Consider the following 58,156-nt stretch of genomic DNA (forward strand, 5'->3'; position numbering starts at 1 on the left):
CTTTATCTCTGCTTTGTAAATACTTTTATGATGGCAAGTAATACTTATACAATGAAAAACGTAGCAAAAGGGTGGAAAGTAGGGCTGTGGTCAGAAACAGGGGTTCCCAAACTCAAACGTGCACCAGCATCGGCCTGAGGGCGTCTTTAAATGCACAACCCCCCAGCCCGCCCCCAGAGTCTGTGATTCAATAGGCCAGGGACTGGGCTCGAAGAGTCTGCCTTTCGCCCGTTCCCAGGTGACGCTAATGCAGTGCCTGGACCACAAACACCAAGAACCAGAGGGAAAATGAGTTACTAGGCTCTACCCCCTGAAAAGACCTTCTTCTCAGGGTAGCTAAGAATCACTCGGTAAACTTGCTAAAAATGCAGATTCTGGGATGGTCCCCAAAGACAGTGACTCACTGCGTCTGGGTTGGGGCCCAGGAATCTGCGTCTTAGCGAATATGCCAGGTGATTTTGCTGTGGGTGCCTGGGGACATGCTTTGAGAAGCACGGGCATCTCTTTGTAGTGCCAGCTCATTTAGGTGGTATCCATTTACTGAGTATTAAGTGGGTTCCTACTGTATGCCAGGCACTGTGCCAGGAACTGGACAGATGCATAAGCCATACCCCTGCCCTCCAGGTGTGACCCTGGAGGCAGAGCCAGAAGGAGCAAGCACCCGGTGGAAGGCTTCTGCCGAGGCTGACGAGACGCGGTGCAGGGATACAGGACGTGGGGGCCTGGGCTGTTGTGCCCCGGGTCTTGAGGGAGGCAGCCTGGAGGAGGGCGCTGGGAGCATCTGGGGACTTTCTTCCTCGTGATCTTTCAGACTAACAATTTGTTCTTAACAGCAACCAGCCGCACTTCTGTTGGAGTTTGAATCTTTAACTCAAAACATGTGCTGTTGGGGCACATGAAAAGATGCTCAACATCACTAATTATCAGAGAAATGCAAATGAGCACTACAACGAGGTACCACCTCACACCGATCAGAATGGCCATCATCAAAAAGTCTACAAATAAATGCTGGAGAGGGTGTGGAGAGAAGGGAACCCTCCCGCACTGTTGGTGGGAATTTAACTTGGTGCAGCCACTATGGAGAACAGTAGGGAGGTTCCTCAAAAAACAAACTAGAATTACTATATGATCCAGCAATCCCACTCCTGGGCATATACCCAGACAAAACTATAATTCAAAAAGAGTCATGCACCCCTATGTTCATAGCAGCACTGTTCACGATAGCCAAGACATGGAAACAACTGTCTTGTTAAATGTCTATCCACAGGTAAATAAATAAAGATATGGTACAGATATACAGTGGAATATTACTCAGCCTTAAAAAAGAAAATAATGCCATTTGTGGCAACATGGATGGACCTAGAGATTATCACACTAAGTCAGAAAGACACGTATCATATGATATCACTTATATGTGGAATCTAAAATGACACCAATGAACTTATCTACGAAACAGAAACAGACTCACAGACATTCAGAACAGACTTGTGGTTGCCAAGAGGGAGAAGGATCAGGGAGGGATGATTGGGAGTTTGGCGTTAGCAGATGCAAACTATTATATAGACAATGGATAAACAACAAGGTCCCACTGTATAGCACAGGGAACTGTATTCAGTATCCTGTGAGAAACCATAATGGAAAAGAAGATGAAAAAGAATGTATCAATATATATATGTAAAACTGAGTCACTTTGCTGTACAGCAGAAATTAACACAACATTGTAAACCAGCTATACTTCAATTAAAAAAAAAAAATCACGCTGTTGGGCAGCAGCCAGGCTGTCTGTTCTGGGCGGGGCCTCTGTGAGAACACTCACCGCTGTTCCCTTTGCTTCCCCGGCCTCCTCCATCCGTTCTAGTTCAAACAAAGTCACCTGTCTAGGTGAGCCCTCTGTCATTCCTCCCTGCCGTTGCTGGGTACGCTACGCAAATTCTTTTGTTTTTAAAAATTCTTGAAACTTCCATAACCCAAACAGACAGGAAAACAGAAAATCATCTGACAAATTCCCACCTGCCCATGACACAGATGCTTCCATTTTATAGATTTCCTTCAGCTCTGTTACAAATAAATGAACCAAGCAGACACAGCTGGAGTCTCACTCTGACCCTCCCTTTGCCTCCTGCTCTCCCTCCCCACGACCCACCCCTCAGGGCATGTGATGTATTTTTGCTCGTGAGTATATATGCACAACCAATAGGTCACGTTATTTTGTCTGAAAATTTAGCTCTGGTGTTACCATCCTCTACCCTCATCGTTTTGCAAGTTGCCCTTTACAACTTTTTTACACCCACCTTTATGCTTTGGGACTTATCAGAAGAACTAGTTTGTCTTGCCCATGCACACCATCCATGGCTCTGCATGTCCTCCTTGCTAGTGACATCAGACAGAGCCCTGCTGGGGATATGGCCAGGGCATGTTGATGTCTGAGCTACTTCTCTTGGCTTTACCAGAAATAACCCGTGGCAGTCTGTTGGCCCTCAGTTCAAAGGGGCTTCTTTTCTCCCTTATTCCCCAGCTGCAGGGCAGCTCCCCCAAACCAGGGATGGTGATGGGCTCCCCGCTCCAGATCCCAGGCACAGGCAGACAGAACAGGGTGGATCCCGAGGGGACCTGCAAGGTTCCACAGGCCGAGTCCTCCCCAGAGCCCCAGACTCAATGGCGTGGCTCGTGGCCTCGGGGCCAATCTGCCCCCTCCTGCCCCACCCAGAGGAAACCAAGGTACCCCAGTCACCCCAGCCCTGGGGCACACTCCAGCCTCTGCAGCAACCTCCCTAAAGGTATCTTAAGGATTTTCCAGAGACAATGATAAGGGAGAAGCAATCAGGATAATGGCTTTGAGCCCCCAGAGGTGGAGAAGCCGGACAGGTGCATGAGACAAGTGGACAGGTAGACAGGTACGTGAGGTACGTACCGGCCCTCGGGCAGAGCCAGCTCCCGGGGGAAGGAAGCCGGGAAGCCCCTGGGGCCTCGGCCTGGTTGAGCACCGACCAAGTCTGACCCCGATCTAGGCAGGTTTGGGTTCTGTGTGGAGCTCGGAGAGGGGTGCAGAGCCCCACGTGCTCCCAGTTCAGGCCACACCTGCTCCAGGGGAGCCCCACTCATGGACTGTTTACTGCGTAAGGCCCTGGAGACATGGTCCCTGCCCTTGAGAGGTTCACAGTTAGTAAATGAAAGAGGGAAGTTTCCTGACTCTCCTGTAACGAAGGACCACAACTGAGGGCTTAAAACAGTAGAAATTTATCCTCTCACCGTTCTGGAGGCCGGAAGTCTGAAATCAAGGTGTGGGTAGACCCAGGCTCCCTCCAGATGTTAGAAGCTCTGCGGGGTCAGGGGGTCCCTCCTGCCTCTTCCGGCTCCTGGGGGCTCCGGGCGCCCTTGGCTTGTGGCCGCCTTGCTCCAGTCTCTGCCTCTGTCTTCAAACAGGCTCCTCCCCTATGTCTGTCTCAAGCTTCCCTCTGCTTTCTCTTATAAGGGACACCTGTCATTGGATTCAAGGCCCGCCCTAAATCTAGGATGGTCTCACCTGAAGATCCTTAACTAATTATATCTACAACGACCCTAGTTCCAAATAAGGTCCAGGCACAGGTGTATCTTTGTGGGACCACCATCCAACCGACCACACAGGGCGTGGGGAACCTTCTTGAAGAAGCAGGTCAGAGCAGGAACCAGTCTCTCTCTAGGGGGAGGGAACGTAGCCTTCACGAAAGTGAAGGAAGGAAGGATGCCGGATCGGGGGTCCAAGGAGGAAGTGGACAGAGTCCTGAGCAGAGAGACAAACAGGGCCCCTGCCCAGCGCCATCCCATTGGGAAGTTTAAACTTGATCACAGGGCAGTGAGGTGCTCCTGCGGGTGGGGGGCGGTTAGCCTAGGGCCGGGATGGAGCTGCAGGTGGGGAGCAAAATTCTCTGCTAATTTCAGGAAGAGCTTTTCTGACCGGCAAGAAAAGCCATTAGGAGAAGGAAACTGAGGTGCGGCCCACCTGGCCGGCCACCGACCTGACTCGACCTGAGTGCAGAGCTGCCTCCTGTCTCTTAACGAGTCACTTCCTCACAGCCGACCTTTTTAGGTTCTCGTTTTCACCTCTCTTCTGTGAGTCACTAAGATGCGGGGAACAGGAAGCAGCAGGGAGATGAGGACAACCCACCCTCACCAGGACAGCAGCTGGGGCTGAGCCCCCCTTCCCAGCCTCAGATGGCCCCCCAGAGAGTAAACGTCCATGGGGAGGCGGGGCCTCCCCCGGGGGAATCAATCAGCCCCTCCACCCCAGCCCCGCCCCTACAGTTATTGGCTGGTTTCCATGTAGATCTCCTCTGCCCCACACGGACCCCTGGGCAAGTCCCCTGAGCCTGGGTCACCCCATGCCCCAAACAGTGCCTGGTCACAGGTGTGGTACTTGATTTTATATATATATATATATTTTTTTATTGTTACTATTTTTGGCCGCAGGGCATGCGGGATCTTAGTTCCCTGACTAGGGATCCATCCCAGGCCCCCTGCAGTGGAAGCGCAGAATCTTAACCACTGGACCACCAGGAAAGTCCCCAGGCGTGGTGCTTTAAAAAGGTCACAGGTCTTGGCACTCCTCCTACTGAGAGGCGGGGTCAGTGTCCCCTCCCCTTGAATGTGGAGGGGCTCATGACTGCTTCCCCCAGGAGAGTCCAGGGGAAATGCTGCCATGTAACTCTGGAGAGTTGGTCAGAAAAGGCCATGCAGTCTCGTCCTGGTCTTCTGGGATGCTCATTCTGGGGGAGGCCGGCCACCGTGTAAGCCCACAGCCCTTAAAGAAGATGTGGTCCATATGTACAATGGAATACTCCTCAGCCATAAAAAGCATGAAATAATGCCATTTGCAGCAACGTGGATGGATCTAGAGATGATCATACTAAGTGAAATAAGTCAGACAAAGAAAGACAAATACCATATGATATCACTTATATGTGGAATCTAATATATGACACAAATGAACTTATCTATGAAACAGAAACAGTCGCACACGGACAGAACAGACCACAGACCGGTGGTTGTCAAGGGGGAGGGGGAGGGGGTGGGGGGGTAGGGATGGAGTGGGAGTTTGGGTTTAGCAGATGCAAACTATTATATAGAGAATGGACACACAACAAGGTCCTATTGTAGAGCACAGGGAACTATATTCAATATCCTGTGATAAACCATAATGGGAAAGAATATGAAAAAGAATGTATGTATACGTATGACCGAATCACTTTGCTGTACAGTAGAAATTAACACAACATTGTAAATCTACTATACGTCAATCAAATACATTAAAAAAAAAAAAAGGCCACAGGCTGATAGCACAGTGGCAGGACAAGCTGAGCGCTCTGATTCACAGCCCAGCATCAGCGGCCGGCCACGTTCAGCCTGGGCATCAGGCCCAGTCAATCTGACCGCAGCCAAAGGAGAGACCCCGCTAGTAAGAATTGCCCAGCTGAGCCCTTCCTAAATTCTGGTCCTACAAAATCAAGGGCAAAACATGGTGGTTGCTTTACACCCTTCAGTTTGGGATAACCTGGAACGGCTGCTGAATGCCTAGTGCATCAAGTAATTCAGAGCATCTGTGAGCAAGGAGGTTTGAGTACCCAGAGCTCCACCCCAACCCCTGCCAGGCCCTGATGGAGGTCAATCCAGGGCGTCCAGGCCCTGGGCAGTGTCGGGAGCAGGTGGAGGCAGCTCCAGGCAACGTGACCAGACACCTGCTGGATGCTACTTACAGGGGATAATGAGCTAAAGGCAAAGTCTCTCTGCCCCTGAAGACCTCGAGATCCCATCAGGCACCCTCTGAAATCCCAGCTGAAGGCCTGAACTTCAGCTTTCAATTAAAACCAAGCTCCTTGACACACAAACCCAGCTCCATCCTCTTTGCTCTTCCCCTGGGCAAACATCCCCACGGAGCTTTTGCCTGCTTCCCTCCTCTCCTTTAGTCCTCGGGTGTCACCTCCTCAGGGAAGCCCTCCCTGGCCCCCAACCAGGCCCAGTCCCTTTGTGATTTACTCTCACAGAACCTGGCTTTTCTTCCCAAAGGGGTTTATCTACATGTGTAATTATCCCAAGTTCTCTGACCAGAGCTAAAAGCCCGTAGGCCAGGAAGCCAGAGACCTACTTTGACTCTCTCTGCTCTAGGTTTAGGGAAAAACTGGGGCACCCCGAGCTATCAAGACCTAGCGGCAGGCCGGATGGGATGAGGACTGAGCCCTGCTGGATACCCTCAAAATCCTCGCCGTTCCTTAAGGATTTCGCGGATGAGAGAACTGAGGCCCAGGAAGGTTAGCCAACTTGCCCAAAGCCACACAGCCGTGAGCAGAGGGGCATGGCTGGGGATGGGCCTTGGGCGACCTCCAATCTTGCCCACATCTTGCAGGATTCCTTCCTGCTCTGATTTCGGTTTCTGCCCTCTCCCCGCACCCTCCCCTCCCCACTGTCAGCTCCTCCAAAGCCGGTTGTGCATCTGAAACTCCTCTGGCCTCATTCTGCACTCCCACTGGGGCTAGCATGCTGGAAATCCCGTGCTGAAGCTCTAGGACAACCTCATAAAGGAAGTCACAGCCCAGCTGAGGAGGACGCTTTCTCCCAGCTTTTCCTGAACACACAGAGAGGAGGCTTCTGACCACACAAGACACATCACAATCCTGCCATCTCCTCTCTATCTCCAATCCAGGGCCTCTCCACTCCCCTCACGAGCTACAGGACCAGGGCCACTGGGAAACCCAGGTTCGAATCCCAGCTCTGCCACCTTTCAGCTGGATGGCCTCAGGTGAATCACTGAGACTCTCTGAGCCTCACTTTCCATAAAATGGGGATGCCAACAGCACCTATTTCTATCTTTTTTTCTTTCTTTCTTTCTTTTTTTTTTTGCCACGCTGTGAGGCTTGTGGGATCTTAGTTCCCCGACCAGCGATCGAACCTTGCCCCCTGCATTGGGAGCTCGGAGTCTTAACCGCTGGACTGCCAGGGAAGTCCCAAACAGCACCTATTTCTGACGGTTATTGCTAAAGCTTAAACAAGCTACGGAATGAGAATACGCCAGCCCCTAATGGCTCTGTGAATGCCGATTCCATCTGAATACGACAACCGCCTTTGTTTTTCCAGTAAAGTGAGAAGCTTCATAAGACCAATCAGACAGCCTTGTTTTTTGAAAAACAAAAAACCCATTTATTTCTGTAAACCGTTTTGAGTGCAGATGCTCTTCACGACCCCAACACAGCACAGACTTCCCCCAACGAAATGAACAAGGAAAAGAGAAAAAGAATGCTACCAAACGTGCTCACGAAGAACCAAGCCAATCTCATCTTTCTCTGAAAAAAAGAAAACCCTTTTGCCGGTGTGGTGCTACCAAGGATTAAAACCACCTACTTTCTGGTCCCGAGAGGCCGGGGCTCCTGCTGTACATGCTCTGTCCCCTGCTGTCCTTGCCGTCGGGCAGAGGACCGACTGGACCTCAATTCCCATCCCGCACCCCGGGCCTCTCTCCCTAATGCCCTCACCACTTGGGGAGCCTGGGAAGTGAACCCTGAAGAGCTCCTCCTGTTGAATCTGGACTTAGACCTTTGTCCCCACTCCACACCATCGTGACATTTTGATCAAGAGGGTGGGAAAGAGGCCACTTCAGACCGGTGGCAAAGCCAGGCAACTTTTAAGGCAAAATTTCTCTCTTCTCTTTCGGTCTGAGTCAGCCCTGCACATCTCTGATGGAGCCTGGAGCTTAGGCAACTTGGGATGGGGGGGTGGGGACTCTGGAGCGACTCTCGGGGCGTGTGAGCCTGGCCAGCGGGACATGTGTGTGCTTGTGGAGGCCGCCGTCGAGGGCACAGCTGCCTCCTCAGCGGGAAGCAGGCAGGCGCCGAGGAAAACCAGGATAGCAGCCATGGCCCGGGCGCCACAAGCAACACGAGGTTGGTGGGTGAGGCCGGGCAGGCTACCTGTGCCGTCAGTGAAATACCAGGAGAGGGTCACCAGGGGAGGCACCTCTGATCTGATGATGTGTGTGCCCTCGGCATCAACATGATTTTTCTTTAGAACAAGAAAGGGGGGAAAGAAAGAAAAAAAGAGAAAAGAAAGATGTTCCATGAGCTTCGTGGGCTAGGACGCGGCAGGTGCACAAGGGAAGCGGGGAGGGGAGCTGGGTTTCGGACGGGGTGCTGGGCGCTGCCTCTCATGGCGTCTCCTCTCCCTGGCGGGCTGGTGGCTGAGGCCGTGGGCCCCTCGCCCGGGGAGCAGGCAGATGACTTTGGCAAGGGGCGGGGCGCGGGGGCTACTCCGTCTGGGCGTCGTAGTTGGCTCCGCCCGCCTTCTTGAGCTCGTTCCTGATGAAATCGTCCTCCAGCTCCCTCCGGTCGCTGATCACAAACTCTTTGGCGAAATTCTGCCGGAACAAAATAGAACACAGAGTTCCCGTTAAAAAGGAGGGGACGGGAAAAAAATAAATAAAAATAAAAATATATAAAAAAAGAGGGGACGGGATCTGAGCATGGCTCAGGCAACACACCAGGAAGTCTTGGCACCTAAAACGCTAAGAAGTGATCAAAATGAAAATCTGGTGGCAGAATGGTTTGGCAGGGGAAGAAAAAACAAACCCAAAAATAACGTGACCAGAGATCAGGAAATGGGTAAAGTCGAGAGACTGTGCAGCTCCAGGACCAAGGGGATGGGCCAAGGTCAGGTCTGGGTTCGGATTCTGGCTCTGTTGTTCTCCGGCTGTGTGGCCTTGGGCAAGTTCTTTCAACTCTCTGTGCCTCAGTTTCCTCATCTGTGAAAACCCATCTTCTCAATAGAAGAGGAGATTGGAAAGGTAGGCAGGTCAGCTGGTAAATGTTTAATACCAGGCTCTCTCAAAAGAGGGGTGGTGGCGGGGTGATTTGTAGCTTTTACGCGTTTCCATGGTGTATATATTCACATGATATCTGATTACAAGCTATCAACAGGGGACCAGTACGTGGGGCTGGGAAGAGATACATGACTGGATGTCACCAGCTGGTACAAGGTAGCTTCAAGCTCCCCTGTCATAGTGATGCAGGGCCTCTGGTCCCAGGCCTGAGTGATCAGCCCAGACACTGAAGGCACTAAAGGATGTACTGGGCTCTTCAGCCACACTCAGCTACTGGAAGGCAGGGAGTCTGTCTCCATACATTCAAGAAAAACCATGCCGTGCGATGGGGCTACAATGAGAGCAAATGGAGGCAGTCACTGTGCCCTCTTAGGGTACACATTTCAACCATAAAACCCCACAGGCCTGGCACACGTGAGGCTCTTATAAACGCCCGTGGCATGAATGAGTGACACAGGTGATCTGGCTTAGCAGGTAACCCTGAAGCATGAAGAATCTAGAGTTATTTTAATACACGCATCATAAGACTTCCATAAACAAGGAACATTGCAGGATGGTGACAGGTAAAAATACAGAGAAATTTACCAAAATATGAATAACAAGTCTGAAGGTCAGAAATCATCCCCATTCAAAAAGAGTCCACAAGGAAATAATGTAAACAATTACCACTATTTACAAAGCACCTGTGGGTACCGGACACTGCCACACATTAGCAAACTTAATTCTTAAAACCTTTAGTACGGGATTCCTAGATAGGTACCCAAGAGAAGTGAAAGCATATGTCCACACAAACACTTGCAAACACAAACATTCATGGCAACATTATTCATAACAACCAAAAAGTAGAAGCAACCCAAATGCCCATCGAGACATGAATGGGTAAACAAAACATGGTGTATCCATACAATGGAATATTATTCAGTCATGAAAAGGAATGAGGTAGTGACACAGGTTACAACAGGGATGAACCTCAAAACCATTATGCTCAGTGAGAGAAACCGGACACGAAAGACCACATATTGTATGATTCCATTTATATGAAATGTCCAGAAAAGGCAAATCCAGAGAGACAGAAAGTAGATTCATGGTTTCTAGGAGCTAGAGATCGCAACAGAAAATAATGGAAATGTGCTGAAAGTGGATTGCGGAGAGAGCTGCACAACTCTGTAAATTCACTTTAAAAAAATCACTGAATTGTAGACTTAGGATGAGTTAATTTTGTGGTATGTAAGTTATACCTCAATCAAGCTGTTTTTTTAAAAATCCTATAAAACGATCAATATTATTTCCATTGTGAAGATGAGAAAACAAAGGCCGGAGATTATGACACCTGCCCAAAGTCACACAGCTAGTAGGTACAGCCGACTCTAAAGCTGGACTTCTTAAAAGTGTCACCATCCCCTTTAGGAGTGATGAAAATATTTTGGAGTTAGATAGAGGTGGTGTCTGCACAACATTTGTGGGGTACTAAACGCCACTGAGTTGTGTATTTTTAAATGGTGGCGAATTTTATGTTATGTGAATTTCACCTCAATTTTTTTTTCACCTCAATTTTTTAAAAAACAAGAGAAAGGAAAAAAAGGAGAATGACTAAACCAGGAGCACTCCCAAGATCAAGTTTTACAATATTAAGACGAAACGTTCGCCATGCCAAACCACCAAGAATACTAACAGGAAGGAGGAAATGGGAGGTTAATATTTATCAGGTACCTATTATGTACCAGGTGCAGGCTCACACACTTTCTCACTTAATCCTCCCTCAGTATATTAGCTTTTTTTTTAAAGATAAGATCCACAGGCCGGGCTTGGAGAGATTGTGTAACTAGCCCAGATGACCAAACATCCTTTCAACCCTTTCTACCCCCAGCCTGCCATGCTGTGCTGCTAAGCGTCTGTATAAGTCATCAGCACACCACTGAACACAGCAGAATGGCAGAGCCAGAAAGGGGAACCCAGCAGTAATGTGTTTCTCAAGCTGAGCCCCAGCGGCAGGGGGAGGGGCGAAGAGCAGACCAGAAGGAGGAAGCCCACAGCTCAAGACACCTATAGAAGGAAGTCCAAAGTTCCTCTGCCCTGTGGTAGCTATATATGGCAATCTAGAGAAACAAGAACACTCACGCTTGTGTCTGTTAGCCATTAGACAACCTAGATTAAAAGAAGTTTGATAAGATCTCAGAAATCCACAATGAAAGTGCACATAGAGCACAATTTGCCTTCAACCCACAGGTATATGGGAAGTCGAATCATAGCCAGCAGGAGCAAACCGGGATAGCAGAACCCAGTGAAACATAACAATAAATGTAAATGAAAAAAATTACCTTAAAAAAATAGCTATGTCTCAAAGTGCAAAGAAAAGCAGCCCCAAACCCTATATACCTGAGAATCTGAGACGTTTAAAACCAAAAGATTTGCCAAAAAATAATTCTTTCAAACAAAAGTACAGAGAAAAGCAACGTCACCCATCCCCACTATAGGAACCAGCCCCTGCCCTCCAGAGGGCAGGCAGGAGGGGGCCGGCCACGTGGATGTGGTCCCAGCAGGCCTGGTGGGCCTCCTCCACCACAGGATGCTGGGGGGTCAGAGGCTTCAAAGGGGAGCCGATGCTTCCCCTCAGGGTGTGGACTCTGCAAAAAGTCCCGCAAAGGTCTGAGTCAGTCTGAACCCAACTCAAAATGACTGTACACTCCTCCACCTCTGTTCCTGCCAGGGTTCTCACAGAGCAGGCCTTCGACGTGGCAAGGGAGATGCCACCACCTCTGTGGAGTGGGCTTAAGTGTGAGTTTTCCAAAAGAGGCAGAAACAGAGCGAAAACAGCTCTGTGCACAGCCAGACTTTGATGTGGGAGCAACACCTGGGACCTGCATGGACTTGCCTGCGCTGAAAACCACAAAGAACACAACTGCACAAAGCTGGGCCACCTCCCCGCCACGCTCACACCTCTGCTCTCAGCCACTGTCACTGGCATCCTCCAGGCAACACCTCCTGGGGCAGAGGCAGGCCACACGAGGGCTGCAAGATGAGGGGGGGCAAGTCCTTTCTCCAGAAAGGAGACCGGCAGGGCCCAGAGCAATGCTAATACGTAGGGAATTTTAAATTTTCTAGTAGCCACACTGAAAAAAAGTAACAGGTGACATTCATTGTAATAGTATTTGATCTAACTCTATACCCAAAATATTGCCATCGTAACAGGTAATCAATATATAAACCCATCAGTGAAACGTCTACAGTTTGCGCTCCATATTAAATCTTGGAAAGCCAGTGTGTACTTTGCTCATACGCACGGCACACAGCAGTATGACAAGCCAGACTTCACGTGCTCTGCAGCCACACGTGGCTGGTGGCAGCCCAGGTCTAGATAGAACAGGAAAGAACCTGAGAGAATAATGTGCTCAGTCAAGGAGAATCATTAACCATAAAATATTGGAGCCGATCTGAGTGCGGGAGGGGGAGCCTTTGGGGACGGCACAGGGAGAGTGTGAAATGTTCCGACTTGATCTGGGTAGTAGTTTCATGGGTACGTACAAAAATTCAAAATTTTTAAATTCAAAAATTTATCAAGCTGGGGGCTTCCCTGGTGGCGCAGTGGTTGAGAGTCCGCCTGCCGATGCAGGGGACACGGGTTCGTGCCCCGGTCCGGGAAGATCCCACATGCCGCGGAGCGGCTGGGCCCGTGAGCCATGGCCGCTGAGCCTGCGCGTCCCGAGCCTGTGCTCCGCAACAGGAGAGGCCACAACAGTGAGAGGCCCGCGTACCGCAAAAAAAAAAAAAAAAAAATTATCAAGCTGTACATCTAAGATTCGTGCTTTTTCCCCTATGTACATTATACCTTGGTTAACAAAAACAGGTGGGGGGGCAGGGGACATTGAGCTGAAAGAGCCTTTGAAACCCTGACATTCACCCCCTTATTTGATAGAGAAGAAGTAGGAGACCCAGAGGGGGGAAACAATTCATCCCAGGGCGCACAGCAGCCTCCCCTCGGGGCCCTGGGGGCAGGTCCTCACTCCTCCGCATGCTCCCCGGGAGGCTGCTCCAGCCTGTCTGTCCCACCCACGTAAGCATCCGTCATACCCTCAAGGCTACCAAAGCCACATGCCAGAGACTTCAAAGCAAAATATGCCAGTCTGGGGGCACTGTCACCTGTGGTTCTAGAAAAATCTTCATGTCTGGGAACTCGGTGTCCCTGGCTGAGAGCCTCCAGACAGGGTCTCTCCCTTTTCTGCCAGTGCAGGACTTCTCAAAGGAAGAGGCCTCATCCAGCTAAAAAGGACCCCAAGATGGTTTGGAAACACACCAGTCAAGTTCAGGATACATTCTGTCCCTGTGACTTTTCTCAAGTGCATTTAAGTTCATGCTTCAAAGATATAAGATGGACATTGGTCTGCTTCCAAGGAGGGCAATTCTAGGCAAGGACTGGGGTTAGGAACTGGGGCTCTGTACATAGTCAACAATCTATTTGCAAGGCTGGTTTTAAAAGTGTGTAAGTATTTTCCTATCCTTGGTTTTAAATCACTTCATTTTTAAATGGCTCCCAATTGCCTGGGTTTAAAGCCCAGCTTCAGTCCTAAAACGTGCTAGGAGTAGTTTGTGCCAAATACAAATAGGGACAGCTGTCCATACGCATCTCCGGCAGCCTGACCCTCCCCAGAAACTTACCTGCCCCGAGCTTGTCTCCTCATCTCCAAGCCGGGACAATAAGAGGACCTACATCCCAGGGCTGGCTGTGATGATCGGATGACTGTGAAGTAGAAGTGCTCCAGAATGATTAGGTAATATTTTAAATGACCCTGAGTTACCTCTGTTCTCAAGATTGTTAGAGGAGTCTGAGCTATAAAGAAGTTTTCTGAAACACTCAGAGCACAGGGAGTGGCTAGTTCCTCTTCTCTCACCCACACTGATTTCTCCATCCCCACTGTTTACTTTTTAATGAAGGGAAGTCTGGAGAATTCCTCGGAATAAGCAAGGTAGTGACATTGGCTCTCCCGGCCCTTGCAGAGAGAAGACGGCAAATTCAGCTGCTCGTCCAAAAGCTGTGCGTGGGAGTAGCCACAGGAGGACAGAGAAGAAGCCTGTTGGGGTAGGAGTGTGTCTGGTCTTCTACCTAGAACATTAGGACCATGGTGGGTTGCTACCCTATGCAGAGAATATGGGTGCTGGGAAGGTCTGGGAAGAAAAAATGAGTGGGAGTCTTTGACAGTTAAGTTTGCGATGCCAGCTATGCACATTTCTACAAGGCAGGGCCGGGGAGGAAAGGTGGCCTTCGTTGTATCCAAAGACAATGAGAGCTAATGCAATTCGTTCTTCCAATAAACACGTGTTTACTGAACACCTATTATACGCCAGACACTCCCCTAGGCCACGGGAAGTCAAAATCTGGTACTTACAGGTCCCTCTGAGAGTCTAAGAGCAGAGAAAGAGAACCAGGGGGCTCTAAAATGTCCCAAAGAAGTAATGCAATTCGTTCTTGCAATAAACACGTGTTTACTGAACACCTATTATACGCCAGACGCTCTCCTAGGCCATGGAAGTCAAAATCTGGTACTTACAGGTCCCTCTGAGAGTCTAAGAGCAGAGAAAGAGAACCAGGGGGCTCTAAAATGTCCCGAAGGAAGCCACCAATGGCTCTGGGCCCTGGTTTCCACCTCCGTGAAAGAAGAGGGCTTTCTTCTTTCATAGGTTCTAGAAGGCAGGTTCGGCCAGCCCTTTCCCCACCAGCCATCTGTGGATTTGCACCTGAGCCTCCAGAGCATGTGGGACAACGTTCCACCTTGGACACAAGAATCAAGGAGCAACGGGGGAAACTGGCACAGAGCTGTCAACTTGGGGATTAGAGCGTGGCTTTCGAAAAGGAGGCCTCGTGCTAGTAAAGTCTGGCCAGAAAACGGGGGATGGAACCTCCCCTCCCACATGTGTGCAATGGGACAGGGGGTGGGTGAGACGCATGCTGGCCACAGTATTGTATCTTCTCCCCCAGGGAGGCAGAGATCAATTATAAACCAAAGACCTTGGTCTGCTGAAGAAAAGCAGTTGGTCCCCAGCAGCCTGCATCTTGCTAGGAGAAAAGGCACCCTCCAAGGAACACGGGCCTGATGAAAATGCACAGTATCAAACCTGCCAACCCCTCCTGGGTCCCCTACGCCTTCCCTCCTACAACTATTCTACAGCGCCTCAGAGATCAAGGTTTTCAAAATCCTTCCAGCAAGGTGTAATTCACTCAAAAAGAACAGGTTCTCGTAACTGGCGTGAGTCACCACAGACAAGGGAAAAACAAATAGATCAAAATGGTATGGTCCAGTGTTTGACAGATTCGGGAACACAGGCACCTGCGTCACCACCACGGGGCAGAAACGACACGACCCTATTTCACTAAGGAGAGGACAAAGGACAAGAGAGAGGAATGTGGTGGCATCTCGAGTGGACACAAGGTAATTGCCCAACACAGATGGATGAGGGAAAGCATGATGTCTTATAGCAAGCTGGGGTAGGTTTGGGTCCAAACCGAAAAGGAGCAGACATCCATATGCCTTGAATCCTGACCCCCGCAGGGCCACCCACCTCTTTAGCGCGTGAGTGGCTGCCTGGGTTCTGACACCCCCTGCTTTCCTGACCACGGACATTTCCAGAAGCCCTGACTCCATTCCACCTGATTTCTGACTACGGCTCCATCTAGACCAGGGACGGTAAGAACGCGGGAAACAAACTCCGCTCTCTTCTCCAGTATCCGTGGCAGACATCACTAATCAATCCTGGCACTTTCCCCACTGGGTCCAGACTTAACCTCAAAATCCTTAACCCAGACCTCCAAACAGCCCCTGCCATGGATCACTCGACAAACGATATTAAATCCATGTTTAGGGCTTCAATTGCTGCCTGGTTGAAATTGTGCTTAGCATTTCTTGTTCCTCAGTGACACCCACTTTGGGGACTTTTTCCCAAAGGAATAATTCAACAGAATTTTTTAAAAATTACAACACACATACTCACAGATGTTCATTGTCAGTAAATACCAGACTGCTTCCACTTTCAACAGAAGTTGGGTAAATAAGTAGTATTTACACTGAACACTTCATACATAGCAGACACTTATGATACCCGGTATTTTACTTAATTTTTACAATTCCATGAGTTTAGATATTATCACCCCCAATTTTCAGAGGATGCTGAAACTCAAGGAAGTAAAGTAGCCGGCAAAATGTCGCACACATGGTGAGCGGTGGGGCTGGGACCGAAACCCGTGTTTAACTCCACGCCAAGGTCTTTACCAGGAGAGTGAAAACACACACACACACACACACACACACACACACACACACGTACATGTAATCGCATATTCACTAACAGAATAGTACTCAGCCATTAAAATTATGAAAACTGAAAACATTTATGAAATGTTACATGAAAGGACACACTGTACCACGGCTATGATTAATCCCGTTTGTAATAACATGTACCCCGTGGCCAGGGCTCCAGGGGAATTAGCAGAAATCGCTGAGTGCCTGATCATCATTTCGGTCCTTAATTTTGTCCGAACCATTTTTCAAAACCACATCACCCTGGGAGAAACCACCAAGGGGGAGAAAACAGAGAGCCTGGAGCTTGTTCTGGGAAGGTCTTTCAAAAGGCAGGATGTCGAGGGACAAACTATGACAAGGACGAACGTGGGGTTGGTCCATGCAAGGGAAGAGAACGAGGGAGGGAAAATCTGAAAGACAAACGTAGAGAGTGTAGGCAGCCTTCAGCCCCGACAAGCTCCACGGGGTATGCATGCCACACATGGAGACCTGTCTGGACTCAGCGTTTGGGCTCCTTCAGTAAAGACCTGCACACACTAATCTGGCATCCCCAGAGCATGGAAACTGTCTGCTGTTGACAGTGTTGGGAATCACTGTGTGGACATCAGGAGGCCAGCTGGCGGGGGGCAACCAGGCAGGCACCACGCCAAGGCCAGCTGGCCGAGGTCTGGGACCCGTCTGGGGTTCAGTGATGGGCACCCGGCCACAGCCCCCTGGCAGGGCAGGCTTGTGAAAGCGGCTTCCATTTACGTGCTGGGCTCAGGGCTTGGGCGTCTTCCTCTCCCAAGGGCTTTTAACCTCCTGGTAGCAGGAGCATAGAACCAGGTTCCCCACTGCCCTTCCCACTACTAAAGCGGTCTCTGAGCCCCACCAGCCGGCTTCTGTCTTGACACTCACCTTGGCTTGAGGACTCACCCTCCCAGCCTCAGTTTCCTCATCTGTATATTGGGTGTATAATGGCACCTGCCCCTCCACACATGATCCCTGGCTCCACCATTCACAGGCCGCTTGGGAGCTTTGTATTTGTGTTACATAAAGGACACAAGCGTGGGAAAGCCCCCTTGCCTGAGCCCAGGCCCAGGTGAAACGCATCAGCACAAGAGGCCCTTTCTGGTTCTGAGAAGAATAAAGGGCCTTTCCACAAACCAAGGGCTTGAAGAAGCATAAAACTCCCTGTAAAAACAAACAGCTGAAACCCTTTAAAGATGGATGAAGCCCAAAGCTGGTCACCCGAGGGCCAGGCAGCAACTTATGCTTTGCAAGGGGGAGCAGCAGGCCCGTAAATCTCATGACACAGAAGCGTGTGGGCTCTCCCGGCTGACCCAACCAGCTCTCACCTCTGCTTTTCACTGACACAAAGCAGAGCCTTTGGAAATTCCAATCCACCCCCAAAGCCCTCCCTGAGTGTAAATGGCTTCCACGATTTAATTCAGCCCAAAGAGCAGTTACTGAACATTTACTAGCTTCTGTCCTAGGAATACACCAAGAATAAGACACAGACTACAGCCTAGGTGAACAGATCTGTTTCTTCACTTTTTAGCACCTGTTTAGTACTTTTCTAGGTTTGAGAAACACAAATTAAGCGGCCATGGTCCCTGCCCTTGAGATTAGTTTCTAGGGTCACTTAATTATAATTCATGGAATTTGGGTCATAGTATCATACAAACAGATAAAGGAGCAATTAATTCTGATTGAGGCTGGTAGGAGAATGGGGTAAAGAAGAAGGGTTTTGAAGGATGAATAGGAGTTCATCGGTCACTAAAAGGGGAAACCTTTCACATCCTTTACTTTCCTTTAATCTTTCCAACAGCTCTATGAAATTTTACAGTCTCTTTTTCCTAAGTGAGAACAGAGTCTAGAGATAAAGTTACTTGCCCGAGGTCCTAGGATGAAAAGTTGCTAGAGCTGGAATATCAACTTGGGTCTCACTCCCCTTAAGCCCATGATCTCTACCATTTGACACAGCATTTTTTAAAAAAAGAAACACTGTGCAATGATGTTCAGTTTCCAGTTTAAAAAAAAAAAAAAAGGTTCTACCATCAAGGAGCTTGAGAACCAGATCAGTAAATTTAAAAAATAAATGTAAGAGGTTTGTTTCCTGCAGAACTTCTCAGAGCCTTCTCAGAGTGCTAGAGGACTTTGGGAAACATTCAGTGGGGTGAAGTGACAGAATCAGGGCCCCAGGGGCCAGTCTACAAGCACAGGGGACATTGGGCAACTTCCCCGGGCCCCAGTCTCCTCATCTATAAAGTGAGGATAATGACAGAACTGTCCTTGTTGGGAAGAAGAAATCATTTTAATGTGTGGAAAGTCCTTGAAAGTGCCAGGCATGTGGTAGCGGCACAGTAAAACTCTTGTTATTAATATTACTACCATATTGGTACACAAATACGACCCTCCTGGAGGAGAGTTAGGACATCTGGTCCTGGCTCTGGGGGTGGAGGGGCTCCGGAATGTAAGCCAGCCCTGATCCTGGGGTTTAGAGGCCATGAGGATACACTACACTGATGATTCCATGCAGTCACTGACATGCCCATCCTTCCCACCTCTACTTCTCCTTGGAGGAAACACTCCCCGCCGTTCTTTTCCCAGTGCTGAAAGCTGAGATCTACCTCTGGTTACTTGGCTCCGTGAGCATTCGTATGATGTTAAAAAATACAAAACAGATAAAAGGACCGCGTGAACAAAGTGATTCCGCAAGGCCAGCACAATGCTTCATCGACCGAGTCTGCTCTAAAGCAAGACAGCCTGGCCCAGCGCGGGCAGGTCTCTAACGGGGGGTGACTGCATCGCCCTGGTCATCCCACAGAGGCGCCGGAACAATGGGACGGGTGTTGTGTTGACGACGGCTGTGACGACGCAGCCGCGCACCCTGTCCACTCAGCACATTCCCAGGGCTCGAGTCCGGCTGTCACCATGGCCCAGCCCAGCACCCGTCACTGCCCGTGGCCTTGCTGGTCTTGTCTTGTTTTCCACCAGCCACAGATGCAGCTCAGCATCTCAGCCCGGCTCTGAACACAGACTAAAGAGACCCAGAATCAAACCTCCTGATTTTTCACTCCTCTGGGCTCCAGCCCCAGGCCTGCTGCTTGGTAGCCATGGGTTCGGGGCAAATGCTATCACTGCTCTGGGTTAGGGTTAGGGTTAAGGTTCGGATGAAGGTTAGGGCTCCCCTTGCTGATGCACCTATGTGCAGGCCCCAGGCTGGAACCTGAAGGAGTCTGGATTGTTTGAAGTCAGCAAGGGTGGGTGAGGGTCAGGACCTTCCTGTGTTGCTGATGGATGTGACTTTGATCCAAGCCATCTGCAAGACAGTCAGGCAGGATGGCTCAACAGTAAGATTCATGCCTTGTGTCCCGGGCTCAGCACGCGGACCTATCGGCTCCCAGGGAAACACTCCACAACCTAGAAAGCTGTGCATCGTGGTGCTGTCTAAACAGGACAGCTGGGAGTCATAAGAGCCGCACTTCCAGGCCTCTACCAGAGATAGTTCTAAGCGCTTTCCGTATAGCTGCTCATTTAATCCTCACAACAACCGCAAGAGGCAGACACTATACCAGCCCAGTTTTAGCCATCAGGGGAGTGAAGCCCAGAGGAGAGCAACTTGCCCAAGGCCATACAGTAAATGGCCGGGCTGAAATCTGAACTCACCCCATCTGGCTCAAACGGCTATACCCCAGACCACTGCACTACAAACTCCCTTTGTCCGACAAAGCGAAGTATGGTTCATTTAAATGTAATATGCTGTCGTAAACGAACTACCCCATAAAAAATGAAACAATTTCAGAATAAATCAAAACAGAATACGACACAGCAGGTCAAGTCATCCAACTCATTTTTAAATGGGGAAACTGAGGCCCAGGAAGGGAGAGAGACTTGCCCACAGGCAGGCAGGTGGCGTAAAGACCCACTCCTCTGGATTTCAATGTCTCTACGTTAATTTACATTGTCTACATCTCATACAAAGCCTAAGGATGTGGGTACATTAGTTTTATTATTACAAAAACCAAGGGTTATGAGTAACCTTACACTAAAACTCAATCCATTTATTCTTCACATGGAAACGGTGGTAAAAGGCATCTAGGGATGTGATCCTGTCCCCAAGACACGGAATCCAGAAAGGTCCATCTGGAGACCCTTAGAGAACATCTGTTCTGAGTCTCCATTAAGCAGAGAGGACAACTGACACACCAGATCAGCATGATTTCGGTGACTGTCAGAAAATACCATTATGCCAGTAATATCGACCCCTTTGTAACATGAAGGGCTGTATTTGCAACTGTAGTATAAATGTGAGGTCTTGTAATAGCTTCGGGTAAAAACCTTTTTAAATGCAGAGGTGAAAAATGCGAAAGGTAATGGTCAAAATATCACATTGCACCTGCAGTTCAAGATACAGTCGTCATCGTCGTTGTCGTCTGTTCCCCCCCACCCCCACCACCACCGGAGGGGACGTTTGTGCTTTTCATCTACCAGCATCCCTTTCTTTTAACAATCGGAGCTGCCAATCATGGGACCCCACCTGCCTGGTCCACGGGATGTGCCAACTGGATCATTTTAAGGGAATGATTGACACTGAGGGAGGGGGGCTCTCTCTTCCCCTGGGATCAAGACCGGGAAGAACCACCATGCCTGGACCATTTCTCCCGCTGCACAGAGGCCACCTGAGGACAAATCCAGGGGAAAGAGAAAAGAGAAACGAAAGGAAGATACTGCTTCAGCCCTGGATCCAGCCACCACTAAAGCTGGCAACCCCTGCGCTTCCCAGTTCAGAGAGCCAAGCAATTCCCCTTTTTGCTGCAATGTATTTGAGTTTGCAAACAAATGAATTATAACCAATACTCCCAATTGAGGTTACCAAAGAATCGTATTTCCCCAAATCACCCTCTTAACCCACTGAGCCAAATTGAGAAGAGTTCTAGATATATAAAGAACTCTGCAGACTGCTAATAGGTTCAGGGTTTCCTTTGGGGGGGGTGATAAAAAAAAGTTCTGGAACTTTCCGGACGATGGTGATGATCGCCCAACACTGCAAATGTACTTCACGCCACTGAACCGTACACCAAAGGGCTAACATTTCATGTTACTGTATTTCACCACAATCTTAAAAATGGAAAGAAAACAGGAGCATTGCAAGATTCAGAAGACTGCCGCCACTGGACACATGTCAGCAACCATCTTCTCCCTGTGTGCCCTGTTCCCCTGGCTGGCCAACAAGAGGGCTAAGTGTGGAGGGCCGAGTCCAGCAGGAGACCTTCGGACTTGGACATGCATTCTTTTGCGTTTTCCATTCTGTTGCCATAAAGGAGATCCTTGAAAGCTGGTTAAGCATTAAAACCCCCAACTGGGCTTCCCTGGTGGCGCAGTGGTTGAGAGTCCGCCTGCCGATGCAGGGGACACGGGTCCGTGCCCCGGTCTGGGAGGATCCCACGTGCCGCAGAGCGGCTGGGCGCGTGAGCCATGGCCGCTGAGCCTGCGCGTCCGGAGCCTGTGCTCCGCAGCAGGAGAGGCCACAACGGTGAGAGGCCCGCGTACCGCAAAAAAAAAAAAAAAAAAAAAAAAAAAAAGTGGAAGCAACTCAAGAGGTCAACAGCAGGGGGATTTTCAGTACCTCACGGTGGAAATGGGACGCTCAGCCGCCAGAAAAACCTTCATTACAAAGACTCTGAGGCCACATAATTTATGTAATTATGTTATGTTAGAAAAAAAAAAAAGAAGAAGAAGAAGAAGCTGATTAGGGCGTGATTCACAGGCTGTGACCAAGCAATGCCAAGAGGTAGGTGAGCTTCCCCGCAGAACTCGTAGCGAAGATGGGAAAATACACCGTAAAAATGGAATGATAGGAAAATTTTTTCCTATTATTATTTTTTAAATAAAAGTTTTATTTGGGGATAGTTGAGGATTTACAGAAAAGTGGCAAGAGACAATACCAAGAGTTCCCATGTACCCCACCGGTCATTTTGACAATTGTTAACATCTTATGTTACGGTGCCACATCTCTCACAGCTAAGAAGCCAACGCTGGTACGTGACTACTAAACTAAACCCCAGGCTTCATTCCGATGTCACCAGTTTTTCTGTTCCGGGATCCAATCCAGGACACCACATTGCACACAGCCGATTTCTGTGTGTGTGTGTTTTGGTTTTGGTTTTTTTACAATGCAACGGCTTCCTTTTGTATATTCACAGATATGTGTAACCATCACCACAGATTTTAGAATATTTTCATCACGTCAAAAAGAAGCCCCATACCCGCGGTGGGCGGTAGCTATACCACCTCCCCTTCATGGGTTTTAGGAAATTGTTTTGCAAACTGGAGAATCCTTTGGTAAGGAGAAAACTATCTCCCCTTCACCTCTCTTCCCCAGTTTATCTTTCTGGAATTTGGATTTTATTTTTCTCAGCATGACCCAGTGTCCCAGCCCCAGATGAATCACTGAGTGTCAATTTTTGTTATGTCCAGAATGGAAAAAAAAAACTTTAAAATGGGGAGCTCTACAGGTAGAACTGTTTAGAAGCTCAGAGACAAAACCAAGGGTACACCCACCTTTTCCTCCTCCTCTCCGCCTCATAGGGACACAGGAGTAAGCCAGTCATGACCAACGCCCAGTGCCCAGACTAGGCATCTCTGCCACTGTTGATATAGCCTTTGTCATCCTATGGCCATCAAAGTCATCATAAAACCCCTGCTGGTGCCCATAAGGTTGACATTTATTCATTCACCAAGTGCTATTGAGCACCTACTGTGTGCTAGACACCATTCAGAGAGCACTCGTGAATTCTCCCATTGGGTCCTCATGGCCACAGTTGGAAGTCATCCATCACCCAATCAGGAAGCGGTGCCACTTGGTCATCCCTCCAACCCCTTCTCCGTGAGCCACCTGCCCCGCCCCCCGCAGAGGCAGACACCAGCCACCCCTTCTCCGTGAGCCACCTGCCCGCCCCCCGCAGAGGTAGACACCAGCCACCCCTTCTCCGTGAGCCACCTGCCCGCCCCCCGCAGAGGCAGACACCAGCCACCACGTTTCTAGTATTTGATGGTCAGGATCACAAATGCGGCTACCACCCCAGAAAGCAATTTGGAGTACATCTCACCAGTGGTGCTAGTGGTCCAGAAATGTAGCACGACACGTTCAAAGTCACAGACCAAGGAGCCCAGCCCAGCCGCTCGTGTCCCTGCTGGATGGTGACCCTTTGTGGGATGTGACCAGCACCCTTCCCCGCCCAGAGACCCTACAAGAACACAAGGACAGTTACCTGCACCACCTCCTTCACCAGGGTCTTGTCCGTGCCGGTCTTGGCGCGCTGCAGCCCACTGACATTCTCGCCGATCCACGTGATGAGGGCGAACTTGGATCTCTTGCTCATCGCGTCCCCGGTGGTGAAGCGCACGAAGGCAAACAATCGGACGTCATCTGCACCAACGGCAAAGGGAGGGCACGGTGCTCGGTTAAAACACCCCAAATCCACATCCCCAGCAGCGGCTCTGAGCCACAAGGGTGCCCAGAGCCACATGGCAAGAGCCAACATTCCCTCACTCAGTCTCGACAACAGTGCCACAGGCTGGGATGCCCATTTCACAGACGGAAAGTGGAGGCACAGAAGGGCCATGTGACACTCCCAAGGCTGCACAGGCAGATGGAGGCCAGGCCTCTCTGGCTGCCATGCCTGCGACCCTCCCCTCCCCCATACAGTCAAGGCTCAAATTCTGAATCTGATTTAGGGAACAGAAGTTCGTCGACTCTTTTTAATCCCAAATCTTTGAGGCCCTATTTGGAACAGCAAAGCCACACGGTGGAGAGATGGGAACTGGGCTGGGGTGGGGAGGAGAGGAGGAAACAAAGACGGTGGCCCTTGTTCTGGTCTGGGATATAGCTCTGGGCCGACTGGGCATGGCTAGCTTATGGCCAGACAATTAGGCCAATAAAGAATTCTGGGGCTTCCCTGGTGGCGCAGTGGTTAAGAATCTGCCTGCCAATGCAGGGAACACGGGTTCGATCCCTGGTCCGGGAAGATCCCACATGCTGTGGAGCAACTAAGCCCGTGCGCCACAACTACTGAGCCTACGCTCTAGAGACCACAAGCCACAACTACTGAGCCCGCATGCCACAACTACTGAAGCCTGTGCGCTTAGAGCTCGTGCTCCAAAATGAAGAGTAGCCCCCGCTCGCCGCAATTAGAAAAAACCCGCGGGCAGCAATGAAGACCCAATGCAGCCAAAAATAAATAAATAAAAATAAATTAATTTAAAAAAAAAGAATTCTGAGTATTTTTCCACTGGGTATGTGATGCTTGTTACATGGTATATGTTTGTTTTTATTAAAATGACTCTGGGGGCTATCCTGGCTGATGGATCCACATTTAAGTCTGTGTCATTGCCACACCAGTAATCTCATCACCATCACTTCAGAATCTCTTTCATAGGACATTGTGCTAAGTTCCCCCATCCTCCGCTGCTCTGCATCCCCCAGATATCAGCTGGTATTCTTGAGTTCTTAAAGTGACGTGTGTGTGTGTGTGTGTGTGTGTGTGTGTGTGTCCACCTAGGTACTCTAGTCATTAGGGGCTGGGTCATTCTTCGTGCTGAGTGGCATCCTGGCCTTCACACACACACACACACCCGCCGCCCTGCCAACTAGGACAATCAACAACGCCTCCAGCCATTGCCCAACGTCCCCAGGGGCGCAGAACCGCCCGCAGGTGAGAACAAATTCTAGACATACTTTGTGTCCCCATTTAATCAGGACCCCTTTGTGTTTTCCACCAAAATCCTGCACGTTTTGTTGAGGGCATCACATATCCTTACTCAGATTAATGCCTAAATAGTTCACATGTCAATTAAAGTTATCGGTGAAATCTCATTCCACCCTCCCCCAACCCCCCCCCCCACCCCGTGATGGCTGGTACGCGGGATGCTGCTGGTTTGGGGACATGCATCTTGTACCTGCCGCTTCATTCAGCTCATATTCTCAAATGGCTTTTCGTCGCTGGCTTTAGGATTTCTCAGCGATCCAATGACCCATCGAGCTGCGTTTCCCAAGCATTGTCTGAATCACCTGGGATCTCGCTAAAATGCAGATTCTGATTCGGCAGGTTGGGGATAGGGCCCCAGGGTCTGCATTCCTAACTAGCTCCCAGGTGATACTGATGCTGGTCAAAGGTTCACACTTTGAGGTTTTATGGCTTTTTTTTTTTTAAATCAAGGAGTCTTTCTTCCTAGAATCATTCCCGGTGTCTCCCTGCCGAATCCCACCAAAGTAAAGGTTCTCACCAAGATCCAAGGCCACCAGCCCTCTCAGTGTAATTGAGACACAGTCTACACTGGCTGGTTAGTACCTCAAAGCATGAGCTCATCCTGACAACAAGCTATGCTGTCTAAGGGGGAACCATCTGACCGGGGAGCTGAGACACAGCCCTGGCAAGCCAGGGACTCCTGATCGAACGCCCCATGTGGGCATTTCTTAAAGGAAACAGATCATAATCGCCATTCACGCTGGCACAGCACCTTTCGGTTTACGGGTCAGTATTCATTGGGTCTTTATAAGATTCTGGGAGGTGGGCCGTGGGGTCGGGGGGCATCGTTGTCACCCTCATCAACATCCAAACAACCGTTTGGTAGATGAGGCTGGGAGGTTGTGTGACGTGCCCAAGGTAACATGCCAAGGACAGAGCCAGCCTGAAGCCAAGGGCTAGGACATCTCGGGTGTGTCTGCCCAGCTGCCCTGCTTTAGGGGACCACCCCACCCAGCCATGGGAGCCTGGTGGGTGCCCATCCTGGGACCTGACCACGGGGGTCAGGCAGTGAGGACAGACCGGTGTAAGGGACACTTCACAGGCCAAACTGACATGGCTTGGTGACCAACTGGCCGTGGGAAATGAGAAAAGTCCAAGGGCAGGAGGCCATGTGAGCTCTGTCTCTTAGTCCCGGAGGAATCTGACTTAATCCCCAAACATCGGAGCCTCGCTGCCTCACCTGTAAAATGGGGTGATTGTTTTGGTCCTCCCCATTTTTTTTCTTTATTGAGGTAAAAATCACACCACAAAAGTCGCCATTTTGGGCTTCCCTGGTGGCGCAGTGGTTGAGAGTCCGCCTGCCGACGCAGGGAACACGGGTTCGTGCCCCGGTCTGGAAGGATCCCGCGTGCCGCGGAGCGGCTGGGCCCGTGAGCCGTGGCCGCTGAGCCTGCGCGTCCGGAGCCTGTGCTCCGCAACGGGAGGGGCCACAGCAGTGAGAGGCCCGCGTACCGCAAAAAAAAAAAAAAAAAATTCACCATTTTAACTATTTTAAAGCAGAGAAGTCAGCGGCATTTAGTACATGAAAACTGCTGTGCAATCGTGACCACTACCTTATTCCAGAACATCTGCGTCATCCCCACAAGAACCCCCTGCCCACCAGCCATCAGTCCTCACCCCCCTTCCCCCAGCCCTAAGCAACCACTAATCTGCCTTCTGTCTCTGGATTTGCCCGTTCTGGACATTTCTCACAGATGAAACCTACACTATGCGGTCTTTTGTGTCTGGCTTCTCTCACTCAGCATGTTGGCAAGATTCATCCGCGTGGTAGCATGATCTTCACTCCTTTTATGGCTGAATAATATTCCATTGTACGGATGGACCGCATTGTGTTCTGTTCCTCCATGCATGCACTGATGGACACTCGGGATGTTTCCAGATCGGGGTCATTTTATACCTCCCTCCTTCCGTGGCCATGAGGATTCAATAGGATGCTGGCCCGACATGGTAGAACCTTCTCCTCGGAGCCTGAGCTACCAGGCAGAGCTGCGGGTGGAGAGTGAGAACAGGAAATGAGGCTGTCCGGGTTGAGGAACTGAAATTCACGCAGCCACGCACGGCTGGTGCAGGACTTTCGTTCCCGAGCTTTTCCGAGCATCGAGGCCGCTTTTGGGAAGCCAGCACACTGTTCCTAGTGTTATTGGAGGAACAGGAGAACCAGCTCCAAAGTGTTTAATTAAATTGCAGTCTTGACTTGAGGGGGAGGCGGGCCACACCTCAGATGCCTCGCGCCTTGTTAAGGCTAAGACAACACCAGCAAAAAGAACTCGCAGTCTGTTTCCATGGCAACCACTCTATTTCCCTTTTCCTCATTGGTCAGCCTGGACGTTTGGGATCCCATGACCACACTTGGATCCCAACAGCCCCATCACTGGCCAAACTCAGTGGGAAAGTTTCAAACCATGTGTCCCAAGTACAGCCCAGGACCTGGCACAAGACAGATATCCGATAAGTCAGTCTCACGCCCACCTCCAAAGACACAGGGAACCTGGCTTTTAAGCCCTTCCAGAACTGCAGGCCAATGTCATTTAAATTATCAAGGCCAGAGAGACTGCTTTCCTGGGTGCCTGTTTGGTGCTTATCTGACAATGCTCTGGCCAAGAAGACTGCTGACGTTTCTGAAAATCCGAGAGTCACGTTTTGCTTACAAATGTCTGCCACTCGGGATTTGGCATGACACTGAAAAGTCAGCTGAAAGTCTGAGATGAAAAACCTGTTGGTCTGAGTGACATTTTCACAGCTGCCCACACAGACCTCTGTCCCCCACGCAGCCTGAAGGAGGTCCTAAGCCCATGTGACCTCCAACTAGTCAATGCAGGAGGAAGTTCTCATTTAGTCGCTAACTTCCTTCCTCTGAACAAACAGGGCAGGCCAAACACGGATGTGCACACGGGCACATCACCTGGAAGGCAGAGCTTGACCCCATCACATATGCATATATGAGTGTGTGTGTGTGTGTGCCTGTGTGCATGTGTGTGCATGTGTGTGTATGTTCGTGCGTGTGTGTGTGTGTGTGTGTGTGAATGCATGTGTGGGCACATACACACTAGGATGGCAAAATTGGCCGGAAGAAGTTTGGTACTTGGGGTCACTGTCACCCCTGGGGTGGCGCTTGGTCCCCAGTGGGCCAATGGCACACCTTTCCAGTCTGAGGTTGAAAAGTTGAGGTGCAGCCCTGGACAACCTTGGTGGGGGGCACCCGGGCCCAGGACTCATACCAGGGGACACACACTCTGAGCTCCCTCTGTGAGAGGTCCCAGCACAGCCGTCTACACCTGCTGCTCCCTTGACCATTCAGCCTCAACCTTCTGGTCTACAGTATCCAGGTTGAGTCCAAGTTCTGGAATCCATTAGAAACTCATCCCCTCTTCATACCAGCTCTGTGATGAGACCAGATTCCTGAATGCCTCTAAGCCTCAGTTTCCTCATCTGCAAAATGGGTCCAATACCTACCTCACAAGTTCGTTGTGAGGATTCAGTGAAAAAGCAAGAGATGTGAAAGGCTTGCCTGATGGGGATGGTGACTATTTTTCTATCCCTATCTGTCTGGTGAAAATGCCCTCCGAGGTCCACAGTGGCTTCCTAACTGCCAAACCCAACGGGACAGCCTCGAGGACTTCCGTGGAGTTCCAGCGGTTAAGACTCCATGCTCCAAATGCAGGGGGCCCAGATTCGATCCCTGGTCAGGGAACTAAGATCCCGCAAGCTGTGCGGTGCGGTCAAAAAAAAAAAAAAAAGTCCCTCCAACAGGACAGGCTCCTTGCCTTCCAGCCTCTGTGCTGGCTTTCTGTATCTGCCAAACTTACGCACACTCTGCTCGGTTTCAAAGTAGGGCCCTCCTAGGCACACACAGTCATGTGGCCACTCGTCCCATGAGTATTTCTTGAGGACCTACTGTGTGTCAAGCACAGTGTCAAGCACTAGGGGCCACAGATAAGACCAACAAGGGTCCTGAAGATGACAGAGGCTGTTTACTAAGCATTTACTATGTGCTAGGCGCCGTCCTAAGCACTTACACGTAGCTGCACGTTTTTCTATCCCAACCTCTCTGTCCGGTCAGCACTGCTTCCGATCCCATTTCACAGATGGAGAAATTAAGGCTCAGAGAGGTGAAGTGATAAGAAGCCAGACATTCCCTTTCTCTGCTTACATCTAGAGCAGCAGTTCTCAAAGTGTGGTGCTCAGACCAGCAGCAACAGCATCGCCCAGGTACTCATTAGACTGTGAATTCAGAAACTCTGGGAATACGGTTTGGGAAGTGAGTTTGAACGAGCCCCTGGGGGATTCTGGTACCTCCAAAGCCCGAGAACCACTGACCTAGAGGAAGAGGTGAGAAGAGAAGATGGGGTTTTCAGCTCAGAGGACCCACTATCCCGTGGCCGGGAAAGGGAGTGAGAAAAAACGTCTCATGGGCAGAAAAGTTGAAGTGCCCAGAGTTTAGCCTCACCCACTTCCTCCCCACCAGCACCTTTTATTTTAAGGAATTGATCGTGTAAAGGAGCTTCCCGTATGGTGTGTCTTCTCAACACTAGAATTTACAGAATTTGAGGCATCTAGGCGTGGTTCCCTGAGCATCTCCCCATCAAAGACCAGCGGGACTGTCCCCGCAGAGTCTCCCCCTTCCCCCGAATCCCACAGCCCAAGACAGAAGAGCAGTATTTAGAGAAAAAGCTGCTGAGCTACGGTACCGGTAATAGGGAGTTTTTCTGTGACCTCTATATGTCTGCTGACATAAGCCATCATTAACAACGATTTCCAAATGCATCACAAAACCACACAGAGCCCCATCTCAGGGGAGCCATCAACCGATGACAAAGCAAGGTTGGGAGCCCCGACCCCAAGGACCATCGACACCACCGCACGCTGCCTTCTGACCTTCGCTGAGGTGGCCCCAATTCGGGACTGTGGCCACCCTCCCCTCCCTCGCTCAGTGAGAGTCTTGTTCATGAAGAGACGGTCCTCAGAGGGCGTTCATAAAACTCCACTCTCAAAGAACTTGACCCTTTGGTTGGTCTGTGAAGCCTCATCACGGGCCAAGGATGGGTTATCAGTGTGAAACAGCTCCTGAACCAGTCAGTCCCACAGCCCTAAGGACCCCTCGGGACCTAGAGACCCCAGGCAGGGCCCACTTGGTTCAAAGTCCGGTTCCTCTTTTCAAAGCTCCTTGCCTTCACTGACTACGTGTAAGTTAATTTGCAGCATAAAGTCATTGTCTGAAAAGTTCTTGGGATACTGGCTGGCAGAACTCTGCTCAGAAACACCGGCAGTGGACTTCCCTGGTGGCGCAGTGGTTAAGAATCCACCTGCCAATTCAGGAGACACGGGTTCGAGCCCTGGTCTGGGAAGATCCCACATGCCGCGGAGCAACTAAGCCCGTGCGCCACAACTACTGAGCCCGCGAGCCACAACTACTGGGTCTGAGCTCTGGAGCCCGTGAGCCACAACTACTGAGCCCACGTGCCTAGAGCCTGTGTTCCACAACAAGAGAAGCCACCGCGATAAGAAGCCCACACACCACAACGAAGAGTAGCCCCCGCTCGCCACAACTAGAGAAAGCCCACGTGCAGCAATGAAGACCCAACGCAGCCAAAAAGAAAAAAAAAGAAACGCCGGCAGTGGTCGCTAGGCATTCTCTCCTTTGTAGCCCCTTCCTCCCCCGGCCCTCCTCTATCCTCCTCTCAACCCTGCATTTCCCTCTCTCTCTCCTATCAACTGCCTTTACCACCCCCTCCCCTTCTCCCATCTCTTCCCTCCTCCAGCTCCAGTCTAGGGCTAGAAAGGAGGGAGGGACTTAGGAAAAGAGAGTAGAGGTAAGGCAGGAGGCGGAGGGATATGAAGGAAATAGGATGACGCAAAGAGGGAGAGATGACCACAGAGGGCATGGGAAGAGGGGTGAAGAAAAGAGGGGGGTCAGATTTATCTGGAATCACCAAGGCCACCAGGATGAGCTGCTCTAATAAATTTCCCAAAAACTATAAACGGCACATAATCCCCACCAAGCTCTTAACGACTCCCTGCCCTCTCCCACCCCTCCCACCCACACTTGAAATCTCCTAAGGCTCAGAATCACTGAGGGACGGATTCTGACTGGTCACACCCAGTATGCTCACCACGGTGACCCTGACACAGATCCACATTGATCCAGGGGCCCCGTCTTCTCCCAAAAAAGACGCTTGTCTTCCCCTCTGCCTTTTCCCAAAGCTGGCACTGGCTGGAGGATGAAACCCAGAGGAGACAGAGGATCTGCCACGAGTCAAGCAGTGTGAGGCTTCCTCACACTTTTGCAAATGCTCTAAACAATTTTTTTCATTACACACAAAAACACGTACTAGGGGTAGAATAATTAGGAGCACAAACAAGCGAGGAAAAAAAAAAAGCCTCACTACCTAAATAACCTTAGTAAACTCCCTAAGTGGCACCTAAGTAAACCTTTGGGTGCATGTCCTTTGATCTCTTTAGCTGCTTTCATATCTGTCCAATGCCTGTCATATCCCCAGCACAAACCACGGCACCAGCCACATAGTAGGCACTCAATAAACATCTACTGGTCAACAGAAAGAAAAAAGAGAGAGAGAGAAGTAATCATTTCATAATTTCCATCCAACACCGAACTTCAGAGCAAGACAAAAGAAAGGGGGAAGGAGACAGCAGGAAATTGCCCCAGAGCTGCGCTGAAGCTGCCCTTACCTTATATAGACTCCCTAAGAAGTTATGCAAACAAGGTTCAGTAAGGGAAAAAACAACCCACACTCCAAAAAGCTGAGCTGTCAGCTTCCACCAAGCAAGCTCCCTAGAGCGGGCATGAAAGGAAACAGGAAAGAATTCAAACATCCTGCCGCCTGGGGCAGAGGGACAGCTGGCCGGTTGCCACAGCTGCATCATTTCCAGCAAGTTGCTGATGTGGGAGCCCAGGCAGCGACAGACAAAGACCTGGAAGTGCTAAATGTCCTCCCTCTCTTGGACACGGAGAACAAGGGCTCCATGGATGTGTATACAGTCCTTGCATGTGAGATCACACTGTCTGTACACATTGATTCTTTGTCCCACCCCTTCCTCAAAGCAGTAGACTTCTCAAATGATTCCTTCCTCGTTGCATTTTCGTGAAGCGAATGATCCAGCTTTCCTAGTTTGCCAGAGAACACAAGAAAATGGAGTATAGAATATAGCCAGGGGAAAAGAAAGATGATGACTTTGGTAGAACCCTCAGGGAACGGGCTGATCTGGAGACGCAAATTATCAGGACAGCTAAAGGTTTTCCCTCAGTGACAGAGCACCGTAACTTTTTTTTTAATGACTACTTTTACTTCCTTAAATGGCAGTCAGTGTGTTACATCTGGCTTCACCTTCTGACTTAGAGAACAGTGGCTGTAACCAGTTCCTGGAGGCTCTGAGTACATAATTGCAGCGTTGACAATGAGACACTCCGAAGACACTGAAGGATTCGGTGTCTGATTGCCTGAGCACTACGTGCCCCGGTGTGCACGGCTCTGCATTCTCGTATCCACTTTTTATAGTTTTGCTGTTTCTTCCATTGCTGTTAGTCATTTGACAAACACTTGTTGACAATTTTTGGTTCAAAGACTTTGCTGAATAAGACACAATATGAACCCTCAAAAAATACACAATCTAGCGGGGCAAATAAGAAAAACTAAGTGTGTGGACGCAATGAAGTTAGCACCATAGCCACGAGGCATCACAGGGCATATGGGAACACCAAAGAAAGAAAGAAATTAACTCTTCCTGTGGGGTGGTGATCAGGGCAGCCTTCACAGAGGAGGTGATGTTTGAACTGGGTCTTGAAGGATGACCTAGAGTTCACCCAGCTAACGGGGTAATGAGGAAGAAGGGGGCCCATGTTAACAACTTGAGGGATAGATTCTGACAGAACTCCACAGACAAAAGCACCAGCTTCTGCGGGCAAGTTCAAAATGCCTTCCTCTACCAGTCCCTCTCTCTATCTCTGACTTGCCACAGGCTAGAGGGGCATATAATTAGCTTATTATTACTGTGTGTAAAACAAGAGTTTAAAGGCTCAGAGTGACATCCCTGAGGGCTCCTGCAGCCTGCTCATCCCTACACCAGGAGGACAGGAATCCTGTTCCCTGTGACATCTGCAGTGCCCACAACGGTGCCTGACACACCGTCCATGCTCAATAAACATTTCTCGAGTAAATGAGGAGCCTCTGCCCATCTTCTTCAGCAGCTCAGAAGCACGTTGGTCCCCAATCCTCAGCTGCGTCACTTCACTGGGAGATGCTATCTTATAAGAATAAAACCAATCCCCTCCCTGGATTTTAAAGGCGTAGATTCTAATGAAGAGACTAGCAGAAATAATCAGATGTGGACAGACAGGTAGCAATTGCCTGGTCTGGACAAATGTGCCTTGTAATTAAAAGCACATGGGAAGGGCAGCCCGAGAACAGGGTGATGGTAGGATTAGCAATGCCTGCCTAACGTGGGGGTTCTCCTCTCCCTTCCCTGCTCACATCACCAAGCATGGGGCCTCAGAGGTGCAAAGCAAACGCCAACCCTCAGCAGCTCAGAGATCCAGGAAACCCAGGTTCAAGTCCCCACTCTGCCTCTCTATGCTGTGGGCTCCCTGGCATCCCCTCTCTGATCCCCAATGTTCTGAGCTAGGTGGGGGGGGTGGGGGGTTTCTCTGTCCCTGCCTCAGAGCCCCCGAGTGGTGGGGACAGACACACAAGTGGTCTTCATCCCCGTAGCTGTTGACACTCGCAGCCCTGGAGTCTGCCCCCACATTTACAGCTGTGTCAACTCACTCTTTTATTGATTCTCTTAGCTACTAACGCACATGAACATCCAAGACAGACCTTCCGCTTTCCCTTAAGTACCCATGTCCGATGCAACAGTTGCAGGCAATGAAACAACTTCTGGGCACCAGTTTGGTGCCAGGCGCTAAACTGGAAGATGAAAACCCAGCCGTGCGTCCGGTGCTGTGTCTGGCTGTCAATCCTCATCAGAATTATGGAAGGGCTCAGAACTGAACCTGGCACAGAGGCAGCGGCACTAAAAACGCCAGACAGCGGTGATGATAAGAATGTGGCTAACTATTTCAGAGCACACGGAGGCAGTGGGAAATGAGAGCCGGGAGACGATCAAGTTCACGTGAGCACGAGGGGCGGGGCTGAGCGTGTCCTGGGCGCGTGGGTTTGGAAAGGGGCCGTGGGGAAAAGCAAGTCTGACATGGAGGGAAAAGTGGCAGGCAGAACCACAAATGTGGACGTGGGAAGGAACGACAGGAAGACCCAAGGCGAAATTCTGCAAAGTCGTAGGACAAAAGACATGGGAATAAAATGCACGCTGTTCAGGCAAAATCAATCCTCTGACCCCACCTCCCTGCACACGCAAGGCCACCACCCTGCTGGCTTTCTGTCATCCCCCTCACCCCGTTTCTTGTTTTCTTTTTTCCCCCCCAAAAATTATTTATTTATTTATTCTGCACCGGGTCTTAGTTGCGGCACGTGGGATCTTTCATTGCAGCATGTGGACTCTTAGTTGCGGCAAGCATGCGGGCTCTAGTTCCCCGATCAGGGATGGAACACGGGCCCCCTGCATCGGGAGTGCAGAGTCTGACCCACTGGACCACCAGGGAAGCCCCACCTCCTTTCTTCTTTACGTTTTAAAAACTGAGATAGTTACATACCATAAAATTCACCCCTTTCAAGTGTACAATTAATTGGTTTTTGGTACATCCACAGGTTGTGCAACCATCACCACTATTTTAGAACATTTTCATCACCTCAAAAGGCGACCCCGTGCCCATGAATAGTCACTCGTCGTCCCCCGTCGCCACTCCTGGCAACCAATAATCTGCTTTCTATCTCCACGGATTTGCTTCTGGAAACTTGAAATAAATGGAATCACACAACCTGTGGCCTTTCAAGTCTGACTTCTCAGCAATAATGTGTCACTCAGCGTCATGTTTTCAAGGTTCACCCATGTGATAGCATGAATTAGTACTTCGTTTGTTTTTATGACTGAGTGATATTCCACTGATGGATGGACCACCTTTTGTCTATCCGTTCATCAGCTGATGGACATTTGGGTGGTTTCCACTTTGGGGACTGTGAATAATCCTGCTGTGAACATTCATGTGCAAATTTTTGTGTGTTTTCATCTCTGTCGGGTAGATACTAAGGCATGAAATAGCCAGGCTTAACCTTTCAGGAGCTGCTACACTGTTTCCCATGGGGGCTGCAGCCGTTTCCCTTCCCACCAGCAGTGCATGGGGGTCCTGAGTCGCAACGTCCTCTCAACACCTTTTATTATAGTCTCCTTGTGCGTGTGAAGTGATGCTTCCCTGTGGGCTGGTTTGCATTTCCCTAATGACAATGATGCCGAGCACCTTTTCATGTATTTACTGGCCGTGTGTGTGTCTCCTTTGGAGAAATGTCGATTCAAATCCCTTGCCTAGGGCTTCCCTGGTGGCAGAGTGGTTAAGAATCCACCTGCCAATGCAGGGGACATGGGTTCAAGCCCTGGTCCGGAAAGATCCCACATGCCGTGGAGCAACTAAGCCCGTGAGCCACAACTACTGAGCCTGCGCTCTAGAGCCCGCAAGCCACAGCTACTGAAGCCCACGCATCTCTAGCTGGTGCTCTGCAACAGGAGAATCCACCGCAATGAGAAGCTCGCGCACCACAATGAAGAGCAGCCCCCGCTCGCCACAACCAGAGAAAGCCCGCGCACAGCAACAAAGACCCAACGCAGCCAAAAATAAATAAATTAAAAAAAATTTTTTTTAAATCCCTTGCCCATTTTTTACTTGGGTTATTGGTCTTGGTATTGTTGAGTTGTAAGAGTTCTTTATATATTCTGGAAGCTAGACCATTATCGGACGTTTGGTTTGAGGGCCTCCCCTTTTGCTGGGCTCATTCCTCACCCAGATACCCGCATGCCCGGCTCCCATTCATTCAGGTCTTGCCTTAGCGTCACCTCCTCTTTAGGCCTCCCCTGACCACCCTGGCTAACAGTGGCCTCCCCACAATCCGTCTCTGGCCCATTGCTTCGTTTCATTTTCTTAGCACTCATCTCGTTCTGAAAAGATCAGATTTGCTAGCTTATCTATTAGCTACCCCTGCATTCCAATTGAATGTAAGCTCTGTGATCTGGACCCCTCAACTTCCCCAGTACCAAGAGTGCCTGGCACATAGTAGGTCCGCAGTGTACGTTTGTTGGATAATGAGTAGTTACAAAGCGCCAAAGAAGAGAGTAAGTTACTTTCCCCAAATCGAACACACGGCAGTAGGTTTTGGCAAATCAAGAACAGAGCAAGTGGGACTTCCCTGGTGGCACAGTGGTTAAGAATCCTCCTGCCAATGCACGGGACGCGGGTTCGAGCCCCGGTCCGGGAAGATCCCACATGCCGCGGAGCAACTAAGCCTGTGCGCCTCAACTACTAAGCCTGCGCTCTAGAGCCCGCAAGCCACAACTACTGAGCCCTCATGCCACAACTACTGAAGCCTGCGCACCTAGAGCCCATGCTCCGCAACAAGGGGAGCCGCTGCAATAAGGCCGCGCACCGCAACGAAGAGTAGCCCCCGCTCGCCGCAACTAGAGAAAGCCCGCGCACAGCAACAAAGACCCAACGCAGCCAAAAAAAAAAAAAAAAGAACAGAGCAAGTCATGTAAATCAACTATACTTCAATAAAATTAAAACCAAAACAAAACAAACACAAACACAAAAAAACAGGGCAAACGGTATCCCAGCTCAGGGCTGCAAGAGTTCGCCGGAGTGAACAAAGGATCCCTCCTTGGTTGGGCAGGGAGCTCACACAGGGGCTGCACAGAGCCTGGCTCTTCTCACTCCTCCTCAGAAGCCCCAGCTTCTGACCCAGAGGGGGGCCTGCGGCCTGCCCAAGGCAGCAGCTTCCTTTATTTGCAAACCATGAACAGTGTATACTCCATTCTAGAGCCAGGGTAGAATTATAGCCAAAAAAGAGGAAGAACACTACTTCCGGGTCACATCAGATGACCTCCAAGGGCCATCCCTTCGGTCAAAAGTAGCAGAGGGCTTCCCTGGTGGCGCAGTGGTTGAGAGTCCGCCTGCCGATGCAGGGACACAGGTTCGTGCCCCGGTCCGGGAGGATCCCGCGTGCCGCGGAGCGGCTGGGCCCATGAGCCATGGCCGCTGGGCCTGCGCGTCCGGAGCCTGTGCTCCGCAACGGGAGAGGCCACAACAGTGAGAGGCCCGCGTACTGGAAAAAAAAAAAAAAAAAAAACGTAGCAGAGTGACAATTCTTCCCTGGGAAGAATGGAGGCGTTTGAATTACGGAGTGTTGCTCCCCAGAGACCATCACAGGTTCTTCACTTGAATAAAGGCAGAAAAAGTACCTCTGAGCTGCATGTTCTTAGAAATGTACCACCAGCCAGAGACACAGGCCTCGGGTCTGCCCTTGGCATTCAAGAAAAAAGCTTGTGGAAAATTGTTAAGAGGATAGCTCCTAAGAGTTCCTATTACAGGAGAAAAACAAATCTTTTTTCTTTTCTTTTTATTGTATCTATATCAGACGGTGGATGTTAACCTATTACGGTCATCATTTCATGATATATGTAAAGCAAACCATCATGCCGTACCCCTTAAACTTATACAGTGGCGCATGCCAATTATTTCTCAATAAAACTGGGGGAGGGGAAGAGGAAAAAAAAGAAAAGAGCTCGTCCTTGGTCTTCCCTCCTTGTCTCAAAAGAATTTCAGCTGCAAGTGCTGCAGGGTGTCAGGAATGGTGGCCAGGAGCACAGGCACTGGGTGAGGAACACAGCTCCGCCTCTGTGCAACCCCGGGCCAATGACTTTATGGCTCTGAGCCTCAGTTTTCCTGTCTATGAAATGGGAATGACAACAGGGCCTACAACATGGGGTCACGGTGTCGATGAAATGAAATCACGATTGGATGACTCTGGCTGGCAAAACAATGGCCCCTAAAGATGTCCACAGCCTAATCTCCAGAACCTGTGACTCTGTGACTTGACACGGCAAAGGGGACTTGATGGGTGTGATTAAATTAAGGATCTCGGCATGGGGAGATTATCCCGGATGATCCAAGTGGGCCCAAAGTCATCACAAGGGTCCTCAAATAGGGAAGAGAGGGAGGCAGAAGAATCAGAGAGATGGCATCGTGAGAAGGACTCAACCAGCCATTGCCGGCCTTGAAGGTGGAGGAAGGGGCCACGAGCCAAGGGATGCAGGCGTCTCTAGAAGCTGGAAGAGGCCAGGAAATCAGTTCTCCTTTCAAGCCTCCAGAAGGTACACAGCCGGCCCACACCTTGATGTTAGCCCAGTGAGGCTGATTTTGGATTTCTGCCCTCCAGAACTCTAAGATGAGAAAAGTACATTGTTTTAAACCACTAAGTTTGTGGCCATCTGTTACAGCAGCCACAGGAAACTCATACAATGACCTCAGCACAATTCCTGGCACAATAAAAGCCCAGTGTTCACCATTATTTTTGAAGTATTACTATTACTTATTATTGGCAAGGAAGCTTACACAAATACACGGATGATAAAAAAAGATTAAGTACGTGAGGAAAAATGAGACAGATGACCAGAAACTAAGTCCAGAATTAAACAGATGTCAGGCAGGTTAATTTCAAATACACTGATGAAATAAAACACAAAATGCTGGGCTTCCCTGGTGGCACAGTGGTTGAGAGTCCGCCTGCCGATGCAGGGGACACGGGTTCGTGCCCCGGTCCGGGAAGATCCCACATGCCGCGGAGTAGCTGGGCCCGTGAGCCATGGCCGCTGAGCCTGCGCGTCTGGAGCCTGTGCTCCGCAACAGGAGAGGCCAAAGCGGTGAGAGGCCCGTGTACCGGGAAAAAAAAAAAAAAAAACACAAAATGCTGAGGTTAACAGCCCTGCCTTCACATACAGGCCTCTGGGGACCTGCCCCTGCAGAGGCCACTGAGTGGAATCTGAAAAGCCGAAAGCATCAAATTAAGTCGGTGAGGAATGCAGCCACGCACGGGCTCCGGGACAGGGAGCTGGGCCAGAGGCCAGTGCGGGTGAGGGTTTCAGAGCCTCGGCACCTGCAGGCATTCCATACAGGCCACTGGGCTGTTATATTGGCAGAGGGAACAGCGGGCCGTCCAGGGCTGAGCTCAGCTCTCAAACATCTCAGGGGACTATGTTCATTCATCTATTCAACACCCACCTGGGGAGAATGCCAGGTGCTGATGGTACAGCAGAGAACCAAGCAGAGCGGGCTTCTGCCCCCCAGGAGCTCAGATTCTAGCAGGAGAGTCAGACAGCAAACAGATACATGAACAGTCATGTGGATATAGCTTGGCGGGTTAGGAAGTGCTACAGCCCGCGACTTGGGTCCACACAAGGGAGTGACACACCCACTGGTGAAAAAGAGATTGGGATATCATCTCACACCAGTCAGAATGGCCATCATCAAAAAATCTACAAACAGTAAATGCTGGAGAGGGTGTGGAGAAAAGGGAACCCTCTTGCACTGTTGGTGGGAGTGTAAATTGATACAGCCACTATGGAGAACAGTATGGAGGTTCCTCAAAAAACTAAAAATAGAACTACCATATGACCCAGCGATCCCACTACTGGCCATATACCCTAAGAAAACCATAATTCAGAAAAAGTCATGTACCACAATGTTCATTGTAGCTCTATTTGTAATAGTCAGGACACGGAAGCAACGTAAGTGTCCATTGACTGATGAATGCATAAAGAGGATGTGGCACATATATACAATGGAATATTACTCAGCCATAAAAAGAAATGAAACTGAGTTATTTGTAGTGAGGTGGATGGACCTAGAGTCTGTCATACAGAGTGAAGTAAGTCAGAAAAAGAAAAACAAATACCATATGCTAACACATATATATGAAATCTAAAAAAAAAAAAAAAAAAATGGTCATGAAGAACCTAGGGTCAAGACTGGAATAAAGACACAGACCTACTAGAGAATGCACTTGAGGACACAGGGAAGGGGAAGGGGAAGCTGGGACAAAGTGAAAGAGTGGTATGGACATATATACACTACCAAATGTAAAACAGAGAGCTAGTGGGAAGAAGCCGCATAGCACAGGGAGATCAGCTCAGTGCTTTGTGACCACCTAGAGGGGTGGGATAGGGAGCGTGGGAGGGAGGGAGACGCAAGAGGGAAGAGACATGGGGATATATGTATATGTATAACTGATTCACTTTGTTATAAAGCAGAAACTAATACACCCTTGTAAAGTAATTATACTCCAATAAAGATGTTTAAAAAAATAAATAAATAAATAAAAAGAGAGATTGGAACCAGGTAACCATGAGGGGTGGAGATGCTCCACTGAGGATACCACCGCCACAGAGACAAAGTCTCCCTTTCCAGGATCTCGCCATGGAATTGAAGAAACAGATGCACATGTAACCACCGCAGAATGTGATGAGCATCACAAAGGCAATGAGGGCATCTGAGTGGAGGGGATATTTACACTGGGCCTTGACGGATGTATAGAAGTCCTCCAGGAAAGCAAAACGGACGAGGACAGGGCCGGAAGAGGGAAGACTGTGCACAAGTCCCAAGGAAAGGGGAGGCAGGGCAGCACAGTGCAGGGGAAAGGCTGGGAGCCTCGGACACAGATCTGGGTTCAAAGTCCAAATTTTCTACCTACTGTGCCATCTCAAGCAAGCAAGTGACTTTTTAAAAAAATTTTTGTTTATGGGATGAAACATTCTTTAAGTTCCATAGTGCTTTACAATTTTCAAAAGTTTCGCACACATGATTTCCTATAATCCCATAATAACCCTTTTTTCCCCCTCCCCCTAACTTGCCCCTCCCCCCCCCCACTGGTAACCACTAGTTTGTTCTCTGTATCTGTGAGTCTACCAAGCAAGTGACTTTTGACTCTCCAAGGAAACCATCAGATTCCTTATCAGTAAAATGGGGCTGACTCCTACTCTGGTCCATTGTACATATTACATACACACCCCTCATGGATAAGAAAAATTATAATAGATGAGCCGATACATGCAAAGCGCCACACAGTGCGGGGCATTTGGCCTCCATGGGGACAGAATCATGTGTTGGGAGTGTGCATATGCGTGGGGTGAGCTGGCGAGCATCCCATCCTAAAGGACATTCCATGTCATCTCTAAGCATTTGAACCTTACGGGCAAAAACTACAAAAGGTTGTTAAAGGGAGAGAGAAGTCCGCCTCCCATCCCCACCCCCGCCTGGACTGCAAGCTCGCCAGGGTCAGGAAAGGGTCAACTCAGCACTCAGCAAAGGGCTTCCCTAGAGCAGGCACTCAATAAATATCCCGGAGAAGGAAAAGCCAGCGCCAAGGGTGGACCCCAGGAAACACCCACACTTATGGGGCACAAAAGGGAAGGAGAACCAGCAGAAGGAAGTGAGAGCAAGAGATGAGAAACAGAAAAGGAGAACTAGGCAAGCTTTGCAGTGAGAACGCAGAAGCATGGGAAAATTATCTTTTCAGTGAGTAGTGGTCGCTGACGAAGGCTGGAAGGAGGGAAAGTGGAATAAAGACAAAGAAACGGGGTTTCCCTGGTGGTGGTGCAGTGGTTAAGAATCCGCCTGCCAACGCAGGGCACACGGGTTCGAGCCCTGGTCCAGGAAGACCCCACATGCCGCGGAGCAACTATGCCCGTGCGCCACAGCTACTGAGCCCACGTGCCACAACTACTGAAGCCCGCACACCTAGAGCCCGTGCTCCGCAACAAGAGAAGCCACTGCAATGAGAAGCCCGTGCACCGCAACGAAGAGTTAGCCCCCGCTCGCCACAACTAGAGAAAGCTCACGTGCAGCAACGAAGACCCAACGCAGCCAAAAATAAATAAATAAATAAAATAAACTTATTTTAAAAAAGACAAAGAAACGGCCACTACATTTGCCACCAGAGGGTGACAGAGGACCTGTGCACAGGGTGCCAAGCTCTGGTTATGGGGGGGATGCCACGATGTAACGAGGTGAAAAAACGATGGGAGATGAGGACGTAGATATAACATCTATATGATCCACAAGCAATACTTTCAAAAAGTTTGCATTAACGTCTAAAGATTTTCAAGGAGCAGAAACTCAATTCATTTCAACTAATTGAACACTTTTGCTGAACCATAGACACCCTACTTACCAGGAAAAGGGACATCTAGCAAACTTCTCCATGGGAGATGGGCCCACAAACTCCAAAGGAAGCACAAATATCACCCAGAAGAGCTGTCACAAAGCCCACGCATCTCATGACACAAAGAAGACACAATGCAGCTCAGGACCTCCCAGCAACGGATGTGTGGGCCAAGAAGGCAGTGGGAGAGTGAATTTTGCAGAAAACTGTGAGGTAATGTCTCAGTAGCCCTTCAGGTGCCACTTAAGACTCAGCACCCAACATTGTTTCTGGAGCAACAGAAGCGATGTTTCAATCGATGTTTGTTGAATACTGAGGAACAGACTATCTAGCACTTTACAATGTCCAAAGCACTGTCACAGATTTACAGCTTCCTTTTGACCTCATATTGCCTTAGACTCACTAGACAATTTCTCTTCATCCCTTCTCACACCAATTTCTAAATTTGAGCGAAGCTAGGGGGAAAAGATCCACATGTAGAAGAGCAAAATACATAGACCGCCACTTGTACGTGTGTTGTACAGCTGCACAGGCAGAGGCCATGGACAGCAAGTGTATTTGTCTCTTTCCCGTTCCATCCCTCTGGCAGTAACGGCAAAGACTCTCTCCTTGACTAAACTGTAACCAGGCTCTTCTGAGCTCTTTTTCAACTAGGTCTCAACTTCTGGACTTCTGTGTTCATCCCTGCCTTATCCGACTTTAGCAAGGATCCTGCCAAGTCAGTCGAGCCAGAATCCCCCATCCTCCATATCCGATCACCCTCGATATCTAAATTGGGTTCCTCATCCCCACCCTCCCCCGGTGATGTCTGATCACTGGCCTGCCTTCAGCAAGTATCCCGTTAGGTCAGTTCAGCAAGAATCCCCCCTCACCCCTGACCCTTCCTCTTGGTAACTTTCTATCCACGGATCCCCACCTTGCTCCTTCACTACAAATTCCCACTTTTCCTTGTTGTATTCAGAGTTGGACCTGATCTCTCTCCCCTGTAGTGGTCCCTACACCTACCCCAACAGTCCCCTGAACAAAGTCTGCCTTACTGCTCTTTAACAAGAGTTAGAATGAATGGTTTTTTTCTTTAACAATAAAGACACCCCCGTTTCCTTAGGAACCATCCCACTGCCACACTCAGTCCCTGGTGGGGCTGATCCCATCCCAGAGCGGCATTACCTATACCTCAGCTAATGCATTTTGCCACTCTTCTTGGGAGCAGAGCAGACTAGAGAAGGGGGCTGTGAGAGAGAAGGAGAATGCATGGTCAAGAAGGGCCTCTTTCTTAAATATCTATGCCAAGGGGTCAGGCAGCCTCTCCTAACATACCTCCCATGATGGGGGTCTTACTACCACCAGTGACAGCCCATTCTAACTTGAGGCCAGTTCTTCTCAGGCAAACCCAAAATCTGTCCCTGAAATTTCTACTGTTTGGTGCTCTACCACATGGAGTTGGGGTGAGGGTAGGAACACTGAAGAAGTCCACACCTTCCACAAGACAGCTCCTCAAACATCTGAAGACAACACTCCTGTCCCCCTGCGGTGTCTCTCCAAGTGAAATATGCCCCATTCCCTCAGTCAGTTCTCACATGAGAGGTTTCGAATTCCTTGCCCAACCTGGATTCTCCTCTCTTAGCCTGTCCGAGCCATCTACTCTGGGTGCTATGACCAGGACTCTTTTAGAGGGAAATGAGAAACAACCCTCTCAAGCTGCCTTAAGGAAAAAAAAAAAATTAATTGGCTCATGAAAGCAAACAGCCAGGAGAGAGCTTCAGGCATGGCTGGATCCAGGAGCTTAAGCCATGTCATCTGTTCTCCATCCTCCATCTTTGGCTCTATACCTGAGTTTTCAGGTTCCTTCTCCAAATGGTTGATGGGTGCTGCAAGCCGCAAGCCTTCAATGTGCTTACAGGTCTTAATCCCAGAGAAAGATAAAGGGACCCAAAGTCTAAGGGATGGAGCTGATTGGTTTGACTTGAGTCACCTGGGCCCAACCCTGAACCAATCAGTTAACAGACTTGTTAACAGTTAATGGCTTACTCTGACTGGCCAGATCTGGGTCATGTGCCCTCTCAGTGGGGAGAGGCAGAGTCAACCTCACTGGAACTACACTGGCTGAGCAGGATTATTATAAAATGACAGGGAGAAGTTCCTCCAGAGGATGGCATGCTGGACAGACAAAAACATGCAACCCCATATCTCTCTGGGAGTGATGTTGGAGCTGAACACTCCAGACTCACCAGAGCATCATGGGAATATCATCTGCACCCAGACAGACCACCTTCCAAAGTGCTACATTAACAGTAACCACATTTATTGAGCAGCCACTCTATACCAGGCATTGCCCTACAAGCTTGATGCGTATCATGTCAATTTACCCTCACAACAACCCTGCACACCACGTGCAATTACTATCCCCACGTTACAGAAGAGGAAACAGAGAATCTGGGAGACTTGACCAAGGTCACACAGCGCAGCAAGGCTACAACTGAAGGCGAGACACCTTGGCTCCAACATCGATGCTCGTAACTGTAACTGATCGGCTCTAAAATCTGCACCAACAGAAAACTGGATTCCTTCCCAGGCGGCTGGATTCTTTCTAAAATAGAACTGCTTGCAACAGAGTATTTTGGGGTCCATCAATAATAGATGTATTAAACAAGGCTACATTTATATGAGAGGACATTCTGGAGCTACTTTATAAATTTATTTATTTAGTTTTGGCTGTGTCAGGTCTTTGCTGCTATGCGCGGGCTTTCTCTAGTTGTGGCAAGCATGGACTACTCTTTCTTGCGGTGCACGGGCTTCTCATTGCGGTGGCTTCTCTTGTTGCGGAGCATGGGCTCTAGGCACACGGGCTTCAGTAGTTGTGGCATGTGAGCTCAGTAGTTGTGGCTCGCGGGCTCTAGAATGCAGGCTCAGTAGTTGTGCACGGGCTTAGTTGCTCCGCGGCATGAGGGATCTTGCTAGACGAGGGCTCGAACCCGTGTCCCCTGCATTGGCAGGCGGATTCTTAGCCACTGCGCCACCAGGGAAGCCCAAAACTCCATTGCTTTTTTTTTTTTTTTGCGGTATGCAGGCCTCTCACCGCTGTGGCCCCTCCCGTTGCGGAGCACAGGCTCCGGATGTGCAGGCCTAGCGGCCATGGCTCACGGGCCCAGCCGCTCTGCGGCACGTGGGATCCTCCCGGACCGGGGCACAAACCCGTGTCCCCTGCATCGGCAGGCGGACTCTCAACCACTGCGCCGCCAGGGAAGCCCCTGGAGCTACTTTAAAGGCTGGGCGATGACAATAGAACATCAGCTCCATGAGGACAGGGGCTCTCTCTGCGTCTATATTTATCCTCAGTGCCTAGAACAGTACCCTACAGAGTAGCCGCTCGTATACACTGGAGGAAGGAAAGAGGGAACGAACGAACGAATGAACAAATTTCTGAGCGTTAAACTATATCTAAACTATATCTGGTTTTTATTCTCTTGTTTCTGCTTAGTCTTGCTTTCCGAGTATCCTGCAAAGGACGTGTATTACTTGTAAGGTACAGAAAGAAGACATGATTTCATAGACAACTCGAGCCACTGCCCCAACACACACACATGATCTGTAAGCCCTTATGCTGAGATCAGAGAGATCACGTGACCAGTCAATCTGCGAAACAGCTCCTTTCTCCTTTGCCAGCTGAGCCCTGGCTCCTCCCCACTGCCCGGGGCTCTGTTGGGGCAACCAAAGACCCTCCAGCACAGCTCGGTACCCATTCCCTCCCCAGCATCTCTTCCCCTCCCATCTCTCTGGTGCTCTCAGACCACATACGTTACTTCCACAACAACTAAATCCACCAATGAGGTGACAATCGCAGTGATTACCATTTAGGGAGCACTTACTGCATCTTTGGCACCATAGACCTGCTTCCTTAATCCTGCCACTGAGCACATTATAGCAAAAGAAAGAGCAGATGAACTCACCTGCTCCAGATCCCACGACTGGCAAGTATTTGAACCCAGGCCTGTTTGAAGCAGCCCAGCCCTTTAAGCACTGTGCTAACCACCTGTTACCATGTACTGAGCACCTACTGCATGCAGGCCCAGGCTAAAGGTCTCATGCACGCCCCCATGGGGCCTACTGCGTGCCAGCCTGGGGTTGAGCGCCTCTCATGGGCAAACCCAGAGTTGAGTGCCTACTGTGTGCTGAGCTGGGGCATGCACTGATAGCTTCAGAGCAGAAAGCACCCTGTCATCCTAAGTACTAGGAGAATAAAAATAATACCATAAAAAGTAACAGTAACACCAGGGAGGTGCTGGACTCTCCTTTTAGACATAATATTTCACTTAACCCTCTCAGTCACCATCAGAAGCAGGCACCATCAGGACCCGCATTTTACCGAGCAGAAAACTGTGGCACAGAGAAAGGGATGTCCTTGCCCAAGGCCACACAGCAAGGGGCAGAGCTGGGATGTGAATCTAGAGTTTTTCTGATTCCCAAGGGTTCTGGCTGTTGAAATACAGAAGGGATTGCACTAGACTGGTTTGCTGGCTCAATCCCAGATGGACAGATACAGGGGAGAGGAATTCTGCCCGGAGGGAACCTCCAAAATCACTGGCCTGCAGGCTGGGAGTATTACACAGGGTCAAGCCACAGGTGCACAAAGAAGGGTGTGGGGAGCTATTGGGCAGGAGAGGTGGGTGGGGACCAACGGACTGGAATGGCAAGCAGGCAGCCTGTAAATGCAACGGGCAGATGGGAGCTATAGATGGCTAATGAGCAGAGGAGAGACTTGATTAGAGCTCTTCTTTAGGAAGAGTTACTCCCAGCAGGGGGTTGGGGTGGGGTAGAATGGTTGTAGGACAAGAAAGAACAAGGGCTGAGGGACTGTTGCAGTAAGCGCGGGCCATGGACCTGTTTTGGGTTTGCCCCTCTTCTGGAAGCAATATGCCCTCCCATCCACTTTTCCCTTACGAAACCACCCTCCCCCACCCTGGCTCCTGGTTTGGGTGGGCCTGCCCCTCCCCCTCTCCAGGGGTGGGCACCGATCCAGCTCTAGCCAGCCAGAATGGTGGGGATTGGTTCACAGTGGGCACATGAACCCAGCCAGGCCAAACAGTGTCTGTCAGTCTGGAGACTTCCACTGAAATCGGTGGCAGAGTCTGTCTGTCCCCATCAGGATGGCTTTGCCCGCAGCCCGGAAGCTGGGATGCTTAGGGGGCAACTGTATCACCGCTCAGGGAGAACCTGCCCTCCTGCCCCCAAGAAGGGCAATAAAGGAGGAAGACAGAGCTAGCAGCAGCAGGAGGGGAGGTTGAGTTTGGGCAGCCTTACCTGCAGCTGCTACTTGGCCTGGACTTGCCAACCGTGGAAGCTACACTGATTTTTTTTTTTTTTTTTTTTGCTTAAGCTAACTGCACTGGGCTTCTCTCACCGCCCCTGACAGATCTCCCACCAATCCACACGGACTGAAGTTTGGGGCAAGAAGCAAGCGCAGACGCGGTGATGGAGCACTTAGTGCAGCAGGAAGGGGGCCAGGTGAGTCCAGCGCCAGACGAGCCAGTGCGGGGCGCGGAGGACTCCAAATCCTGCCGGCAGAAAGAAACAGGAGGACGAGGGCCCAGCGACTTTCCAGATCCACGACCTTCGGGAAGCACCTCCTGCAGACAAGGACAGGCCAGCCTGGGGGCTGAGGAGAGGTGACAGGGAGAGGCTGCACGGGCACATTCCATTCTGGAAAACCTGGGGGAAGGACAGGAGAAGGAAGACAGTAGCCAGAGAGCACAGGAGAGGTGAAGGAGGGTGTTGCAGACAGACGATGCCCAAGGAGGGGCTGTCAGGGAGGAGAGAGAGCCCGGGGACCCTCCACCCCCTCATCCCCACAGTGCAGACGGAGGGGAGACCAGGTGCTGTTTTCAGGCCCCCAGGTCCGCTGTGACCTTGTGAGAGGTTTGGAAATAGGAAGGCTGGACCAGAGCGGGAGCCTCAGGCCTGTCAGGACACCTGGCTGGGGATGAGGGCCACCAAGAAGCCTCCCGGCATCACGCGAATAGGCAAGTGTGTCTTTTGTGACCTGCAAACAACCCCACAAGCCCTGACCAGAACCTGCTGTGTCACTGAAGAATCCTCATGGCTTAGAAATGAGAGCCTAAACCACTTCCTCAGCAAGAAGGGGCCAAGAGCACAGACCTCGGAGCCAGCCTGCCCGGGTTCAAGTCCCAGCTCTGCCACGACCTTGCTGTGTGATCTCTGGCAAGTCACTTAACCTCTATGGGTCTTGGTTTCCTCATCTATGGAAGTAACAGAGACAAGGCACGTCCAGCGTAGTGACTTGCATATAGAAAGTTACTACTCAGCGTTCTGAATCCTTGGTCACTGGGTTATGAGGACACGGCAGTGGGATGGAACCAGCTTTTCTAACACAAACAAGAGCAGACACGGCAACCATAACGCGCCTATACATTTGTCCAACAGATGGCTGGGGAAGGAAGGCGGACTTCCAGCCAAAGCAGACGGAGCCTTCAGATCCCACAGCCCATTCATAAGATCAACAAGCAGCAGGGAGAGCATTTTTAGTTCTCCCCCTAGGCCCTCCCCACTCCCATTCCTGTCATTGGGGGAAGGGTCTGACTAGCAAACCGCAAAGCTCCAGGGAGGGAGGAAGTGTTCTCTGACCACAGCCTCGCCCCATGGCCAGGAGCATCTGTTCGGAACCTACTCACAGGATGCCCTTTTTTCCCGGGGTCACCTTCTCCTACTCCATGGAGAGAACAATAGCTTCAGAGGCAGGGGGCGGGGGGGGGGGCAGGGGAAGACCCCATTCTGATGGGGGGTGGGGTGATGGATGGTCCGCAGGAGGAAACTGCTACCTTACTGTCAAGGGAGGAAAGAAGCCGGCCTGTGACAAAGCCTCAGAGACAGCAAGGCAGAAAATACTGCTGAAACTCCCAGTTATATGCCAGATGGGGTGAAAGCCAGGAGTCTGCACTTACTCCACTTGTAAAAGCAGTCATCGTGGTGGCGGAAGGATAGAGGTGGTTCAGAGACGGGGCTCCTCCGCCAGGATTGGAACCCAGCCCCCACCCCCACCCCGCTCTCCACAAGAGGCCCCCGCACCTCATTAGATGTCAGTTGTGAGAGTACTTCACACATCTGATATTTTAAACAATCCAAAAGCAGTGAGTGAACGTCTAGAGGCAGCACTTAGGAAGACGTTCTAGTTGAGAGAAGATTTAAAAAATAAACAAAGCTCAGTACCACCCAGCCCATAGCAGACACTTTATAAACATTCTTTTAATTAGAGTAAATGCAAAATACCATTTGAATAAAGGAAAGGGGCCGTCGCATGATCCTGGGCACGATGAGAACTTTTTATTTATTTCACAAATGACCATGTCGTTTGCACAGGCACTGACTCACCAATTCTCACAACAGCCCTCTAAGGTTACAGGAGAGGAAACCAAGGCCCCGAGAGTTAAAGTAACTTGCCCCAAACCACACAGCTAGAGGGTGGCCACGTGGGGATTCCAACCCACCTTGCTGACTGAGTCCCCACTCTAACCTCCAGGCTGCACTGCCTGTGTCTGAATCTATGTGTTTCCAAGCTAGAGACCAGAGCCTGGAAAAGAGCCCATTCTCCAATCTCAGCTTTAAAAGGCCCTCTTACCAACGATGCTGGGCCTTTTGCTTCTATGGGGTGGGGATGGGGCGTTGTGGTTCTACCTGCGTGCGTTCTTTCCTCCTAATGGTTCAACACACCGCAGGGAAGGGCAGAAAGTTTACAAACCCTAAGGATCCTGCTTGAAAGATTTCTTACATATGTAGAAACCTGTTTAACCGCCTCACAGATCAAAATACATTTTCAACCCCACCCGACCCCACACCACCTTCCGGGTGCCCCTCCCCCCACCAGTGCCTATCTACCCGCAAATATGCCCATTCTTCTGACTTTTCACACCACAGATTGGCTTTGCCTTTTCTATCATTTCATATACATGGGATCCTACGGTGGGTACACTTTCATATCTGGTTCTATAGTCTACAAATAAAAACATTTCACCAGCACACGGACAAGATTGTGGGAGAAGGGGGGTGGGTGAAGCTGACCGTTTCCAGCTCCTGCAATAAACGCTAGGATTGTTTTTATTGGGGCTCACTGACCGGTGGAAGGGGAAAGCGGGGAGGGCTGGAGCCAGGAGTTTGGAACAGCGGCAGTTGACGGTGGAAAACTAGCGACCCGCAGGAGGCAAAGGAGCTGCCGTGCCTGAAAAGGTTACCTTGGGAGAGAGGAAGCCAGGCGGTCGCCTCTGATCGCTCTGGATGCCCAGAGGAGAGAAGCCTTTGTGAGGCTTTAGAACGCTCAAATCTGGTTCCTACAGTGCCAGAGGCGCCCAGGGTGGCCACAGGCTCCGCCCAGTTTGGCCTCTGCCGCCCCTCCCCGGCACTGACAATATCCCAGAAGACGGGGAACTCCCCCAGATGGCGTGTCTCCCTACCTGTGCACTGTTGGATGAAGTCCTGATATTCCGCTCCCTGCTCGCCGGGGACGATGGTGGAGCCGTCATATTTAAAAGTCACCCTTTGGATTGGGAGAAGAGAAAAACACACATACACACATCAGCGTTGGTAGCTGCACAGTGCCGAGCTTCCAGCAGGACAATCTAAAAGATGCTCTGGCTAGGGAGAAGCCAGCGCTGGCTTTCCACGCCGTCCTGGGTTAAGGCTGCGGGAAGACAGCACGGGATGACCCTTCATCCGTCCGGTCTGGAAGACGGGTCAGTGCACCAGGCCCCTTGCGAGCTCGGGAGCGGGGCTTGGAGAGCAAAGGAAAGTTCCTCACCAGATGACGGCCGAGCCGTCGTCGCGCACCAGGTTGTACGCCGTCCGGCAAGCCTCTTTGTCGATCTTGGTGGCCATCGCCGCGATGCCGCAACGTGGATACTGTGCTCGCAGCGACAGATAAGCGCGCTCCGGGACGGCTACAGGGACCAGAGCAGAGCGGGGCGGGGACGCTCCAAGGGCGGGCGGGCGGGCAGCGGCGGCGACAGCGGCCGGGGAAAGCGAGCTCTGAGCTCCGAGCGCTGCTCTGGCTCCGAGGGCGCCGTGAGCGCGCGCCAGACCTAGGCCGCGCCGCCCCGCCCCCCTCCAGCCATTGGCCTCCCAGGACGCATCCCGCCACGCCTCCTCTCGCTATTGGTCGTAGGGCGTCGAGGGCGGGGCGTCTTTACGTGACAGCGACCAATCCCAGCCCGAGTGAGTTGCGCAACTCTGCAGTGGGGGCTGGAGGAGGGGACTTCTTTCCCCCCGCCTCCTCCTTCCTCCTACTCCTCTTCTCCCTACCCCCTCTTCTCCTGTATCCCCCAGCCCTTTCCTCCTTCTCCCACTCCCCCAGCTTCCCCCCCATTTCCTCCTCCCCAAGCCGTTTCTCCTTTCCCTCTCTCTTCTCTTGTCCTTCTCCGTCCTCACTCCTTGAGCCTGTCTCCTCATTTTCTCCCTCGCCTCCCCTCCTCCTCCTTGCTCCTCCCACTTCCGTAACCCCCCTCCCTCCTACCTATACTCACCTCCCCTCTATCCCCTCCCTCTATCCCCCTCCCCCCTTGCCCCCCCACCAGGCTGCTGGGCTCCACAGGGGATCTCCAAGTGGGTGACTTAATGCATCAAACCCAAGGAGACTGCCCCTGCCCCAGTGTATGGCTCCCTGGTTTCTAGGTAGGGAGGAATTGGAAAGAATTAAGCATTTTTAAATAGGAGGGAATAGAAAGTGGACTGCTTCCAAAATGCTGGTGGGATCACTGTTTACTTTGTGTTCCGGTTATTTGCATTCACAGCTTATCTCTCCCTTTGGGTTCCTCCGAGGGCAGGAGCTGACTCATTCTGTCTTCTTTCTGCCCTCACTGACTCACTCATTCATTCCCTCCTTCAATCATTCCACAAAGATGAGTTACAGGGTCAAGGCAAGTAAAAAGCCCAGACCCCAGAGACCTGGCTCTTGCATTGCATCTAGCCCTGCCTCTTTTTAACTGTGGGCCCTTGGACAAGACTGAAAAACTCTCTGATTACTTTCCTCCAATGAAATAATAATAGTACTGACACCATAGGTTTGCTTTATGATTAACGGAACCGATACTTATAAACAGATATATTAGACCTTCAACAAAAGGTCATCGTTGTTGGTTATTAACTAAAATAAATCCTAAATAGAAACCCCAAAGGTCAGAACAATGTCCGATTAGTAATAAAATTCTCAATGGCAAACAAACAAAAATCAACCGATCAAGCATCGAACAGGTAAATGGGGGGAGGGGGTGGATGGGACCACATTTACAGGAAAGTGGGAGCTGATGTTGCTATAAAGACAAAAACAAAGAAATTCCAGTTTGATGCAGCTCCTACCTTACTTCTTGATAAAGGTAATGGGACAATCGGCCATTGGAAAGAAGAACAAAGATGAATCCATACCTCACACCACAGATCAGGGTAAATGCCAAAAGGATCAAAGATTTGCCTGTAAATTAAGGAAACCACAAAGTGCCAGAAGAAAACGTGGGAAGCTTCCTTTATAAGACTGGAATGAGAAAGGTTTTTCTAACTATGACTCAAAACACAGAAGCGGGGCTTCCCTGGTGGCGCAGCGGTTGAGAGTCCGCCTGCCGATGCAGGGGACACGGGTTCGTGCCCCGGTTCGGGAAGATCCCACATGCTGCGGAGCGGCTGGGCCCGTGGTACGGAAAAAACAAAACAAAACAAAAAACCACAGAAGCCATAACAAAAGATGGATACATTCAAATATGTAAAAAGTCTTCTTCAATGGGAAAAAACAAAACAAAACAAAAGGCAAGGCAGTAGAAAGTATTTGCAACTCAGATCACAAAGAATTTGTCTTGCTGACGTGTAGAGAAACCAACCTAAGAAAGAGAAAAGAGGGAATTCCCTGGCGGTCCAGTGGTTAGGACTCTCTGTTTCCACTGCCTGGGGCCCGGGGTTCAATCCCTGGTCAGGGAACTAAGATCCTGCAAGGCATGTGGCACGGCCAAAAAAAAAAAAGAAAGAGAGAAAAGGAAAGTGGGCACAGGATATGACCAGACAGATCAGAAGGCTCTTAAACACATGAGAAGATGTTCAATCTCAAGCCCTAATAAGAAAAATGCAAATTCAAGCGAAACTGTGATATCTTAAAAAAAAAAAAACTAGCAGGTTAGCAAAAAGCAAAGTTCGACAAGCATGTTTTGTTAGTGAGGCTGTGAACACCCAGGCCCTCTCGTACAAGCCAGTGAGAGGGCAAGTTGGTAGAACCATCCATGGAAGCCATTTGTCAATATCTAGCAAATTTAGAAATCTATGTGCTCGCGACCAGTTTCCTCTAGATGTCAACAGCACACAGGGCTCCCTGTGTGCCCTGGTCCCGTGCTCGGGGATTCTGATGTAGTTGATCTGAGGTATGGCTTGGGGGGTGGGATTTTTAAAAGCCCCCTTCGTCATTCTCATGTGCAGCTGGAGCCAATGGCCACTGCTATAGACATACTCAAGTGTGTGCAAAATATATTCAAGGTTATTCACTGAGCTTTATTTGTGGCAGCAGAAGCCCCCCCATTGAATAGATGATGATAAAGGTGTGCCATGGAGAAGTCTGCAGCTGGAAAGACAGAGAGAGGAGGGGGGCCTTCTCTCTGTGTACTGCTATGCATAGTTCCACAATCTACTTCATGATCGCACAAAACAAGGTATAGAACAGTATGCTCAAAACACCCTTTTGTGTTGCTACCTTTGGGTAAAGTGGGGGGAGGGTTTACAGAGATATTTGTACCTGTTTACAAGTGCATAAACACCTCTGGAAGAGCATACACGAGAAAAACAACAATTGTGCCTGAGATGGAGGTGAGGTAGGAAGCCAGACACGAGGGGAAAAGGGGAGGGAAGGAGACTTCATCATATACCATTTTCTTCTCTTCTCTTCTCTTCTATTTTTAAACACATGAATACATTACCGATTAAGAATATTAAATAACAACAACAAGGTGACTTCCATCCTGGATTTGATTCTATGGTTCAGGGATCCTGGGGGGGGGGGGGGATGCCTTAACGGCGTCTCTCCTATTCCTAGTTGCTATTGCCCTCTACTGGACTGAAAGTGTACAGGGTTGGTTTTGAGGCGAACCCTAATTTTGAGCACCCTGAGGTCCACGTGCCCACCTAAGGCACAAAAATACACTGTACACCAGAAATAAATGCGGTGTGTGAATATTTCTTTAAATCAGGATGCGTACAATTAAAAAAAAGCAATCTAATTCAACTCACGTTTCTTTAGAAGAGAAATCAAATCAAAATATTGGGCACTTATTATATGCTAGCTACTATGTCAAGAACGGGGGGAGTGTATAAATTCATTCATTCATTCACTCATTCATTCATTCATTCATTCCTGACAGTGGACCTATTATGTGTCCAAGGCAGGGTCACAAACCCACTTGCCTGTAGGGGGAAGGCACATAACATAAATGAGCCAAGCACACAGCCTGTAAAAAATTTCTTCTGCAGGTCATCGTCTTCTGGGTGTCAGTTTCTTCTTCTGAACTGTCATCTAAAGGGGGCCACTGGTTCTCAGACCCACCCCAGTTGCCAGGTAAGAATCCTAGCATGACCATACCAAGCCTTCCAATTGTCTAAGAAAAGCAAAAAAATCAGAATCTTTTTGTGAATTCTCTCGATTCTTAAACTTGGATAATAACAATGTTACATGTAAGAGCTGCCTGGATGCAGATTTGAACTAGACAAATACACTCCCTGCCCTTATGGGGATTACGGTCTAGGAGGGCTAGGGGATTACAGTTCAAATAGGCCTACACAGTGGAGAGAAAGCAATGACTCCATGATGGGAAGGCCCAAACTTAGTGGAATTCACGCATCAGGCATGTTTTCTTCAGGGCTTGGCCTCTATCTTTCTTCATGTTTCTACTTTCCTCCTTTTTTTCCTTTTAATAAATCTATTTATTTATTTTTGGCTGCCTTGGGTCTTTGTTGCTGCGTGCAAGCTTTCTCTAGTTGCGGCGAGCGGGGGCTACTCTTCGTTGTGGTGCGCGGGCTTCTCATTGCGGTGGCTTGTGTTTGTTGCGGAGCACAGGCTCTAGGCGTGCAGGCTTCAGTAGTTGTGGCTTGTGGGCTCTAGGCGCGCGGGCTTCAGTAGTTGTGGCGCATGGGCTTAGCTGCTCTGTGATATGTGGGATCTTCCCGGACCAGGGCTCAAACCGGTGTCCCCTGCATTGGCAGGCAGATTCTTAACCACTGTGCTACCGGGGAAGTCCTTGCTGTCCTTTTTGTATCAGTTTCATCTCCAGGCAAATTCTGCCCCTCTGGATGCACAACCTACCCCAAATTCTGCACGGCTGACTTCTCATTCAGACCTCACAGGTTGCCCCTCAGAGAGGATTCCCCAGCATCCCAGTATAAAGCAGCCCCCTCTGGGACCTCCCCTGGCCACTCTCTACCACATAGCCTTTTGTTTTCCTCAGCAGTCATAGCTATCTGAAATCACCTTTCTCCTGCATCTCTTTATAACTATGTTGTCTAGCCACTCCCGGAAGAATGTCAGGTCCGTGAGGCCAGGGATGGTGTCCATCTCACTCACCATCGTATGCTCAGGTCCAAGCACGGCACTGGTCCCAGGTGGGCAGGTAATTTACAGTTGTTGAATGGGTGGATGTGGGGTGAGGGCGAGAGAAGAGTCAAGGAAGGTGATACTTGCATAAGAGTGGACATGTAGACCAATGGAACACTTCTGAGAGTCCAGAGGTAAGTTCATACGTTTATGGCCAACTGATTTTTGCAAAGGGTGCCAAGATAATTTCACGGGGAAAGAGTAGTCCTTTATCAAATGGTGCTGGAACCACTGAATAGCACATACAAAAGAATGAAGTTGGGGGCTTCCCTGGTGGTGCAGTGGTGAAGAATCCGCCTGCCAATGCAGGGGACACAGGTTCAAGCCCTGGCCTGGGAAGATGCCACATGCCGCGGAGCAACTAAGCCCATGCGCCACAACTACTAAGCCTGTGCTCTAGAGCCCACGAGCCACAACTACTGAGCCTGCATGCCACAACTACTGAAGCCCACGTGCCTAGGGCCCATGCTCTGCAACAAGGGAAGTCACCACAGTGAGAAGCCCGTGCACGGCAACAAAGAGTCGCCCCCGCTCGCCACAACTAGAGGAGGCCCACATGAAGTAACAAAGACCCAACGAGGCAAAAATAAAAATAAAATAAAATAATTTTTTAAAAAGACAATAACGAGTACCAGTGAGGAGGTGGAGAAATTGCAACCCTCATATACTGTTGACGGGAATGTAAAATGGTGTATGTGCTTTGGAGGACAGTTTGGCAGGTCCTCAAAATGTTGAACATGTAATTATATAGGACCCAGAAATTCCATGTATAGGAATATACCCAACAAAAATGGAAACATATGTCTACATAAAAACTTGTATGTGAATGTTCATAGCAGTATTATTCACAGTAGCCCAAAAGTGAAAACCTAAGTGTCCTTCAACTGATGACTGGACAAACGAAAACATGGTATATCCATACAGTGGAATGAAGTACTGATTCATTCTTATAACATAGACAGACCTTGAAAGCAGTACGCTGGAATATTACTCAGCCATAAACAAGAAGGAAATAATGCCATGTGCAGCAACATGGATGGACCTAGAGATTACTAAGGGAAGTAAGTCAGACAGAGAAAGACAAATATCAATACCATATGATATCACTTATATGTGGAATCTAAAAAAAATGATACAAATGAACTTATTTACAAAACAGAAACAGACTCACAGACATAGCAAACAAACTTATGGTTACCAAAAGGGAAGGGGGAAGGGAAGGATAAATCGGGAGTTTGGAATTAAAATATACACACTACTATAGATAAAACACATATAGTAGTACGTATATTGACCAACTAGGACCTACTGTATAGCACAGGGACCTCTACTCAATATCTTGTAATAACTATAACAGAAGAGAATGGAAAAAAAGATGTATGTATAACTGAATCACTTTGCTCCACACCTGAAACTAACACAACATTGTAAATCAACTATATTTCAATAAAAATTTTTTAAAATAATTAAAAACCTTCATTAAAAATGAAAAAAAACCCCCATTATGCTGAGTGAAAGAAGCCAGTCACAAAAGATCATAAAATATACGATTCCATTGATATGAAAAGTCCAGAATAGTCCATTTATGGAGACAGAAAGTAGATTAGTGGCTGTCAGGGGCTGGAGGGAGGGGGAGAATGGGGGGTGACTGCTAACGAGTATGGGGTTTCTTTGGGAGGCTGAAGAAAATGTTCTGGAATTAGTGATAACGGTCACACAACTTTGTGAATATGAAAAATCACTGAACTGCACACTTTAAAGATATTTAATGATATGAATCACTGTGTTGTACACCTGAAACTTACACAATATTGTACAGCAACTATACCTCAATGTGAAAATGTTTAATGAAATTTAAAATTTTTATTTATTTATTTTTGGCTGTGTTGGGTCTTCTTTGCTGTGCGTGGGCTTTCTCTAGTTGCGGCGAGCGGGGGCTACTCTTCGTTGCGGTGCACGGGCTTCTCATTGCAGTGTCTTCTCTTGTCGCAGAGCATGGGCTCTAGGTGCGTGGGCTTCAGTAGTTGTGGCACACGGGCTCAGTAGTTGTGGCTCGCCGGCTCTAGAGTGCAGGCTCAGTTGTTCTGGCGCACGGGCTTCGTTGCTCCGCGGTATGGGGGATCTTCCCGGACCAGGGCTCGAACCCGTGTCCCCTGCATTGGCAGGTGGATTCTTAACCACTGCGCCACCAGGGAAGTCCTAATGGAATTTTTTAAAAGAGTGAAGGAAGCCACCTGGGTTTGGGGCCTGAGCATCTGGGTGGGTGGAGGAGATGAGTCCAGTTTGGGACAGGTGGCGTTTGAACTGCTCATGGGACATCAAAGTAGAGACGGCCGGCAGAGTTGCAAGACAGAGACTCAGGACAGAGCCTGGGTGGGGCTACAGATCTGGAAACCATGGGTCTACAGGCGGTGCTCAGGCCAGGGGTGTTTGAGAAGGTCCAGGGAGGATGCTTAGGTAGAAGGTCTATGGTGGAGCCCCAAGTGTCATCAGCATGGACAGGAAAGGAA

At 49.8% G+C, this 58,156-nt stretch overlaps 1 protein-coding gene across 1 annotated transcript; it reads right to left on the minus strand.

Annotated features, from left to right (window-relative positions):
• Positions 1-7,126: 7,126 nt before the first annotated feature.
• Positions 7,127-51,042, minus strand: COTL1 (coactosin like F-actin binding protein 1). Its single transcript, XM_059999039.1, has 4 exons — positions 50,835-51,042; positions 50,491-50,573; positions 23,385-23,542; positions 7,127-8,377 (listed from the first exon to the last, which is right to left on the minus strand). Exons 1-4 carry the CDS (start codon positions 50,909-50,911, stop codon positions 8,267-8,269), a joined length of 429 nt encoding a protein of 142 aa, XP_059855022.1. The 5' UTR covers positions 50,912-51,042; the 3' UTR covers positions 7,127-8,266.
• Positions 51,043-58,156: the final 7,114 nt, after the last annotated feature.

The sequence above is a fragment of the Delphinus delphis genome, chromosome 20 (assembly GCF_949987515.2).
Source record: "Delphinus delphis chromosome 20, mDelDel1.2, whole genome shotgun sequence".
In the NCBI taxonomy this organism is placed as follows: domain Eukaryota; kingdom Metazoa; phylum Chordata; class Mammalia; order Artiodactyla; family Delphinidae; genus Delphinus; species Delphinus delphis.

Excerpts from the sequence above, each read along its gene's own strand:
- COTL1 (XM_059999039.1), bottom strand. The coding sequence starts at position 50,911 with ATGGCCACCAAGATCGACAAAGAGGCTTGCCGGACGGCGTACAACCTG. Across the intron at positions 23,543-50,490 it reads CTTCATCCAACAGTGCACAG|ATGACGTCCGATTGTTTGCC; the intron begins GTAGGGAGACAC and ends CCGTTGGTGCAG. Across the intron at positions 8,378-23,384 it reads TGGTGAAGGAGGTGGTGCAG|AATTTCGCCAAAGAGTTTGT; the intron begins GTAACTGTCCTT and ends TTGTTCCGGCAG.